This window comes from Pseudorca crassidens, chromosome 5 (genome assembly GCF_039906515.1).
Source record: "Pseudorca crassidens isolate mPseCra1 chromosome 5, mPseCra1.hap1, whole genome shotgun sequence".
NCBI lineage: Eukaryota > Metazoa > Chordata > Mammalia > Artiodactyla > Delphinidae > Pseudorca > Pseudorca crassidens.
In genome coordinates this window covers 108392229-108464317 of record NC_090300.1, presented here as the reverse complement: position 1 = coordinate 108464317, position 72089 = coordinate 108392229, and the positions used below count along the sequence as shown (strand labels likewise).

At 35.0% G+C, this 72089-nt stretch overlaps 1 long non-coding RNA gene across 1 annotated transcript; it reads left to right on the top strand.

Moving 5' to 3' along the window:
- Window positions 1–24702: 24702 nt before the first annotated feature.
- Window positions 24703–49901, top strand: LOC137224534 (uncharacterized). Its single transcript, XR_010943373.1, has 3 exons — window positions 24703–24803; window positions 25891–25976; window positions 49818–49901. It is a non-coding gene; the product is annotated as an uncharacterized lncRNA (long non-coding RNA).
- Window positions 49902–72089: the final 22188 nt, after the last annotated feature.

The following is a 72089-nucleotide window of genomic DNA, read 5'->3' as shown; positions in this document are numbered from 1 at the left end:
AATAAATAAATACATAAATAATAAATGCAAAACAAAATAGGCAACTGACAAAAATTCTGTAAAGAGAGAAAGAAAGAAAAAACGAAAGTGCCTAATTGATGACTTATATTTTGAGAAATAAGCAATAACTCTTATAAATCCACAGATCATATCATTAATCAATTATGAGTCTTAGGTTCCTTTATTTATGAAAAGAAAAAGTGCAAGCCACTAGGGACAGGCCTGGTATAATAGAAAAAGAAACCACATGAAGAATAAGAAACGTTGGCTCTGCCTTATACATTTGACCATAAATAAACCACATATCATATTTGAAAGTCATTTTCCTTATTCAGAAATTAAAGATTAGACTTTGTAATTACCAACACTTTCTTCTAGCTCTACCATTCAATAATTTTCAATGTAAACAAAAAACATATATTCCTCTACAGAGAGAGAGAGTCTCAGAACAAGCAGTAGAATGTTCAGCATTGCTTGTAGTGACAGATTTACAAACCTAAAAGATAGTTAAACAGGCCTCCTAGTCCACACATTAGAATAGTGAGAACGAAGCACAGTCAGCTCTTGTGTGGACACACACAGACACACAATCTCTTTGGATTCTTGCCTCTGCAATCTTTCAGCTTTCTAAGCAGAAGCATTGAGCTACCATGTGTAAGTAATCTATTTTTACACAAGTCAGCATCTAAGATTGGATCAAACAAAAAACAATAGATAGGTGCCTACCTCTCTCTTCTTCTGAAAGTATTTTCTTGTTTGTTTTATAATAGAAAAAATTTAAAGGCTTAAAAATGTTGGAAAATTAGAAAGAGATCAAAGAACCAGAAATTTTGAGAAGTGTTTTTAAAAAACTGAAAACCGATGTGATTAAGTTGAAGTAGGAAAAACAATCTAGAATACATAATAAAGAGGATGTTGTGAAAGATGGGAGCAGCTTTGTGAGTGTTTACTGGGCAGAGGCAATGCTACAGGGATTGTTCAGAAATTAAATTTATAATAGTCACCCTGAGAGGTCTTTTTCCTTTACCTTCCTCTCTTAAATCCATTTGTACCCAGCACTGGGCATTGTTTTCAGACTGAGGCTTTGAGTGGGAAGACTTGGTTTAGGGAAGGAAAGGCATTGCCCTTCAGCCCTGTGTGGTGGTGACCTATAGGAGGAATGAACTTCTCCAATATCTAGAACATAATGTGTTGGCAACTTCTCTCAGGCCCACCTTACACCTCAGAAATTATGGGAGGAACATACGGGAAACATAAACATCATCTCAAACATTTGAAGAAATCCAACAATTTTTCAGCTAGTAAAGCACAAAAAAGGAGAAGATTTTTGAAAGAAATACACGTATGCAAAGAGATAAATGAAGATGATGCATTCCTGAAACAAAGAGGTAGAAACAAATGCAAACACAAAATTTTCAATTAGTGGTCATGGTATAAATTTCTCTGCTTAAAAACAAAATTTTTAACTGAACAAAAAAATCTTGCTGTATACTGATGGTCCTATCTAAATCAAAATGATAAATTAAGATTGAAAATGAACAGTTCAAATGATATGGGGAAGGAGGGAGATTCTAATGAAAAGTAAATAGGTATAGCAATTTTGTTATTAGATATTAGAGGTTTCAGCCTGGAAAGCCTTAATAGGGTAAGAATAAAAATGTACAAAAATACCTATCATTCAGGGCTTCCCTGGTGGTGCAGTGGTTGAGTCCGCCTGCCGATGCAGGGGACACGGGTTCGTGCCCTGGTCTGGGAGGATCCCACATGCCATGGAGCAGCTGGGCCCGTGAGCCATGGCTGCTGGGCCTGTGCGTCCGGAGCCTGTGCTCCGCAACGGGAGAGGCCACAACAGTGAGAGGCCCGCGTACCGCCAAAGAAAAAAAAACCCATCATTCATTAATCTATATGGGTTTACCATAGTAAATTCAAATGTGTACAAAAAAACCTAATAGAATTTCAGGGAGTAATGGGATATTTCATAATCACAGGTTGAGAGTTAGGCACCTTTAAAAAAAATGAAATCTCAAAAATGAAATCTCTGAAAATAAAACAGACAAGACATAACAGATTTAAATATCACAGTTGATATGTGTGAACTTTTTAGCCAATAGCTAGGAAATACACTTTATTTATTTATTTTTTAAGCTTTTATTTATCTTTTGGCCATGCTGTGGGACATGCGGACATGCGTGATCTTAGTTCTCAGACCAGGGATCAAACCTGTGCCCCCTGCATTGAAAGTGCGGAGTCTTAACCACTGGACCGCCAGGGAAGTCCTTACATTTTATTTTTAAAAATGCATAAAACATTTTAAATCTTGTACAGCAACTTTGATCAAAAGGAAAAATCAATAAATTAGAAAATGCCCATAATTTTACAGGATACATTCCCTCATGACAATGTAATACATTTAGGGAAATTAACAACAGAGGCAGAGCCATGAGACTTCTCAATGTTAAAACGTCATGCAGGAAGATAATGAAGTAATATGTTAAAAATTGTGAGGGGGACAAAAACTTTAACACCTCAATATTTATATTCTTCATTTATATGTGAAGGTAAAGTAAGTAAAATTCTCAATCTTTCAAGGTCTCAGAATTTTCACATTAAATATCATCTTGGACAACATTATTACAGGAAGTGTATCAGTTAAAAGAAAAAAATCAGAAAAATGTTAAAACAAAGGAAAGTAAGAATGAGTAAATTACTTTAAAAAGTATATCTATATACCCACGTGCTCCTGCAGAAATATGTATCTTTAAATTTTTTTTCTTTTTCATAACAATTAAATTTCAAACAGGATATCACCAGAAGGTGGAGTAAGCAGGGCAAGGAGAGGAGGCAAGAGAGGTAGTTGAGAAGTTAGGAAATTTGCAGGGAAGTAAGCACAGTTTGGGGTTTTAATAAATTGAATCATAAATTTAATAACAGTTACTGTGTATACCTACTAATTGAAGAGCTGGATATGAAACAGTGAACAAAATAATCTCTGACCCATAGAGCTAAGAGACAGATAAAAAATAAATAAGTAAATGAATGAATATATGATATGAGGTCAATTGACAATAAATGTTATGAAGAAAAATTAAGGATAAAGAGGTCCTCCGGTAGAATGACACTGGCACGAGAACTAAAGAAAGTAAATGAGTGAGGTGGTCATGTGGATAGTGAGAAAAGGATTTCAGCTAGAGGACGCAGCAAGCGCCAAAGCTCTGACTTGCTAGCCTGTTTGGAAGGCTTGAAGAGTAGCAGGGCGGCCAACGTGCCCTCTTACTGGGAACAGGGCAAGTATGTTTAATCTTATGCTTTTTCTAAAATCTATATAGAAAGGTACACACCATGGAAGAGAGAAAACAATATTGACTAAGAAGAATATAGTAGGAGGAAATATTCTCCCTGATATTAAGGCTTACTCTATAGCTACCGTAATCAGGATAGTGTGGTACTGGTGGACAGGCACATAGGTCAATGAAACAGAGCAGAGAGTCCAGAAACAGATGCACAAAAATATCTTCAGCCGATTTTTATAAAGGTGCAAAAGCAGTTCCATGGAGGCAGAATAACCTTTTCAACAAATGATGCTGTATTAATTGTACATCTGGTGGCAAAATAAACAAACAAAACCCAAAAAGCACAACAACAAAAAGCCTTTGACCTAAACCTCATACTTTATAAAAAAAAATTAGTTAAAAATAGATCGTAGGGTTTCCCTGGTGGCGCAGTGGTTGAGAGTCTGCCTGCCGATGCAGGGTACACGGGTTCGTGCCCCGGTCTGGGAGGATCCCACATGCCGCGGAGCGGCTGGTCCCATGAGCCATGGCTGCTGAGCCTGCACGTCCGGAGCCTGTGCTCCGCAATGGGAGAGTCCACAACAGTGAGAGGCCCGCGTACCGCAAAAAAAAAAAAAAAAAAAAAAAGATCGTATGCTTAAATGTAAAATTAAAAGTCTAGAAGTTTTAGAAAAACTTAGGAGAAAATCTTCAGAATCTAGGGTTAGGCAAAGAGTCCCTAGATACGACAACAAAAGCACGATTTGTCAATAGGAAAAATTGATAAATTGGACCTCTTTGAAATTGAAAGCTTTTGCTCTGTGAAAGTTCATATGAAAAGGATGAAAAGACAAGCCACCAACATGGAGAAAATATTTGCAAACCATATATTCGATAAAGAGCTAGAATCTAGAATATATAACCCCAAATTCAATAGCAAAAACCCAAACAATTCAATTAGAAATTGAGCAAAAGACATGAACAGATATTTCACTGAAAATGACATAAGATGGCAAGTAAACACACAAAAAGATGTTCAACATCATTAGCCATCATGGGAAATGTAATTTAAAACCCTAATGAGGTATTACTAGATACCTATCAGAATTGTGGAAATTTTTTTAAAAATTGACAATAACAAATACTAACTAGTGAGAGTGGAGAAACTGGATCACATATATTGCTGGTGGGAATGTAAAATAGTAAAGCCATTTTGAAAAACAGTTTGGCAATGTTATTAAAATAAACATACAATAACTATACAACCTAGCAATTGCAATTTTATGCATTTACCTCAAATATGTAAAAACCGGCGAGGGGAATGACGATAGTTACTGAGGTGGGGAAGGCTATAGAAGTACAGGTTTTTGTGGATTTGGTTAAAGTTTGAAACCAAACTTGAAAATACTTGAAATACCTACTTTATTTCCCAATGGAAATGTTAGGTCAGCGTTCAGATAGATGAGTATCAGGGTAATGGTCCAGGTTGGAGATACACATCTGAGAGTCTTGGGCTTATAAATGACATTTCAAACTATGAGACTCAATGCCATTATTAAAGTATTGACCATAGTTTAGAAAAGTATTCCAGAGATTGAACCCCAGTGTTCTTCAATGTTATGTAGTAGGAGAGACAATACAGAAACAATAAAGTAGACAGAAGCAGAGTATCCAGTGAGGGAGAGGGGAGAGAAATCGTATGCATGATGTCTTCCATTCTTGAGATTATGCTTTATATTTCTACTTAAACTATTCATCTAGTGGCTTACAGTACTATATTTTATGTGAAATCAACCTTCCATTTCTAAAATAAACACAACTTGGTCATGAAGTGTTCTATTCTTTTATACACTGCTGAGTTTTTAGGATTGTTAAATCGATGTTTATCAGTGAAACTGGCCATATAGTGAACTGACCTTTATCCTAAGTTTTAGGATCCAATGAAAAATCCTATATGATTTTTTTCAATATTTATCCACTGAATTATACTGATAGCAAGAAGACTGAAATGTCAGAATGATCTGAAATATTGGTGAAGGAACAAAAAATTAAACTATGGAAGATAACAGTGAGCTCAGAAGTAGATTCATGTATGTATGTCAAGTCGGTATATAATATGTCAAGTTGGTATACATGTACATATGTATATATGTGTGTATATATGTATATGTGTGTATATATATATATATGTATGTCAAGTTGGTATATAAATTACTCAGTACATGAAGTGGAGAAACCAGCTTACTCAATGAAAAAAAATGAACCTGGCTATTTATACCTTGTCTAAATAAAGGTGATTAAAAATGCAAATGTGAAGTACTCTATATTGAATAATACAAAAAGAAGGCATGTAGAAGAGTATTTTTGTCACTTATTCAAGGGAGTGAGGGAAAGGTACATAAACAAAAACCCAAATATAGAATATATAACTTTAAAAAGTGATGGATTTGACAAAATTAAAGTTGCTATTTAAGGTTCATTGAAGGATACCAACAAAAAAACTAACAAATGACAGATTGAAAATACATTTTAAATATTTAAGACTTACAAAGGAATATTCTATAGGCTACATAAGAATTTCTGCTTAGCGACCAGTGAACCAATTGTAAACCCAATTTAAAAAAATTATGAAGGCTTCAGATGGTTACTTCTACAGAAGACATCCAAATAGTCAAGTAAAGAATAAAGAGATGCTCACATTCACTGGTAATCAGAGAAAGATCAAAACAATGAGCTATATCTTCCACCTACCAGATAAGAAAAAAATTTTAAAGTCAGATAAAAGAAGTATCAACAAGGATGTGGGAAAATGAGAATCTTTGAGAAGTGTTCCTGTAGCATAAACTATTATGGCTTTCTGGAGAGCAATTTGGCAGTGCTTAACAAAATTAATTATGTGTGTCTACTGTGACACAGCAATTCTCTGCCTGTGGATAGATCCCTGAGAATCTCGCATGTGAGTCCACAAGGGGATATGCACAAGGCTGTCTGTCACAGTGTACTTGTGGCCGTATAGCATTGGAGGCAGCTAAGGTAGTTAATGGGTAAGTACAATCTGGGGGCTGGTTAACTTTGCATAATGCAGCAGTTAGAAGCAGTCAACTAGGTGTATATGCAGCAACAGTGATCTTACAACTTCATGCATAATAAAAAATTAGGAAACAGATGTGTTCTGTAATATAATATTCTATTGCAAAATAAAGTACCTACATGTAAAAGCAAGAACATATATTTTTCACAGATATTTACAAATCCAAAGACACCTACTACAGTATTTTTTGGAGGGGGCAGGAGGACTGTAGCTAAAAGTAAACTGACAATGATGATGGAGGAAATGAAAAAATAATAGTGAAATAAAATGAAAGAAGAAAAGGGCCTTAGATCTATCATGTACCATGGACCAAGGAACTTGAATAACTCAACTCTTTGAATCTGGGATCGCTCCAAAATAAATTAATAATAAATATTAACTCAATGATATATAATTCATCTATAAGAATGGCAAAGTTAAGGAAAGTGGTGGATAATATCTAGGACTCAAGGAAATGTGAAGAAATTGCTCATTTCATGCAGTGATGATTGGAATGAATATTAATGCAGCCTTTGGAAGAGAGGACTTTCATTATACTGAAATATTTAAAATATGTGTTTTAGAGAATTTTGTTTGTTTGTTTTGTACCACAACAAAAGCTAAGTAATGAATCATTCAACTCTTATAAGTATCTATCTTTAACAGGGGCATTGGACCAGTGCATTTTTTACTGCTTGTTTTCAAAGGAAAAAATATAATCAAATATTCACAAATTTGTATGTTGCTAAATAAATTTAGATACATATACACTATATAATAGTATATAACTATAAAAAATAAAGTTGAATCACAAGTAGTGACATAAATATATTACTGAACATATTATTAATTACAAAAGACACCAATCATCAAAGTATCCATACAGTACGACACCCATTATGTTAAAACAAGTGATATAAAACAAAACTATTGGGCTTCCCTGGTGGCACAGTGGTTGAGAGTCCGCCTACCGATGCAGGGGAAACAGGTTCGTGCCCCGGTTCAGGAAGGTCCCACGTGCCGCGGAGCGGCTGGGCCCGTGAGCCATGGCCGCTGAGCCTGCGCGTCCGGAGCCTGTGCTCCACAACAGGAGAGGCCACAGCAGTGAGAGGCCCGCGTACCGCCAAAAGAAAAAAAAAAAAAAAAAAAAAACTATTTTTGAATATACATATGTAAATGCATAGCAGCAGTATGATGAATATTCATCAACTTGATATCAGTAGCTATGAATATAAAAGGTCAAAGGATTTAACTATAAATTTCCAGTGTGTACTCTTGTATACTGCATGCATGTATTCGTGTGTATTTTTGTGTAACTAAAAAAGATTATCTATCTTCTACAGATAATACCAGATAAGATGTCCTAAATCTTCTTCTTCATATTCTTGAAAAGAGGTTCTTCAATTAAATAAGTTTTAAAATTAATCCAAAGTAATTTTCTTTCTTAGAAATTCAAAATATACATGGGCACATCAGAATTGGGAGATACTCTGCAGCCAAACATTATTTTGAACTTTATCCAGTCAGTGTGTCCTAAACTAACATTTTTTTCTCCCCTAAGGAACACCTAGTTACTATTTTTCCTGTAGACAACAATATATTCTAAAAAATAATTTGAGAACACTGAAATAGGAATAGAAGAAGAAAATAAGGACTTGAGGGAAGCAAAAAAAGATTTTGATATTTAAATGGTTCCTATGATTCATTATAAAACTTTTGTCTGAGTTTCCTGCCAGCTGCAAGAAAGTCAGCTGTGTTACATTAGATACTTCTTATTTTTGTCAAGAGAGGGAATGAGTTCTGGGTAAACAAAGTTTATCTTAGCACTAAATTCTGAAAGAAACATCAAATTTGGTGAATTATCTAAATGCCACTGGTTGAGGGCGTCTTCACCATCACCACATTAATTCAGGTGTGAACGTAAGTTGTAGATTGCAACTTAGTAAAAGGGTTTTATCTACATTAAAAAAACCCTGAAAATCATTTTTAGCTTTCAGTGGTCAGATTATGAATGAATAAAACTTAAAATGGCTAAAGGTATGGACAAACATTATGCTTCTTATAATCTATACACTGTAATACATGAGTATGATGTCGTTGATTCACTGTCCGTACACCCATTGATTCTAAAAGAGCCTGTTTTTCATCAAGCATTCTGTACCAGGCACTGTGTGAGGAATACTTGAATCCAGTGTCTGATGTTGCATTGCTCTTAGTCTATGGATCTTTCCGAATGTAAGTACTAGTCACCAGAAATAAACACGAAACATCAGGAGGCCCCAAAGAGACAAAAAACAGCCTCACTCTCAAAATTAGTAAATTTTGAAAGCTTATTTTCTAAAACTGCTATTAACTACATCATGTAATAACTCAAAAGATCAAATTCTTTTATTTTTGGAAGGCAGAAAAGAGAGAAGAGAAATTATATTTAAGGCCAAAGTAAAGATTTCCATTGCTAAAAATATTTCTTCCTGAAATCTTAACCCCTTACATGTAGAATTAGGCAAAGTCATTTGGTTTATTGCTCATAGTATTATCAGTATTCATAAGCATTAATATTGTTACATTCTTTCTATGGGCCGGACACTGGACCAATTCCTTTATGTGCATCATCACTTCACTCTGATCAAGGAGCTATTTTTACCTCTGTTTTACAGTGAAGGAAAGTGATCCACAGAGAGATGAAGTAGTTGCTGAGAAATAATGAATAAATGTTGGCAAACTAACCTCAGAGCTCACACATTTACCTCAACATTGGCACTTATATCAATCTTTTCAGATAGTAACATAAGTCCACACAACTACGATGCCACTACTAGAAACAGCATCCACAAGTCAGCATTGTACAAAACAAAGCCAACTCATTTCCATTTGCAGTCAATGAGGTCATATGTGATGAGACTGTCAGTGTTAGGGGAAATTGGAGGATTGTAAGGTGACTTTGCTATTGGACAATCTTGACATTATTTGAACATCAGTTGGCCCTTTGTTGTCCTGTAGCTCAACTTTCTTCTGGCTTTAAGGGAATGAAGCCTTACTACTGCTCTCTCCACCTGGAGTCTGCTTTACTTTATCTCCTCATTGTTCCAAGGATAGTAATATATCCTGTAAGGCCATGCCCAGTTTAAGCTCTAATTTTACACCTCGGAGGTCACAGTGTCTCAAATGTGGTGTTTACTGTTTTTCTGTAACTGGTAATTTTCCCATAGGCTCCTGGGGGTTGACTCTTATCCTGTCACCTGGCATTGCCTGAGGAAGTGATAAACTATTTTCCCCTTAACCACTAAGGCAACAGGAAAATATTTGTTGGTTCTTTCTTTTGAAAGTAATTAAAGACATGCAAATTAGAATTAAAAGCAACACCACCATCAACAAAACCACCTTAGGCTATAGGAATTGCAAAGGTTTATTTATACTGTTTTTGTTTTTTTTCTGTTGAACAGTTGTTAACCACAAAAACTACATATATCTTAAGTGTTTTATTTTCAAATATCCATCTGGTTCAGTTGTTTTATATAGTTTTTTTTCCCCTTGTGGCGGCATTTACTCTATAACAATGCATGGATAATTGCATCCATGAAGACTCCTGCAGTGCTATAATAACTACACAAACTAAAAGATGGTTTTTCAATGGAATAAAGCAATCCTAAGGATCACATAAGAGCTCCATAATCAATATTGTACAATTTTTGAATGGGACACAGAAGTGAGAGAAAAACCCTTGTCAAAAACCAGACACATGAAAGGCTCTTTTGTTCTCTCTGTGGTAGAAAGACTTTATACAATTAGGTAGAGGTAAAAATATTGTTCAAATTCTCTAAGTTGTGTTATGATCACTTGATATTTTATGTGCAGAACAATGCTTGGACATAGCAGAAAGCCTAATCAATGCTGTTACAGCAAATTGTGTCTTTACACAGCCAGTATATAGCTCTATGACTAGAAGTAAACAAAACAATGTAACCATTTAAAATGTATTATTTATTATTTTCCCAAATATGTCTTAGGTTTTCTACCATAAGCATAATATTTTTCTTCAAGAAGTAAAAATAATTTTAAAAACAAAATGAATAAAATAAAACATCTTCCTAGTCTTTTCTGCTGTCTGAACTTTTACTCCTTCCTCAAGATTTAGTTCTAGTGTTGTTATCTCTGAGAAGTATTTATTCCCTGACTCTTCACCTCTTTTTTGACTAAATTGGATGGTTTTTCCTCTGTACTCTCATAGATTCTTGCCAAGTTAATATGATATATAAACTTATGCTTTATCCAGGCTTTTGGTTTGGTAAACCTACTCCTTTGTCCTGCAAATCTCATTAATTCTTGGAATGTGTTTTATTCGTGATTATTTTCTCTACCTTTCCTTGTAGGGCAACTTTGCATGTAGTAAGGGTCAAAACTGGCTATTGTCAGAATAAAGCAATTCATCAGCTGAGTAACGATACAATGTTGTTAATAACACTGTGTTGATGTTCAGGTCCATGTTCCCTAACCTTGAAATAATTTGGATTATTTTTCATTATGTGAAAAACCATGTGGCGAGTAAAATGACAGAAGCATTACCAAATGCTTTGAAAAACCTAAATTTTGGATGTTATTTGAGTATTTCTCATAATCAGCTTTTCTCTAATCCCAAAAATGCAACTCTTAATAATAGATTTCTCTGATATAAGCATTGCAGTGATCATGTCACTGCTCACTTTATAAGGCACATTTGAAAGTATTCCGTCTCTATTGCACACTAAATGACTATTCATAGCAAGGTCATATAAAACCAATATCTGTTAGTTCAAAATAGAATGCAGTTGGATGCGACTACATTTTCCCAAGAGGCCAAATATGATTTTTCCATTAAAACTTTTGTTTAAGGTGTTGCATGGGTAATATATCATAGCACCTGGAAAGAGAATCTTGGATCACCTAGCTTCTCAGTCAACTCTGTATGCATTGCAAAACAGTTGTAAGTTAATGTGTGTGGTGACGATCAATATTGTTTGACTCCCCATGAGCAGAAACAAAAAAGTAAGATGTTCTGCATCTTAGTGAAATCTTACGATGAGGTTGACCCATGTCACAACATACTTCCTTTTTCTTTGGACTTGAATGTGGGATACAGAGTTCACAGCGTGAAAATCTAAGTTAATGAGGAACACTTCCATTAAGAAAGCTCATTTGAATGTGAGCCTATATGAAAATTAAGTTTGCAAATCATGATGTCCTCGAAGTTAATCATATATTCAAGGATAGAGCGACTTAAAATCATAAAAGTGCCAATCCTATGAACATTTAGATACAAATTAACACCAAATTTAGTAGAAAATGCCAGAAGGATTTTGGAAACTTCTTGATATAGTCAGACTGTAAAAGGAAAAGATTCACCCACAGTTAAGGTAATTTTCAAAAAATTAGAGCAAAATGGTGAGATTTACTCCCCTTCCCAATATATTAATATATATTATAAGACTACAATAACTAAAACATGATGGTATTGGTATAAAGATAAATAGACCAATGTAACAGGATGTTTTAGAAAGAGTTCTTACTATAAATGTGAAGTTGGCATGGGCTAAACGATAGCAAGATAAATCTGTAGACAATGGATTCATTTATAGTCAGCTTTGTTGGGAAATGAACTTTATGTCTAACACATGTTATATATACAGTAGGTCCTCCGCATGCACAGGTTCCACATTTGTATTCAACCCATCATGGATTTTGTCAGGGACTTGAGCTTCCACAGATTTTGGTTTCTGTCGGGGGTCCAGGAACAAATCCCCTGAGGATACCGAGGGACGACTATACTAGAATAAGTGAGCTAAATGCTTAAATGTCAGATGAAATTGTAAGGTAAACAGACACAATTACAGAAGAATATCTTTTTGAACTTGGTATAGTGAACATTTCTTAAACTGGACCTCAAAATCATAAGGAAAAAAATGGAGAGATTTGACTAGATAACATGTAAGATTTTTTTAATAATAAAGGGTATTAACAAATTGGACATAGATATGAAGATATGTGTACACCTATAATCTATAAAAAATTAATATCTGGTATGTAGAAAACATTTCTTTGAATAAGCAAGAAATAGACAAGAAAGCTCAATTCATTCACTTAATAAATAAATATGCTTTACTTTGTTCCAGAATTTTTGAAAGTGCTTAAAATATTAATTCATTTAATCAGAATAAGTCCCACAGTTTTTTAACTGGTAGAGCTGGGATTTGAACGCAGACAGTCAGTTCTAGAATCAGTATTTTACTTGTCAATAGAAAAACCAAGAATAAAATGAGCGAAGGATATAAAAAAAACTTAGGGGCTTCCCTGGTGGCGCAGTGGTTGAGAGTCCGCCTGCCGATGCTAGGGGACACGGTTTCGTGCCCCGGTCTGGGAAGATCCCACGTGCCGCGGAGCAGCTGGGCCCGTGAGCCACGGCCGCTGAGCCTGCGTGTCCAGAGCCTGTGCTCCGCGGCGGGAGGGGCCGCAGCAGTGAGAGGCCCGCGTACCGCAAAAAACAAACAAACAAACAAGCTATAATACAGTGTGTCCAGTTACATTAGGCCTAGTTGTACTAGACCAGTGGGAAAGTAAGGATACAGGGGACTGCATATAAACAAATTTTACCTAAGAATTTCCCAATAAATCTACTTTATACTTGTATGACATGTACATCATCTCTGCTATGAGGCTAATAACCAACAAATAAATGTAGGGAGAGATGCACAAGTTTACTAGTAATCAGAAGAAAGCAATTGAAGCAACAATGGGAATGTTGGAAAATAGTAAGCCCTGGCCAAGATATGAGAACAGATTACCACTCAGGATTTCATGGCGAATATAAATTGTTACTCTTAGTCTTGCAATAGGTTTTGAACTTTATTTGGTATATAGCCCACAATATGATGTTCCTCTTCTTGATATATAACCCAAAGGAACCCTCACACTGATCAAAAGAAACCATGAATGAGAATGATTTTCACAGCATTTTCATGGGAGAAAACAAATTGGAAGCTAAATTGGTGCCCATTTCTAGGGGAATGGCTAAATACTATATGGTATAAGCATAATATTGAATAGGTAAAATGAATAAATGAAGTCTACATGTAAAACATTGGTAGGTTTCAAAAACCTCAAACATGTGAATGAAAAAAGAACAAAATCAAATTTGCAGTACAATGTCGTTTAATTAAGTAAAAAAGACATATATGAGAACAGGCACCTTAAAATAGAGGATGTTCAATCTTCAAATTAAAAGATACACAATTTCATTAATAATCAGGGAAAAGTAAATTAAAATCACACATGTACAATAATATGTTCACAGAATGACTAAAATGAGAAAAGACAGAAAATTTCAATTATTATTAACAACATGGAACAACTGCAATCCTCCGAAACCGTTCTGAGAGTACGACACTTTAGAGAAATGTTTGCGTATCTAATACGCTGAACACACGTGTACGCCATGATTCAGTAATTCCTGTTCTAGGTACATACCAAATATAAACACATACATGTGTTCAAGAAGAGGCATTTGTGAGAATGTTCCTAGCAGCACTAATCATAAAAGCCAAAACCTAGAAGCTACCCATATGTTCATTGATAGTAGAATGACACGCTAGACACTGACAGTGCCCTGGCCAGACACCTTGGACCTTTCCATTGTAGTGCACACCAGACTGACTTCCAGCTGCTCACATCTGTAACTCATTGCCTGACGCCCTTCTTGACTGGTTGGATTTCACTCTACCACAGGCACCTCAGGAAGTAAGGCCAGAGAATTAGTGCTCTCTGGGAGCAGCCTGAAAACAGTGACCATTGGGAGAGTATGTATAAATAACTCAGCTTGTGGTTCTGCTGGGCTCAGTCTGAGAGCTGAGTTCTAAGTTAGCTTTCAGACTTCCCCAGGGAGATTAAGATCTAGTTACCAGTTTTGATAACTTGCTTGGTAACAACTCCCTCTCCACTCCACTTCCTCGCTTTCCTGGTAGAGTCTCCTGCTCTCACCCCAGTCCTTATAATGATTACCATTGCTCCTAAGTAAGCTACTCTGCGAGAGCAGCTGTAAATATAGGAGGTTATTTATTGGTTGTTTTTAAGTGACTTAGATGCACTGAAGGAAGAAACTCATATGACTAAATCAGTCAACTATCAACTCAGGGCACGAAGTGAAAGCCAGAAGGTCTTGATGCAATGTGTAACAGACCCTTATCTTCTGCAGCCAGAGAGCAGGTTGTGCTGAAAATGAGGTGCAGGACCCACTTTTGAGAATAATAGAGTCTGAAATAGGCTGAAATTTCGATGCTAACTTCTGGCCCCTGAGAGAGAAAGAGTGTGGCCCTGGGACCGGCTTGGGAAAATCTAGCTTGATGTGCTTAAGAACTAGAACCTCCAGGTTTCTCTGAACTCTCTGAAGAGCAGAATTGACCTGCTTCTCTTAGCTGCAGAAGAACCAGCTCTTCTTGCCTGTAGACTCTGCCGAGTCTGCATCTGAGGTGATGCACGATGCATCCTGCCTTCCTCAGAATCCGCCTCCTTCTTTTCTCATTAACTTTTGGGCCAATAAATGGAATCAAATATCAACATGACCCAAAAGGTTGTCTGCAGCTCCACCAGGGTCATATACTCTGACCCAAGACATCATTATCTCTCAGCAGGGTTACTGCAAAAGGTTTAGACTGACTTGTTGCTATTAGGCTTCCCTTTCTACCATCTCTGCTTAACATACCAGCCAAAGCTGTCAGCTCATGGCTCTGCTCTTCTCAAAATACTTCAGTGGTGTTCTGTCTTACTCAGAATAAAACTTAAAATGTTTACAATGGGCTCTAGAAAGTGCCCTTCCTTTGATGACCCCATCCTCCACCCATACTTCTCTGATCTCAGTCTTATTTCTCTCCCCCTCCCTCAGTCAACTCCATCCACAGTGGCTTTCTTGCTGTTCCTCAAATAAACCAGCACAATCCCATCCCAGGCCTCTTAGACGAGCTGTGCCCTCTGCTCAAAATGCTGTTCCTCAGGATATTCACCTGGTCACCCTCTCTTATCTCATGCACGTGTTCTTTGAATTGTCACTTTTTAAATGTGGTCCTTTCTTACCACCTCATTAAAATTATAAACCCTCTCTCTCCTCTAAGATACTCTGTACAACCTCCATGCTTTCTTTTTTTCTCCATAGCCCTTATCATATTCTAATATACAGTTTCCTTTACATAGTTAATCTGAGTATTACCTTTTTCTTTCTATTAGAAGATAAACTTTGTGAGCACAGCTATATTTTTCTATTTTATTCCCTTATGCATCCCCAGAACTTAGAGCAGTACCTGACTCATAGTAAGTGCTCAATCCATAAGTGTTGAAAGGATTATTATATAAAGAATAAAATATGGGAATAAAAAAAGTGGAAAATTAGTAAAGGTAATGATAATAATAATAACCGCTACGTATTACTGAAGTCCTACTTGGTGCCATATAATACAATACTTAGAACAATCCTACAGGTAAAGCATACATCCATTTCACAGATGAGGAAACTAAGTCTCTGGTACATTCAGGGAGAAGTTTAAGGTTACACAAAGGATGAGGATTTATTGTGTCTGACTCACACCTTAGTGGTCTTTCTATATCTCAACATTGCCTCATCAACTAGTCTCCAATGGTAACTTACTCTTTTTTAGTCATCTGATATTTCAGTTGGGAAACATAGATGCATATTGATAAGCAATAAACCAGTAAACCCGATTGCAATAACAGGCACTGGTTCAGAGCAGAGATTCTGGTATTGGACTGCATGGGCACACATCCTGGCTCATACAAGTACTGGTTAAATTTCCTTGGACGTTTTTGTTCATCTCTCTGTGGCTCAGTTTTCACATTTGTAAAAAGGGAATAACAATTATTCTCTCTAGACAGTTTTTATAAGAATGAAGGAAACTAGCATAAATAAATAATATTTAGAATAATGATATTATAAGCACAAGTGTTATGCTCATTTACATTACACAGCATTTTAAAGATTTACAGTGTTTTCACAAAGTTTCCATTATTTAAATTTATATCAATTTCATGAGGTAGATAAGGAGAATATTTTATCCCTGTGTTATTCTTTGACTTGCTAGTTATTTATCATTTAATGTTTGACATGTCCTAGTCTAGGCTTAAGTCTTACACAGATAAAAAATAAAACACAATCCCTGTCCTCAAGAACACCCAGATAAGAAAGAAAATATAGTAGAATAAATGTTTTGATAGAGGTAGCCTGAGGATGCTGAGAAAACTGAAAGCTACAGAGGTTAATAAACCTGTCCAAGAGTGCCCAAACGATAAGTCTTCTCACTCTCCATCCAGAGTTTCCCCCTAAACACTGGTAGGAATGGTGGATAAAGCAGTCTTATGAGGTGGGAGATACAGTGTCTGAGCTTTTTCTTGCTGCCTGGAAAATCCCAGCTTCTTGCATTGCAGCAAAGGACTGATCTTATTTCTCCTTTCACCTGGCCTCCAGGTTGGTGAGCAAGACCCCATTACCCCGAAATTATAAGTAATAATTCTTATTAAAGCACCAAGGTGGTACAAATAGATGCTGTGGTCATGAACTCTTATCTGACTGGTTCACAGAAGAGTAGAATAAAGTCAGTGTTTCACTTAACTGGAAACCAGGAAACCTGGATATGACCTTGGGCAAATGATTCCATTTCTCTGCACCTTGGTAAATATTGCTATCATTATCACCTTTATGGTTTCTAGAATGACTTGGATAGGAGTCACATTCTGTAAAAGAAAACCAAAACAAGGCACTGCATGACCTCAGAGTGTAAGTTCATTTTCTATGTTGATTCTTTGCCATCTTTTCCAGCGTGTCAAATTTTGTTTGCTTTTTAAGCTAAAGGAAGTGACTAGCACACTGCTTTGTCCGGAGCTCACACTGAAAAATGTTTGCTCAAAGAATGAACTGTCATCCACACAAAAAAGCATATTGGTAACTCGGTGTTCAGAAAGACACATCTATACATCTCGCGCTCTTTCTAATCAGACACAGTCTCATCTTTTAGACTCAATTCGTAACACCTGCAGGTCCTTTAGCACTTCTGTTTCTTTGCAAGGCAGCTTTCCCCGCAGAAAGCCTGTGTTCTGCCACAGCTGCACCAATTAGTCTCCCTGCCCGAGAAGAGTGACAATAGTGATATTTCTCCGGATGAATGATAGACCTACTGGAGAGTCCACAAATCAAAATGTCAATTTTCTTTTCTCCTTCAGTTTCTTTTGTGTTGTGTGTTTGTATGTAATTTCTTCTACAAAAATGCCTTTGGATAGAGATAAAATATCTTCTTTTTTTTTCAACTTTAACTAAATAATGAAGCATGTCTGTGACAGATTTTGACACATTTTGGAATTACATTCATTGCCTACAAAGTGTGGCAATCACATGAATTCTTTGAAAAGAATGATTTAAAAGTGCCAGTGGTACCTAGAAAAGAAGCAGTCTAGGGAGAGGGTGCTAATGCACGCTCCTGATAATTATGTAAAACAAAATGTGGATTTGCAACTAAAGCACAAAAGCCTAGTAGATGCCCAATTCAAATTTTTTCTAATTATAATATCATCATTTCTTTAGTTTTCTCATAACCTAAAGATTTTATGGTATTTTAAATTTCTGTACAACTTTAAAAGGAATACATGCTACACTCTTGCAGTGTGTTGAAAACAATATTAAGGCCAGGGTAACTATGTTCATGACTCTATTTTCTATTAAAAATATCTCCAGTGACTTACTAAGTTTTCAGAAACCAGTTTTTGTTCATTTGCTTGTCCTTAATTCAGACATTCAAAGAGAGTTTTAGATAAACGTGCAGGATTTAAGGTGAAATAATGTTGAAAAATACTTTTCCCCATAGAAATCTAAGAAAGTACATGACAAATCATGAAAGCATGATGGAGAAAAACCAAAACATGAATTCACAGTTATAAATCATGAGATCCTGAAAAGTTCCAGATAAAATGACTGAACCATGCTTGAGGGTAGAGTGACTTGATTTTAGCATGTGGTAAAACTTCGAGGGGCTTTTAGGATTCATCCTACTTTATTTTCCCATGTAATGGCTTAAGAGTCAGAATTCCTAGGTTTAATTCTGATGCAAGCCACTTAAGTTGTTCATGAATTCTCTTCTTATTTTTTTTATTTCTCCTTAATTTTTTTTTAGTGGAGTTTAGTTGATGTACAATGTTGTGTTAGTTTCAGGTGTACAGCAAAGTGAATCAGTTATACATATACTTATATCCACTCTTTTTTAGATTCTTTTCACATTTTAGGAATTCCATATAGTATTTTGCATGGAAAGAATAAAAGAATGCACATGCATACTCTTCTAAGGTTTATTAATTCTTACCAGTGCAAAATACTATATGGAATTCCAATGATGTGTATTGTACTATGCTAGATGTGGCTAGGGGAAAAAACAAAACCAAAACCAAAAAAACAGGAAGAGAAAGCTGCAACAACAAGCCTACCATGTAAAGAGAGAGATGATACATATGTTTAATTAATTATATAAATAAGAGAGAAGGGAAAATATTGTAAGAGAAAATAATGTGCTCTAGGAATCCAGAAGAGGGAAATATATCACTATCAGATGGAGGAAATGGGCAAATTCTTATAGAGGAGGAGATATTTGAACTGGATCTTAAGTGACAGGAGATGTTTAGTTATGTGTAAATAAAAAGTGGCAAATGCAAAAGCAAGTTTGCAGCCTTATAAAAATAATATTTTGTAGGCCAGTTTAATTGGAGTAAGAATATAGGAAGACTAGTTTGCAAACATAAATGAGGATGCAACTGTGGAAGCTTGAAAATCACACCTGATCTACCTAGAATAGGTTGTAAAAATGCTGTGTTAAATGTCATACAAATTTATACTACTGTTATCAGGCATTTTACATGTAGAAGGTATATGGAATGTGGTGGTACTATCAGGCTAAATGGTTATTAGTGAAAATGATGTCATAATGTGAATGTGTGTTAGAAAAGATCAATATAATAATGTAGATGAAACATGAAAGCCTGCAGAATCCCTGAGTCCTGGACAGGAAGCCTTTGATTATGTTTTAATTTTTCTTTTGTAGAGGGGAAAATGAATATGAAGGAAATAAAATCTAAATATTTCAGATAATTTTTTTCTCCTATGAAAAAAACAGCAATTATTTTAATGTGGTATTTGTGATAAACAGTATTTTTTTATTCATTTGCACAGCATGAGTAAGCTTACAAGAAGTATGATAAGATAGGCAAGAAAGAATGACTTTGTACAATAAACAATCACTTTTATTTTGCATAACATGAATGAAAGAAAAATTAATAAAATACTTTAGGAAATATATATCAGAGGACCTCAGCAACGTATTATCGGTTTCATGTTTTAAATCGGTTTCATGTTTTAAATCGGTTTCATGTTTTGAGAAATGCATTCCTCTGAGGAAGAAAAAAATGATAGATATTAACAGGTTTACATAATCCTGTTGCAAATAGTTGGAGACTGACTGCATGAAAATGGAACATTTCCTAAAAATTCACTATACATTTCAGCAGTTTTAGCTGGGTCAATTACAGTTGCCAATGAAAGCAAATCTGTGCATGTGGCATTGTCTTGAAGGAAGATATCTCATTCAGGCTTTCTGTACAAAACCATTTAATCAGCCTCTGTGCTATGTAGGAACCAGAGTATCTCGACTGCAGCTGACTTTATGGATCCAACTCTAGATTAATTTGCCCTGCATAAACTGAAGGATTATTTTGCTTGTTTTATATATATATATATATATATATATATATATATATATATATATATGTATATATATATACACACATATAATATATATACATATATAATATATATTATTTTGCTTGTTATATATGTGTATGTATAAATATATGTACGTGTATAAATATACACACACATATATATATAAATATGTAAAGCAAATGAAAAGAATGTACTCACACTATGAATATTATTATGTAGCATTTACTGAGCAAAAATAAACATTTAGATATTTAGATGTAAGTACATACAATATAATACAGTGATAAAAACATAGATTAAATGACCAGATTGCCTTAGTTTGGAGCCTATTGTTTCCACCTGAGAATTATGGGATCTTAGATATTTGTTTTAATCTTTCTATACTTCAATTTTATCATTTGAAACTCTAGAATTAGCATTATTAAAAGAATTCAATGAAATACTACAAGTAACTTGTGTAGGACACAGTGCCTAGCAGGAATTGAGTGCTTAATATTTGGTAGCAGTTGTTGCTATTGTATAAGATACTCATTTCCTTTGCTGTTATCATTATAATTACATTACATGTATCCTCTCTTCCCTGAAGTGATGGTGAAATCTTGAGTCAAGCATAATTAAGGAATTCTGTCTCTTGATTCCTTCTGAATCCTCTTCCTTCTTTGCCCCATTCTGCACTGTTACTGGAGCTCTGGGGCCTCCGACTTTGATCCATGTACTTTTCCCAGGGAGCTCTCATTATATACATATATCTAAGTCCTTCAGTTCACTTTAGTATGAAAACAGCTTGTGTGTAATAAGACTTATAAGTGAATAAAATTTAAGTAGCTAAAACCATGAGTACCTCGGTAATTTTTCATATTTTATGTTTGAGACCCCAAAGGGCAATAGGTGATTCTCTGTACCATAGGGGAAATTGGAGAATGTAAAGTATAAGAATTCTTATTTTACCAGCCACGTTATTAGAAAGAACAAGCAAACCTTATCTTCAGTACATTAAAGGAAAGGTCATTGAGCAGCTTTTCATTTCCTTCGTTGCGTTTTCCTTTTGGTACAGTGTCAGTTCCAGGCAAGAGCCTATCACTTGTTCTTTCATTTTCTTTTCTCTTTCAAGATACTTAGGAATCTAAAAATATCATTTTTTTTCACTTGGTTATTTCTCAAAAAAAGCCACCTTTCTATCCTTTTACGCTTCTACTTTTCTTTATATCCTGCGGACATATTTTTGCTATGTGATTTTTCAGTTGTAGTTGTTCGTTTGGAAAAGGGTTAATATCAATTCTTGACCCTGTGAAATAGGGGTGAGATAAAAAGCTGTGTGCCTTCATATGAGACACCGTAAAGTCAACCGAGGGAAGCCAAGGAAATCCAGTTGTGGGTACTTGCGAACTTATCAGCTTGCAAACAACTCAACACATTATAAATTATTTACATGTCCAGATTTCCACAGTTATTTATTTATGTGAAAAAGTGCTATAAGCTGAGTAGAATCTCTTTTAATCTTCAGTAAAGTTTCAGAACAAGCACATGAAACAGTATAAAAATCATATTGCTTTTTTTAAAAATAAAAAAAATGCTTCTGAAATAATATTTTTTAAAACATATATCTTTATGAGGAAGATGGCATTGTCAGTATCTACTAATTTCTCAGTGTTAATTAACTACATTATGAAACTGCAAAAGTGAGATGAAAAGGGCACAAAATGAAAATTATTAGCAACATTTTTCTCATGCATTTCTGAGTTTAGGGTAAAAGGATATTGCCATAGCCTTAGAATTACAACTTAAGGCAATTTTTTTTTTTTTACTATACTTATTCATTTTTTAACTTGAAGTATAATTGATTTAAAATACTGTTTGTTTCAGATGTACAGCAAAGTGATTCAGTAATTTTTTCAGATTATATTTCATTGTAGGTTATTACAAACTTTTGAGTATAATTTCCTGTGCTTTACAGTAAATCCTTGTTGCTTATTTATTTTATGTATAGTAGTTTGCACCTGTTAATCCCACACTCCTAATTTGTCCTTCCTTCCCTCCCTCTCCCTTTTGGTAACCATAAATTTGTTTTCTATGTCTGTGAGTTTGTTTCTATTCTGTAAGTAAGTTCATTTGTACCATTTTTAGATTCCACATATAAGTGATACCATATAGTATTTGTCTTCCTTTGTCAGACTTACGTCCTTAAATATTATATTCTCTAGGTCCATCCATATTTATTTTCTGGATATATACCCAAGAGTGGGATTGCTGGATCATATGGTAGTTCTATATTTAATTTTTTAAGGAACCTCCATATTGTTCTCCATCGTGGTTTCACCAATTTACATTCCCACCAACAGTGCAGGAGGGCTCCTTTTTCTCCACATCCTCTCCAGCATTTATTACTTGTAGACTTTTTGATGATGGCCATTCTGATCCCTGTGAGGTGGTACCTCACTGTAGTTTTGATTTGCATTTCTTTAATAATTGGCAATGTTGAACATCTTTTCATGTGCCTGCTGGCCATGTGTATGTCTTCTTTGGAAAAATGTCTACTTAGGCCTTCTGCCCGTTTTTTGATCCCTTTTTTTTTTTTTTTTAATATTGAGTTGCATGAGCTGTTTGTATAGTTTGGGTATTAACCCCTTGTTGGTTGCATCATTTGCAAACATTTTCTTCCATTCCTTAAGGTTGTCTTTTCATTTTGTTGATGGTTTCCTTTGCTGTGCTAGAGCTTTTAAGTTTGATTAGGTTCCATTTGTTTAGTTTTGCTTTTATTTCTTTTGCCTTGGGAGACTGATCTAAGAAAATATTTCTATGATTTATGTCAGAGAATGTTTTGCCTATGTTCTCTTTTAGGAGTTTTATGGTATAATGTCTTATATTTAAGTCTTTGAACCAAATTTGAGTTTATTTTTGTACATGGTGTGAGGGAGTGTTCTAATTTCATTGTTTTACACGTAGTTATCCAGTTTTCCCAGCACCACTTGTTGAAAAGACTATCTATTCTCCATTGTATATTCTTGCCTCTTTGTCATAGATTAACTGACCAATTTATTCTTTTTAAAAATCTTATTTATTTATTTGAGGTAGAAACACTTACCATGAGATCTACCTTCTTAATAAATTTTTAAGTGTACAATGTATTATTGTTAACTATAGGCACAACGTTGTACAACTTAATAATCTTGCTTAACTGAACATTTATACCTATCAAACGATGACTCCTCATTTCCTCCTCCCAGCCCCTGGCAATTGTCATTTTACTCTTTCTATGAGTTTGATTTTTTAGATCCTTCATAAGTAGAATCATGCAGTACTTGTCCTTCTGTGACTGGCATATTTCACTTAATATAATGTCCTTCATTTTCATTCATATTGTTGCATGCCATAGGAATCCCTTCTTTTTTTATGGCTGGATAAAGTTCCCTTGCATGTGTATGTCACATTTAAAAAATCTATTCATTCACTGATGGACATTTAGGTTGCTTTTACAGGTTGACTATTGTGAATGATGATGCAGTAAACATGGGAGAGAAGATATCCCTTCCACATCCTGATTTCAATTCTTCTGGGTATATATCCAAAACTGGTGTTGCTGAATTATATGGTAATTCTATTTTTAATTATTAAAACAGTACATACAGTACTGGCATAAAAACAGATCGAAGTATATGAAGTACAAGGAAAGGTGCACAAAATCACTAAACATCAGGGCAATGCAAATCAAAACCACAATACAGTATGACCTCAGATCTGTTAGGATGCCTACTGTTAAAAATAATAGTAATAATACAAGTGTTGGTGAGGTTGTAGAGAAAAGGGAACCCTCATAAACTGTTTGTGGGAGTGTAAAATGGTATAGCTGCTATGGGAAACAGCATGGTGGTTCCTCAAGAAATTAACAATAGATATGCCTATTTATTCTTGATTTCACCAAATATTAATTTTTAAGTTCTCAATGTTACTTTGATATATTATTGTTATTTATGCCTATAAACTTAATTCTGATATTAACATTTTTATAAACATAAACGCAGATACAAATATACAACCATTTCTAAAATGCAGTAAACAAAGCAAAAATTATTATAAATATGCAAATAATTTGTAATCAGTATTTTGGAAGAGTGTTTAAGTGGAAATTATCACTGCACTTCACTTTCCTTAGGGAAGATTTTTTATGGAATAGAAAGAATTAAGAAGGTGTCTGGCAGAAGGACTAAATTAACATTTTAGAAAATATAACAAGATTGTTGCAAATACCAGAACATAGTATAAAAACTGTGATGAAAGCAGAAGAAATGGATTTAAAAAAAATTAAATGGTGACAGGCAGTGTAAAAGTAGTGAAAAAAAAAAGTATTCAGTCTCTGGTCTATTATTTTAGTTCTATAGGGGAAAAAAATGAATGCGTGGGGAAAGGAAGATCAGCTTCCTACTTGGTTTGTCAACACCAGCTGGCAGGCGAATCGAGGCAGTACTTCCTTCCACCAAGTGGTGGGTGGAAGATTAGCTCTTTGTTTGTTCCAGCTAACACCACTGGCTGGTGGCGGGGTGGGGGTGGGGGTCGGGGGGGGGTCAGTGTGCTGCCAAGTGTTTTGATAGAAAAGGGGTGGGATGGAAGATCAGCCCCTAGCTCAGCCTCACTGAAACCATACAGGAGAGGGGTTGTGTTGGTATTTGGCTGTAATAGGGTGAGTATTTCCAAAATTGTTTTTCTGTTCTGTTAAGTCCCTTTAGGGAATAGCCTTCCCTCAGGGGTTTTGTTTGTTTGTTTCCTTGTTTGTCTTTGCCTATTGTAGGTTCTGGACTAGAATCTTTTGCAACACTCTGCCTAGGATACATGGGCGGCAATAAGGAAACCCAAGGGGCCCACCATTGTGTTATTCCTCAAGTCCCAAGGTCCCTAGGCAGTCCACATTCTTGTTTCTACCTTTCAGAATCTTATACTTGTTTGTTGTGTTATATCCAGGAGATTTTTAGTTGTAGGTGGGATAATCTTGGAGAAATGGGGTGACTCCATTTGGGCTGAAAGTAGAAGTGCACATTGTTCTGTTTTATTCTATTCATCACTCTTGCAGGTGTCTTCCATTCTCTCACACTTTCCTTTAGAAATGCAGATTTCTAAACTATTTTTTCCTTCTGTAGAGTGGTATTTTTTGAATATGCCTGAGAATTATACATAATGGACAAAGCACTACCTACAGCTAAGGATCCTTGTACTCTCTTTTCTCTATGGGAAGCTATTTTAAAGATTATACTGTAATGATTCAGAGAGAATAAGGAACTTGACCAAAGTCATACGCTTTGATAGTGAATGAGCCTTGATTTTTAACTGGGTCTGTGAGATTCCAAACCAGTTTTTTTTTCTTTTACAGCATGATCTACCTTGAATGGAATTATTGCTTTGCTTTTCATTGCCAATATGTCGATATATCAAGACTTCTTTATGTAAAGATCAATTTCAGTAATCTTTTTATGCTTAGAGCTTAGCATATACTAAGAATTTAATAGAGCTTGTTTCTTAAATAGGTGCTAATTGGAGCGTCCTTTAAATTTTTTTAAAAAGAAAGCAGAGCTCTTAAAGAGATTAAAGGCTACTCTGGAAAATAAAAATAAAAAGGAAATAATTCTTTGTAAAAGGATCTTTTTCCGTATGCAAAGGAAGGAAAACTTAGAGGCACTTACACAGAAAAGAAAAAGATTTGAAATAAATGTAAAATACGGGTACTTAACCTGCCACTAGAACATAAAAGGAATTGTTAAATCATCTTCTTTCAGCTTTATCTCCAGAGTCATCAGTTAAATATGCCAGATGAACAGTCTGTGATGGAGAACACTTGCTGGATCAAAACCAAGAATGAAAGGTAAGCTTATGATTTACAACAAATGTTTATCATGTGTTTTTCAACTTAAAGGAAAAGAAAAAATCCTAAATATGTCCAGATTGCCAGAAGTTTTGTTTTTTACATAAACAAATATATCGAGACAGAGAAATATTTGATCTCCATGAAAGCTTTTTTAAAACTTTTATTCAATGAGTGGAATATAACTATACTTGAAGTTGTCGAAACTTCTGTTAGCAGCAAAGAAATAAATAGTGTAGGCTTAATTTTCTTTGACTTTCCCTCAAAGCGTATATGGAAACAAATACCAAAATATTCTTCATCTAAAATTTCATCTAAAAATTCTTTCACAAAGAGATGGAGGAACATTAGCTCTTAAAAGAATAGTGAATATTTGATATATGTAGATAGTTATTTTCTTCTAGAAAATTCAGTCATAAGTAGCAGAGAAAGAATACTACATAGGGCTTCCCTGGTGGCACAGTGGTTGAGAGTCTGCCTGCCGATGCAGGGGATACGGGTTCGTGCCCCGGTCCGGGAAGATCCCACAGTTTCGTGCCCCGGTCCGGGAAGATCCCACATGCCGCGGAGCGGCTGGGCCCGTGAGCCATGGCCTCTGAGCCTGCGCGTCCAGAGCCTGTGCTCCGCAATGGGAGAGGCCACGACAGTAAGAGGCCCACGTACCGCAAAAAAAAAAGAATACTACATAAATAACCAAAACTTAATAGCTAATGTTTCCTGATCTTTAGAATATTTAATTTGGAGAAGATAAAATTGTCCTGAAATGATTCTATAAAATTTGCATATATTTATAAAATCAATATTTTCATATTTATTTTCATGTTTGTAGTGTGTCTATGCCATTTATTTACAAATGTATGTATTTGAATATTAAAAGTAACTACAACCACAGCAGGGTAGCTTGGCAAGATATAATATCTGTTTAGGCTAGTGTGGAAATTGGTAATATCCCTTTTTCCATATAATTAGTTAAAACTGTTGATTTATACAGACACTCACTCAAGAGGGAAGATGACTGAAACCACAGTTACAATAATAGTTCTCTCATAAAGATGTATATCAAGGGAAGACAGGTTGCTGAAAAGCAACTTGTGATCACAGCCTGGTTAAAGTAAGAGATACATTTTTTCACCCTAAAGGGAGAAAAAAAATGAACAGAGCTGGAAGCCAGATTTGTTAAACAGGGTTTGAAAGTAAAAATGAAATAAGGTGTTCTCTGCGGCATGGTAACAGGTGCTTGAACTTAGTAAGCCTCAGCTTCTCTGACAAAACAATCTCTTTGTCACATAAAAGAAGAGTTACATTTGACACAGTTTACCTAGTTTTCACTGTAGTTTTTTGTCTTTTTTTCTGTCCTTTTAAGGGAAGAGGTGGAAGAATGGAGTGGTAGAGGTGATGTGGAAACAGCACTCATAGTATGTGCTCACAATGTATTAATTTATTTTGCCAGAAGAAAGAAAACCCTAGTTGTTTCACATTTGAGTACTCCCACTTTAAAAAGAGTTATTTGATACTACAGCATGACAATTTTTAGAGTTGGAAGTGAACATAGAAACTTATTGTCTTGCTATAATTTTAATTTCTCAAATTTGACTTCTATTAAATAAATGAGCTACAGAATCAAAATTTTCTGGCAGTGTAGTTACATTTGTCATTATTCACAATATGCCATAATAATAATAAGAATCAAATATTCTGCTTAAATTTTTAAATTTTATGTATTATAAAACAGTATTCCCTTAAACAACAAAAATTTCAATCAAGTTTATAATTAGACAAAAAAATTGTCAAAAACTAAAATATACCTTGCTAAAAAGGATTATAGAGACTTTAGATTTGTGTTAATTTCTTTAAAAACTTTTTTTTCTTTTTTTAAAAATTTATTTATTTATTTATTTGGCTGTGTTGGGTCTTCGTTTCTGTGCAAGGGCTTTCTCTAGTTGCTGAGAGGGGCGGCCAGTCTTCATTGCGGTGTGCGGGCCTCTCGTTGTGGAGCACAGGCTCCAGACGCGCAGGCTCAGTAGCTGTGGCTCACGGGCCCAATTGCTCCATGGCATGTGGGATCTTCCCAGACCAGGGCTTGAACCCGTGTCCCCTGCATTGGCAGGCAGATTCTCAACCACTGCGCCACCAGGGAAGCCCTAATTTAATATTTATTTTATAATGGAGTATAGTTGATTTACAATGTTGTGCTAGTTTCCTGTGTACAGCAAAGTGATTCAATTATACATATATCCATTCTTTTTCAGATTCTTTTTCCATATAGATTATTACAGAATATTGAGTAGAACTCCCTGTACTATACAGTAGGTCTTTGTTGATTATCTATTTTATATATAGTAGTGTGTATATTTGTGTTAATTTCTACTTCTTGAAAGTATAGCATCAATGTAATATATTTAAATATGAAATATGTTTTCAGATTTTGGAACCATTTTGAATTTAAGTTTCCACTGGGCATTCAGAGGGAAAGTATGCATGAAAAAATTATGTTCATCATTCTGTCTGCCAAGGTGGTAGTTGTGAAACTGCACTCCTTTTCAAATATAGCTGTGCCTATGACACCTTGCAGTGAAGGTAGCTAGACTTATAGAAGCTAATTCAGTTAGATGAAATGTGGCAAAGCAAAGACTGTGTGATTTGATGAAGGTTACTTATGACATTGATGAAGAACACCTCACAAAATAATTTTTATTAAAACTATGTAGGACTGGGCAATATTTAAATTGTTTATTTGTGCTCATTAATTAATTATGCTCAAAAAGTCTATTCATGACATATTATTATTCCTTCCAACATGTATGCTTACTGATAAAATGGAAGAGAGCAAATAGATAAAAATATGGAGGTATTAATGGAGTGAAAATTTACTGAATTAAAGTCTAAAGAGGTGCAATGAATAATCTATTATGAAATTGTTGCTCAGCACCAGAAGAATGTGCTAGAATCTAGCTTGTTTGGTTGATGAAGAGTTGATATTTTAACCTACACCGAGAGATTTTTTTTCTTAAATTTCCAATATAGTTAGAATGTTTAGCACTAATATGAATTTTGAAGTTACAGTAAGTAACAGAAGGGTCTTGCTTCCTAAAAAGTCATGTCCGCTAACAGTACCATAGAATGTTCTGGGAGCAGCTTCAAATCTGAGTAATTTGCCATTTATAGCTATAGAATATAAAGTCTACTTGAAGCATTTCAGTCATCCTTAAGATGTAAACTAGCAATTGTTCACCTTAAAGAAATGAAATGTAAGAATGTTTCACTCTTAACGTTGTCTATACAAAAGATGTATTTCAATTGATTGGTAGGCTAAAATAAATGTTGGAAAAATATTGAAAGGTAAACAGTTATATTGTCTCTAAAGTTCTCTGAAGTACTAAAATTCCAAAGTTCTATGATAATTCACCTGGACTATATAATACAGGTTTCTGACATTGTAGTTATACTTGTCATTATTCATGTCCTGTCATAATTTTAAAGCTCAGATAATCCAATATATAACAGTGTTGGCAAAAAGATGTAGAATATATCTTTTCATTCTTTTACTCCCTGAGATCATTCTAGAATATACAATTGTTTGGCAACGCAAGTGATAAAAACCAGACATGTTGAGAGATCTATAGATATAGATCGATCTTATCTTGTTTTCCTCCCTAAACTTGGCAGCTACTTTTGACATCTCTCAAGTTAATCCATCAAGTTTAGAGAACAAATCATGACATATTCAAGCACTAAATTTTAATTGACTAGGAAGAGCACTGGTTCCCATGTCTTTTTGGACTAAACCACAACATGTAGAGAGAGGTTTCTGTGGTGGTGTTTTGTTTTATTTCATACAGCAGTCCAGAAGAACTGTTTATCTGTTCCAAATTAGAAATCAGATAACTCACTTTTTTTCTTTCTTTTTAATCATAGGGAGATTGAGAATTTCCAAAGATAAGTAAAAGAACAAGGAATTAAACTTGAGCCAACAAAATGAATGAATCTAGTAATAGAATTAAGTGAGCCAATAATATATACATATATGGCTAGACAGTGACAAAGGTATTTACCATGTGGGAATAGCTCATGGTCGTAGGGGCCCCTAAGGAAGTTATTCTCCACAAACTGAAAAAGTGAGGAAACAAGGAGAGAGACAATATAGGAACTACCAACAACATTAAGTTGCTCTCCTTGATATAAAAGTGAGGGCTTGCTAATATGTGTGAAAGACTAGAAGAGATTAGCCCTAGTGGCAGTAAGATATGGTGATTTGACCAAGTCAGACTTGAGGGGGAATTATTGGCTCTTTCCAACAATCAGTGCATGTAGAAAATATGGGCTGCTAGATATGCACACCAAGATCTCAAAGGTCTACCTAGAAAAGGGAATAAAATCCAACCTAAAGCTGTATGTGATTTAACCGTATATCTACAATGTAGGCACAATCTTGGCATATATGATAATTTTTACCTTTTACTTTTTAAAATTAAATTTATTAATGTAAATTCGTGGCAAGAATGTGCTTCAGAAATTCCCAAGTGTGCTTGGAAAATGCACATTCTTCAATTATCCTTTATGTGGATGAATGAAAATTTGCATAAAGGTATGCCACAAAGACTACTTTGAGAATCAGAGGCTGATTAAAAAAAAACAGGCATTCTCACTCGTCTCATGTACCTTAGTCCCTTATGGTTGCTGTAACAAAAATACCATAGGCTGGGTGACTGGAACAACATTTATGTCTCACAGTTTTGGAGACTGAAAAGACCAAGATCAAGGTCTGTCGGGGTCCTGCTTCCTTGTTTATGGATGGCTGTCTTCTTGTTGTGTCCTCACATGGGTGAAGGGGCCAGGGAGCTCTCCAAGGTCTCTTTTTATAAGAGCATTAGTCTTCTTCATGAGGGCTCCATCCTTACAACCTAATCACCTTCCAAAGGACCCACCTCCAAATACATGGTATTTGGGGATGCACATTGGGGATTAGGTTTCAACATAAGAATTCTGGGGAGACATAAACATTCAGTCTATAGCATCATCGTTTAATACCATGAGCGTTGAAAATTGAGAAGTCTTAATTTAACCAACTTTTCAACACTAAGTATCTGCAAAACCACTCTTGAAACTGCTAAATCATATATATGATACATATTTTATATATATATATATATACACACACACAATTATATATATTATTTATTTTCCAGAATTTTGTTAGATTCCAGCTCTCCAGTTCTCTGGAGGTTAGGACAAGGGTTTACATGCCACTAATACAAGTTTACCATATCCTGAAGTTCAAACCCTAACCTTGGATCAAAAGTCAAGTTAGCTCTCTGTACCATCATTCCTAGTGAAGGTTGAGCAAGTCTTCCTTTGTTTTCCAGTGCATTCTATATTCACAGTAAGATTTTCCCCCAATGATTAACAAATCTGGGAATGAACTCAGACAAGCTTTGGTTGAACTCATCCTGAGTATTCAGCAATTTCTTCACAATAGTTAAGTCAGACTTTGGAAATGTAAGTTATATGGTTACCTCTGTTAAAATTCCATTTACTGATTGATTTAAAACCTGGAAGACTTTAGGGGAAGATTTGCTCTATGTGTTTGGACAAATCTCCTCCAGGAAAGATATAATTTAAATCAAATCATTTCAAATCATGATTGAAACCACTAGTCAGGAAGACTTGTAATCAATGCTTATGTGAAAAAAATGAATATGTGTAGCTTGATACAACGTCAGTGTATTTTTCTCATAGCTCAGATGTAGATGTTTTCTATTAGGAGGTACACACATTGTGAAGCAGTGTATTGTTTTGCATTACATCTGTCATTACATTAGAAAACCATTTGGCAGGTTTAGTCATGCCTATAATACGCCCATTCATCTCTTAGTGCTTATGTGGTACCAACATACTGCCTTGCTTAGTGATTATATTTTTACTCCTTATTTCCCTTCAAAGACTCTGGGGTAATGGAGGGCAGGTGTTTTGCATTATTACTATTTATTTTATGCAGTTATTAGGTAGTAAATATTTGTGATTGAGACTAATCTTTTTTATTTTCTCAGTATTACCAGGTACCTACCATTGAAACAATTATCACATCAGTAATTTTTAGACTTTTATTTGCTATTTTTGATGGGTGTCTGTTTCCAAAATATTCGTATCTGAGAGCAGAACTTAGTGTCTTTGCTCAGTGCTGTGTCTCTTGTGGCTACATAGTGCTCAGCCCATAGTAGTTGCTAGAGAAATATTTATTGAATAAATTAATAATTTGAATGAATAACTATATTCCAATATCTAAGTTTTCATAACTTTCTGTCTATAAAGAAATGGCATAAAATGTCTCAGTGTATTTATAGAGCAGTTTTAGCGTTTAGGGGTTCTGGTATTAAATTACATGCTAAGCTGCTATGAAAAAGAGATCTGAAAACAGTGACTTAATAAGACAAAAGTTTCTCTTTCACCCATCAATATGGACATGAGTGTTCTGAGGTTACTAGGCTTGCTCTTGTCTACAGTGTTATGTAGGGACTGGATCTTATTAATAGCTCCAAATGATAACCTTTTAAAAATATGAGACATTAGACATTCATTCAAATGGTTCTTTAAATATGCTATTGGCCAGTGTGAATAAGTGTTTTACAGGTATTGGCTTCTCTCAAAATTTTTACTTAACTTTTGTTTCAAACTTCTTTATCAAGTGTTAAAAGCTGCATTACATATGTCTGCACATATACATCTTCTACATGAGACAATCTCTCCTTGATCTACAAAAGTAGATGAACTATGAATAGTATGATTACACTTAAGCTGTATATACACATATGTGTATGACTTGGTACACAAAAGACACATTTGAGCAATATGTTTACAGTAACATCTCTGGGGATTTATAGGAGACAGTGTCTGTACAGTATAGATTTCTGTAAAGTATGAATTTAAATAACTTTTTATGACTTTTGTAATCAGAAAAAATATGTTTTAAAGAGGATAAAATTTTGAAGAAATAGTTCTTTATGATGATGCATATTTTAACCATTTGTGACCAGAGCAAAGGAATTATGGCAAAACACTAAAAACACCAAAGTTTTTTTACATTAAAAATTTTATCTAGGGCTTTCCTGGTGGCGCAGTGGTTGAGAATCCACCTGCCGATGCAGGGGACATGGGTTCGTGCCCCAGTCTGGGAAGATCCCACATGCCGCGGAGCGACTAGGCCCGTGAGCCATGGCCGCTGAGCCTGCGCGTCCGGTGCCTGTGCTCCGCAACGGGAGAGGCCACAACAGTGAGAGTCCCACGTACTGCAAAAAAAAAAAAATTTATCTTCACAAAGTAATTTAAAAAATATGAAAATAGTAGCTAAGCCCTTAATTTTCGGGAGACCAGGATGTAATTAATATTTTCAAAGATAATAAGGTAAAATATATTAACTTTAAATGTTGGAATCTCAAAGAATATTTACCATAAATATGAAATCTATTTTGGAACTACTATTTGAAAGGAATGAACCATTAAATAAAACTATAACCAAACATGTGCCAATTTTCTACAAGTTTTATATACAAATTATTCCTAAATTTAATCTGAAAAGGACTATGCAAAGTTTAATTTCATCTATAAGAGAATCAGTTTAATTGAGTTTGGCCATTTATTCAGTATAACTTTTAGAATAATATTCTATACAATTCCAAAATAGTGCATACTTATTTGACTCAACTAATCATAGCAGTCAGCACAATAGCTTGCCTTTCCTAAAACATTTCTTGAAAACTTTTCAAGTAAGTGACATGGAGAGAGAGCAAGAGAATGAGAGAAAGAGAAAGGGGACTGGCAATAAGGATATTGAACAAAAATTAGTAATGAAACTGATAGAGCTTAAATAAATCAGTAGTATTTAAAAAATATTTGCTACCTCACCTGAAAGACACATTATGCTTTATGAATTTAGTTCAATCAATGAGGACTTCAGTTGAAGTTTTATATTTTACATTTCAAATTTCAACTCATAAGACTTAAATCTTACTTTCAGAGTCTAACCTAGGTGAAATCTTGAGACCCTTGCTGGAATGACATTTAAAAAATGTACGTGTTCGCTTCTGAATAATACCACAAGGATTCAATGAATATCTCATTTACAAAATGTAAAACTAATTTTTTTCACAATATTTATTTTAATCCTTATGGCTAACTTGTGAGGGAAGCTATGTCCATTTTAAAGATGAGGAAACCAGTCCAAAGCCCTGCTGCCAGAGTGTACCTGGGATTTGAACCCAGACAGCAGTCTGGCTCTGTAGTCCAGTCACTAAACTACTACATTATAAAGTTGCTACAGACTTGAGTTGTTTGTAATATACTGGAATCTCCTCTCTGAGCCTGCCTCCTCCTCCCTGTTTTAGTAATGGTGTGTCTGTAATGTGGCTATTTGCTTAGTGTAGATCCTAAAGAGTCTCCCATGTGCACCTTCTTAATCCCACTACCTTTTCCCCTACACATTATTCAATCTTCTGAAATTCATATTTATCACTTATATTTCCTCATAGGTTAATGACCCGAATATGCATAGCTAATTGCATAAATTTAGTTCACCCCTTTTTATTATTTACTTTGTGGAGTCTCCATTATTCTACAAATCCTCATCTATTTCTTTCTTTTCCTTACAGTTAATTTGTTGAAGAACCCAGGCTATTTGATGATTGCATACTTCTGCCCCTCTGTATTTCCTGCAAATGGATCCAGAATTAAAGCCACTTAGATTTGATCACTTTAGCAACTCTAGATGATGTTGTGTTCTTTCATCGAGAGGCGTTTTGTATCTGGTTGTCTCACTTTTTATGATGTTAGCATCTGTTGCTGCTTAGTGCCTAGATCCATGTATTTAGATTGAGCTGAAAAAATGATGATATTTTAAGTTTATCATTTCCTTTCAATTATTAGTTGGAATTCTTCTAAAAAGAGATTTTTTTCCTCCTTCCAATAGTTTGTCATCCTGAGGTACAGTTCATCTAGTAGAGACAACACAAATATTTTCCCTTAACTTATGAGTTCGCAAGATAATAAAATTGTTCACCTCAAAAGTAAGATTTTTTTTCCTACAGTATCATGGAGAAACGATTGATTTAAACATAGTTTTGATCAGTTTTCTACTCATATCTTTCTGGTGTACTTTTATTTTCTGCAGGTATACTATTTTGCTACTTACTCTCTTTTTCCTTATAATAACTTTTTATGGGGTTTGGGCCATAACGCTTTCCTATTGCTCACTCTTATGTGAAATCAGGTTTTCTGGATATTTAAAAGGAGGTTAGTTCAGGGTAGCTTTTATTGCCTAAAAGAGGTGCTCCCTGTTGTTTTTATGCAGTTTTCAAAAATACGATGATTTGATTTCTGAGTTTTTCCTGCTTTGGTCTGCTCCCTTACTTTCCTCTTGAAAGTCTCTTTTCTTTGTTGTTTTTTTTTAAATAATAATACTATTTTATTTTTTAATTAATTAATTTACTTGTTTATTTTTGGCTGTGTTGGGTCTTTGTTGCTGTGTGCGGGCTTTCTCTAGTTGCCGCAAGTGGGGGCCACTCTTCGTTACGGTGTGCGGGCTTCTCATTGCAGTGGCTTCTCTTGTTGCGGAGCACGGGCTCTACATGTGCGGGCTTCAGTAGTTGTGGCTCGCAGGCTCGGTAGTTGTGGCTCGCAGGCTCTAGAGCACAGGCTCAGTAGTTGTGGCGCACAAGCTTAGTTGCTCCGTGGCATGTGGGATCTTCCCGGACCAGGGCTCGAACACATGTCCTGCATTGGCAGGCAGATTCTTAACCACTGTGCCACCAGAGAAGTCAGAAAGTCTCTTTCTTTCCTTCTATATTCTCTGTTCTACTTTTTAAAAATTTTATTTTCATGAATTTTTTCTCAATGTGGAATCATGTTCTGGAAGGAAATTTTTGCGGGTCTATTTCAAAAGTTGAGAGTTAATAGACTGCTCCAGCCTTTTTAGAGCTAACTAGAACCCTAGTACACACCTGATAATGAATTGCTCAATGTGCCTTTCATTTTCAACTACTGCTCCAAAATTGACACACTGTGCCTTTATGTTGGCTCTTAGGTACTAATATTAATCCTTATTTCTTTGAAAATATTTATTTCTCATACATTATTGCTCTGTCTCTAGCATTCACTTTTTAATATATAAGACAGATTATTTTCTTTCTGTAAATGATACCCAGATGTCTCAATATCTTTTCTTCACAATATGTCACAAATATCAGCAAATATTCCATTCTGTATTTTATATCCATGACTTAAAAAACATCTTTTTTTATCATTCTTTTGCTGTTAATATAATCTCTAAGCAGAAATTCTAGGTACATCCAGAGAAGGGGTGTGAACAGTCTTTATTACATGAACATCCTAAATTTCAATAGTGGGCTTGATAATTATTTGCTGTATAAACATTTGAAATGGATTTGCTGTCTATATATTTATACCATACTGACAATTCACTTCAGTAATTTCCATCATTTGAATGACCTATTCAAGTTATAGAACACAGATAATTAAATGACAAAACCATATAGCATTCGGTTTAAAATCGAATATTCCGTAAAATATAACTTCGGGTAACAAATTAACTCATTTCTTCTACAGTGTATGCCTAATGCACCAAGCAATAAGTTCAAAATTAATACCTTTTACCTTGGCAACTCTTCTTTCTTAAATTTCAGTTGTAGGTGGTCTGCTTCCATGTATAATGTAGAAAAGAAAAGAGCATTGCTACCAATCTAACAACAAGAAAAAAATGAAGAAACTATAAGACCATAACTTTTCATAACCCATCAGAGACAGGATGCAGAGTAAATAAGCAGTCTGAAATCTAAGGAAAGACAAACTTCTCCAAGAGGAGATGGGGAGTGAGGTTTGGCTCACCTTTGATAGAATTTAAGAAAGAGATTCTGGCTGTCATATAGGAATGTAAGAATACCGGTAAAATTTTTAGGTAAGTGTTCAAGGCTGAATGGAAAAGACTGCTACAGTATAGAAACCTTAGGAAAAATAGACACAGGGAATTTTAAATAACTCTAAGAATAATTGAGTGTCTAATGCAAAAATGGTAGCAATGTGTGTTTACAGAGTATGTGAAAGTAAAACGCATGACTGCAACAGTATAAAATTTGACAGAAAGGAATTAGAAATACATTGTGTGTTCCTTCATTTTATAATTGATATGATTTAATATTATTTGAAGTTAGACTGTAATGAAAGATAAATACTGTAAACACAAGGGAAAATAAAAATAAAATAATAGTTATAGAAATTGGCTGTTATTAGAGATAGCATGAAATCATGAAATAAATTTAATCACATATAAGTGAACAAAAGGAACAAAGAAAAAAGTGAACCAAGTAGAAAACAAAGTTTAGGATTGTAGATATAAATCTAGTCATATCAAAAATCGCATTAAATTTAAACAGTGTAAACACAATTAAGAGATGAAGATTGCCAGAATGGATTTAAAAAAAGGCAATTAACCCCTTATTAGTCATATCACAGCTAGCACAACTCCACATCAAGAAAACCAAATAACCCAGTTAAAAAATGGGCAGAAGAACTGAATAGACATTTCTCCAAACAGGAAATGCAGATGCCCAACAGGCACATGAAAAGATGCTCAACACTTCTAATCATCAGGGAAATGCAAATCAAAACAATGATATATCACCCCATACCTGTCAGAATGGCTGTCATCAAAAAGAACTCAAATAACAAACGTTGGCGAGGATGTTGAGAAAAGGGGACCATTATACACTGTTGGTGGGAATGTAAATTGGTACTGTGGAAAACAGTATGGAGATTTTTCAAAACACTAAAGATAGAACCACCATATGATCCAGCAGTTCCACTTCTGGGTATATATCTGAGAAAAAACAAAAACACTAATTCGAAAATATACATGCACCCCATTGTTCATAGCAACATTATTTACAACTGCCAAGATATGGAAGCAACATAATTGCCCATGAACAGATAAAGAAGATGTGGTATACATATCTATATACATAGATAGATATATAGATATATATAGATATATATACATGTACACACACGCACACACACACTTACAATGGAATACTACTCAGCCATAAAAAAGAATGAAATTTTGCCCTTTGCAGCAACATGGATGGACTTGGAGGGTATTATGCTAAGAGAAATAAATTTGACAAAGAAAGAAAAATACTTTATGATACTACTTATATGTTGAATCTAAAGAATACAACAAACAAGTCAATATAACAAAAAAGAAGCAGACTCACAGATATAGAGAACAAACTACTGCTTACCAGTGAGGAAAGGGAAGGGGAGAGGGGCAAGAAAGGAGTAAGGGATTAAGAGGTACAAACTATTAAGAGGTACAAGCTACAAAGATTATTGTACAATATAGCCAATATTTTATAATAACTACAAAGGGAGTATAAACTTTAAAAATTGTGAATCATATATTGCATACATGTAACATATAATATTGTAAAGCAACTATACTTCAATAGAAGAAGGCAGGCCCAACTATATGCTGCCCACAAAAAAAGCAGCTTACATCAGTTTATCAGTGATTCCCTTAAGATTTATTAAACACTTAAAACTTCGGAAAAAGTAAAAAAAACTAGAAAGTATGATAGTAGTATACCAGTTTTAGTATGATTATTATGATATTCAGTCTGATATTAAAGTCCAATATCACCAGTTATCACTGATTTCTCAGTTACTGATTCCCCACATTATCTGGCCTATATCCGTCAATATTCAAACTCTTTATTTTCATTTTACAAAGCATAACTTCCATGAAATGTCTTTTCATTTCTTTACTCACTCACAAACCTGTTGAATTCTTAATGTGATTTGGACATTATGCTATAAGTAGAATAGCTTAGTTCCTCTTCTCACTTAATAGAAAGTTTTCATTGAATTTCATATTCTAGCTTAAAACCTATCTCTTTACTTCAAGTTCTTAGTAACTATTTTTTTTTTATTTCCTGTTTGAAAATGCTTATTTTTAGATGTCTTAACTTTGTTGAGTGTTGATGTTTGCCTCTTTGGTTTGATTGCAAACACCTGGTGGATGAAATTGGGTTTTATAGGTTTCTTTTTTAAATGTTTTTTCAAAGTTTTAACTGTTTAATATACAACTTAAGTTTTAAGAGAGTCACTGATAAGTTAGCGTAATTTTTTAGTCTAAGAAATCAATGACTACATTTTAGGAAATATTTCTGTGGAACATCTATTCATCCATCATGCTTATCTTTCTCTTGGTATTGAAAACTGTAAATGTTTTTCTACTATTAGCACACATACCTGTACAGTATCCCTCATGAGTTTCCTTTCCTACAGCCTTTTCCCCAAATCTGTCATTATGCTCATATTGTGCATTTTAATGCATAATGGAAAACCTGCATGCATTGTGAACAGTGGCATAATGTATTCTTCAGGATGATAAGTTATGTTTCATGTAATGTCAGTTCCTCTTTCTGAATCTACTCTGTTCTCAGTAGATGTGTTTCAAATTAATAGAGCATTAGTCCCTAATCAAGGAAGTATTTAGGAATACATTTTTAATTAAAATGAACTATGGGGAGGAATAAATAGTATTAGACTTTTTTGTGTTAATTTGACATAATGCATTACTCATGAACCTTTGTGCATTATTAAAGATTAGATCATTGGTATTTCTGTAAACCCAATATAAAAATTAAGGCAAATGGAAAGAAGCAGATTTAGTAGAACATTTTTTAAAAAGCTTAAACTGACAGAGGCTGTGATATAAACCAAATCATAGAGTATATACTTTTAAGGACCAAAAGCAATTATATAATCAAGCCATCTACTTGCTTAGAAACAAAGAACACTACAAGACAGATGCATCACCTGTTTTTAATTACAGAGACTACGTGATCTCCCTTTGTAGCTTTATCATCTTTGCCATTAGGAAGTTCTTTCACAAGACAGCTTCAATGAAAAATAACGTCCAACTTTTTGTTTGTTGGTTGTTAAAATATTTCATTTTATTTGTAGAACTCCAATAAATGCATTTTCATTTTAGGCATGAAATAGTAAAATCCCAAGTTCTAGCCCCAAGGATTTCATAGTTAGTATTTACACATTAGCTAAAGTTCAGAATATATGAAAAAGAAACAGCAGACTCAAACCTGTAAGATACTATCTGTGAAAAGACACAATCTTGTAATCTTGCAAGATATGTGAATTAATAGTAGAAATATTTTTCTGTAATTGCAGTCTGTGGTCTTTTCATCTTATCAAGATTATAAAAATAAACTGTACAATTATTGGGAAAATATTATTGGGATTGAGACTGTTCCCTTGACACTGACCTTATTAGAAGACAAAACTATGTAAAATTTGTAAGCCACATACTCTAGGGCATGAGTGATAACTTCCTTAGAAATTATTTCCAGGGTGTATACAGGGTTACTTACAACATGACATGGTGCTCAGCAATTGGAAATTCACTTTCAAAAAGTGACTCCTTCCCCCAAAGAAGTAAAACCTCTCTCCTCTATGTAGCAACCCATAGATGGTCTTTGAATGAGGTTCAGATCCAGAAGTCAAAAAGGGAAGAAATACTACTATCCCAGAAGGAAAACATACCAGCATGCTCCATTTATATAGTCAGAGAATCAAAACCAGGATTAATAAGCAAAGAGTAAGAACTACCAGTAGTAAGTTCTATAGGACTTGAAGCAAAAATGGGAGATCTTGGCACAGACAAGTCAGAAGAGGCTACAACTGGAAATAAATTACTTTCTGATTCACACTGAGTAAGGATTATCACCAAGGCTTTGTGATGAGGATACAAAGATGGATGACAAAAATCTATTACATATCTTCTATAATTTCATTTTGTTCAAGTAAATGTATGCTAGTTATAGTTTTCATTACAGAATTTGGGTCCTGGAAGGTTTTATAAAGTTTTTTGATATATTCATAAACAGCTAAAGAATTATCTCTGTATTGTCTTATATAGCTGATGGACAGGGCAAATATCACAATAAATATTTTGGTTGTATGAAAATAAAGTTAGAGAAACAACACCTCATGCCTATTTTGACTTAAAGACACATTTGTTTTTCTGTCTGGTGTGAGAGCTTTCCTCAAATGACCTCAAATAGGATTGTGGTTCAGATTCAGAGAAGCTGAAAAAACTTTCAGTAATGTCAATTAATAGTTGTGTGTACTTAAGCAAATAGTTTTCTCTCTTCAAACTTCACATGGCTCAGCCATAAAATGGCAACAATAGTTACTCAAAGGAATTTTGTGATGCTAAAAGGACACAATGGACATTATTACAACTAGATCAATGCCTATCACATATCAACTATTCAAACAGATGAGGATGAAAAATTGTGCATAATAGATGGCCCTCTGTTTCTACTGCTATCTTTCACAATTTTCTTCCTAGCACTCATTGTTGTCATTTATATCTACTTGAGTAATTTTTGTTTGTGTGAATGAATAATCACTCCTTAGGCTTGTACTGAAGGCGTGATCAACAGAAACAACTTCCTTGAATACTAGCCAAGGAAAACCCTTTGAGGCTTTATTACAACAAGAAGCAAATGCCTCTAGAGCTTTCTGCTCAGAAGCTGCCATATTAATTTGGAAAACCAAAACAAACTATTGTGTACTATTGGATGGTTAAACAGACAAGAGTTATAAGTGTAAAAATGCTTCCACTTACCAAGTTTGGAGAGAAGTTGCTGTGGTTTATAAGGAACTTGGAATTTTATCTATGACTCCATTTCACCATTGAAAACCAGAATGCCACCTAGGGATTTAGTGTTTATCTCTGTGCTCTGCAAGAAAAAGCCCACAATGAGTATAGATCAATCATTCCTTAAAATCTAAAGGCTCAAAGAGGAAAGATACATGTGCAAAAAATACATATTATTTTGGAAACCATCTCAAAATAATAAATAGGTTAAGACAGTATATAGTATATGAACTTATCTTGAAAGTAGCCATTTTTCTGCTTTATTTGTACCCAAATATTGCTCTGGATCCTGGTAACAAGCAAAACCACACTATAAACTCCTCACCCTCCACCAAAGACCTCTGCTGTTAAACCTTTGCTGGAATATGATATTGGACCACTTTACTTGGCATGGATTAGTGGTTTCAGTTTAAGCAGCCTTGTTTATATAAGAAACAAAAGATACAAGAATTAAACTGAGCATGTGTCAGTATATATCTACATTTTTTTTCTTTTCTTGTACATTTATTTTTTATACATTTATATATTTATTGTACTAAATGTAGAAAATATTTAATTGTATATTAAATAACATATTTAAAAATTAATATATTTAACGATATCAAATATTTGATATATTTAATATATATTTCTATACTTTCAGGTTTTTTTTCTTTTCAGCCCTGTCAGGTATAAGAGAATTCAGAACGTTTGAAAGCATTTTATTTATGCTAATGTATTGAAAAATGTAGAAAAGGAATAAAATGGGACTCAGGTTTTTTATAGTGAAATATTTAAGTATCAGCCTAACCACTGCAAGGAAATTAGAGAAAATACATTTAGAATTTTTAAATATTTTATTAAGCTACTCTCAGTATTTTGTTTACATATATATTTAACTGATAATATACCCAAAAGTCTACTAAAATTCAGTGACAAAAATATTTCAAAATATGTATGCATGTGATCTGATTTGGGTCAATGTTGAGGATGAGCTTAGGTGATGACTTGATTGGGTTAAGGTAGCTATCACCTTAGTTTACCATCAAACCTGCGACAAGCCGTGCAGAGGACAAACGCAAGGTCAAGAATACAGTGAGCCGGATCACTCCTGCCTCCTTGTTCATCCTGGGGATGCACCAGTAATTCTAGGGGCTCAGGGCTGTGATTGTTGTGAGGAATCTTAAACCAGGAGTTCACCTTACTGCAACAGAGGGAAATTCTTGTGTGCCAAAGTTACATACAGCCACCTCTCATTCCTCATGTGGAGACCTGCCATACTGTGGGCTCTGGTGCAGCTGGCCTGGCCATAGCTTATCAGGAGGTAAGAGCAAGCAGGATGCTATCTCCTTACCAAATACCATATTTTCTTAGATTACGCTCTCCTAACAAATGTGTCCCCACCTTCTCCTTGGAGATATTGAAAAATTCTATATAGAGTTTAAAAAAAAAACTTTATTTTTTACCCTTATAATACAATGTATATGAATCATTATTAGGATAAGCTGCCACCAAAACATTTTCTTTAATAGAAAGATACTGTAGATAGTAAAACATTCTAAAATATATTCCTCAGCAGATTAGCCTCTCAAAGTTATTTAAATGGTGGGAATATTAAGAAAATACAAATACTGCTACATGTCCTAGCTATAAAACTCAGTCAAGACTTCTGGCTTCTTCAGAGTCGTTAGCAAGCTAAAAACATTGCTCTCATCCTTATAACAACAAAGGTCTGAGGATGCAGGGCAACCAAATAACTCCAAATCCATGAAAATAGTCTCTCCACAGAGTAAAGAAGGGAGGACTTGCCTACTGGGGCAGCTTCTTCCAGGTACCATACAAGCTGGTAAGAAGAATTCAGCTACAATTTTAACAAGTTGCTAAAGTCTGAGTTTGGACTAGCATGGAATCTAGAACCCTTAAGAGCTAAACCATATAATTCACAAGGTGAATTACTACCACTCAGGGCTCTTCCCCATGGACATCACCAAGTGCTCATAAGAAACATTTGGACAACACAAGAGACCTGAGAAAGCATCCCTCATGGTACTGGCATCCCTCCTGGGGACAGGAACAGAAGCTGTTGCAGAAAGCCCTACCTCAATCCATCTACCCTTCTCCCCTCGGAAACAAGAGCCCCACCACGCTGGTGGAAAGGCAGCCAACCCTGTCATCTTGTGGCACTGGTAAAAGACCATTGCAGCTGGGAGGAGGGAACAGAAAAGCATCCTCTCTAGGGGGGCAAGGGTTATAGATACACCCCGGGCCTAGACAATTAAAGGCTGGGAAAGGAAAAATCACTGAGAATTCTTCATTCCTGAAACCCAGACACTATGTAGCTGCTTAAGACTGAGGTCAAAGCAGATCAACAGGGAATTTCCTCTCCCCTGCACCCCACTGTGAGGCCAATAAGCAGTGAATAGCAAGTAACCACAGTCTAATTTGAGGAGAGGGACTAGAGAGAGGAGGCACAGCGCCAAGCAAGGATATGCCGCTGAGTTTGGAGCAGACACTGACAAAAATCCTCTGGCAACACAGTGCTCATCCAAAATACAACTTAAAGAGAAACCTGAAACCTGTGGTACACTGAAGGCAAACATAATAATAATACAATCTGAACTCAGTTTAATTCCTGACTAGATTAACACAAACTCCACACGAAAGGCCTGGCAGAAGAATATGCATGCACAGGCATAAAGTTATTTACTTCAGTGTCTACTGTTTTACAAATGTGGGTGAATCTCCAATGCTAAGTGAAAGAATCTAGATGGAAAAGGCCAGATAATGAATGAGTCCATTCATATCATTTCTGGAAAAGGCAAAATTAGAGGGAAAGAGAGTAGGTCAATAGTTGCTAATGCTTCGAGTTGGGGGAGGGGTTAACTCCAAAGGGATATGGGATAATTTGTTCTATACCTTATTATATTGTTTGTTTCACAGCTGTATATATTTGTCAAAATTTGCAGAATTGTATGCTAAAATGGTGAATTTTACTGTTTGACAATTATATGCTAAATGAATAAAAATGAATTAATCATGATACATTGCAGATTTAAGAACACATTTTTTGTTTTAAAAAATGGAAATATTATAGTAAACGTACATGTACTTTTCAGATAGATCTTGGTTTCAAAATGTTAATAAGTGGGGTATAATAGGTACATCTTAGAAATGATATACTGAAACTGCTTCCATCTGGAGAATCATAAAGCACATTAGTGTGTTAAAGACTCTGATTGCTCTGAATAAAGAAAAATCTAGAGAATCTTTTTGTGAATATACACTTCTTAAGGCAATACCCTTCTGTGAAACACACACTAAGAAAAGATGACTTACAAGTTCTAGAACTTTGAAGAATTTATTGCTATATATTAGCTCAGAAGCATTTTTCAAGAAGCCATTTTAGAGAAGTACAATTTATATAAATTGTCACTAAAGAAAAACAATATAGGCCCCCCTCCTCCAGTGGGTAGTTTAGTTAATTGACCAGTAGAAAGTTATTTTCCCATTAATACTATGATAACTATGTGAAAATTGCTCCTCTCCCCACAAAAAAAAAAAAAAAAAAACCCATGTAGCCGTATCTTAGGAACTTGCGCTAATGAAAGATCAAGTTGGAAATCACCCATGAACAATATCAGGCAGAGTTGGTTATGCAAATTGTGGGATCCATTGCAAAATGAAAATGAGGGGGCCACTGTCTAAAAAGCAGGTGAAAAAAAGTGTCATTTGAAATACTAAAGTATAAAACTTATTTCTTTTTTTCCCCTCTCTCTTGTCATGGTATTTTTTATTTGCTATTTAATGTCCTCTCCTACTGCACTGGATACTCTCCTGGTGAGAGCAAACCCTCATACATCTCCCTGGGCTCGAACTCATGACCCAACCTGTGTGTGTTCATGTAGTAAGGGAATCGGTTCCCCTCCCCATGGCCGGCCACCCCAATCCATAGAGGCTGGGCAACCCTCAAGGGGTTGCAACCTTCAAGCCAGGACTCTTTGTTACCTGGTTTGGAAATGGGCGAGAGTCACTTGCCTACTGTACCATGGTGCTGCTAACCTTGGGTGGAGATGGCCACGCCATGCCCACTAGGGAGAGCTCACACCCAACGTACACGGTAGCCTCCTGCCTTGTTAAGCACAGATTCCTGTGCTCATTCATGAAGATTCTGGTTAACTAAGGCTTTCTTGAGTCCCAGAAATCTACATGTTGAAGGAGCTCTACAAATGATTTTGATATGCAACCACATTTGGGAGTAAGATATTACTCCTGAATTTGAGGTCTAGAGGCGAGTACAGGGGCTAGTTTGGAGAAGGTCTGGTTTTTCACATTACATTAAATTGGCATCTGAGATGAGGGTATTTTCTGCTTCTTTATTTGGAAGCAGAATTCAGCCGAGATCAGCCATTAAAAAATATAAAAAACTTAACATCTTGCTTTTTATGAGACTAAGAATTGAAAGGAGGAAGTAAGGGGAAAAATTCAGGATTTGTTGTCACAAGTGTACCTTAAAGTCACATAAAAACTCCTTAAAAACAAAGTAACCTCACAAGAGAGAAATTGCCAACCTTTTCTATATAATGTGCAAGAAGCAGATGGGTCTGTTTACTTGAACTGTTCAAAATAAATTTACATATTATTATATCTATATGAAACCAGATTATTTCCAAAGTAACCAAAGTAAAACGTTGAAAATTTTCACACAATCTTGTTCTAATTATTTCAGTAGCATTATCTGTAGATAATTAAACAGTTTCATAATTCAAAAAAGAAAAACAAAGCCTTTAAAATGTTCAAATATTTTTGGCAAAGAAAACAATTTCTTAAGTTTTTTAATTTGTTTGAAGATAATTAAAATTGTGACAACCTATTGAAGTAGTGCCAAGTAACTTGTTTACACATATAAGTAACAAAGTTTTTTCCCGGTATCTACTCCAACTCTTCTTTCACATGGCTCTCAGGGGCATGCATCTAAGCAAAAGTATGATCTTGTTACCACCTTACTGTAAATACTTCAATGGCTTCCTAATCTTTTCAACAAAATTGTCAATTGTTTAGCATGGCATAAAGGGACTTTAAAATTTGGCTGTTTTATTTCCCACTTAACTCCTTCATCAGTTTGAAAAAATTAATAAACAGAAACTTCAACTAAATAGAGTTAGGAGACCAGAAGGAGGAACTCTCAAGTCCTGCTACCATAGCTGAGCTCAGCAAGAAAAAGAAAGACTCCTCTTCTTTCCTGGCAAGGACTGAGCCAATGAAAAGCCATGAACTCCTTATTTACTATAGCCCTCCAAATTTCCTTTTCCTCTCTGGAAAAGCCTTCTTCCCTTGCTGTGAGGGGACTTGCACGTGGCTCACCACAGGTGCAGACCCCAAACTGCAATTCTCTGCTGATCCTAAATAAACTCAACTTTGTTGAAGAAATATCTAGCAGTCTTTTAGTCAACTTTTTTAGGTCAGCAAGTTCTTTATACTTTCCAGACTTTCTGGACTGCTTGCTTTCACATAAGTTGTTTTTTTGTTTTTTTTTGACTTCACTACTAGATAAATGCTTATTTATTCTTTGAGGATGTGCTCAAATGTTCCTTCTTTGAGAGAGCCTTCTCTGGCCTGTTGTAGACATCATTAGATGCTTCGTCAAAAGAGGAGAAAAAAATGAGAGAGTGAAAAGGGACAATAGTAGTGGAATAAGAAAAAGAACCTAGTACAGGTGTGTGGAACATTCCTTATAATCCTAGCTTTGTGATTATCTTTCCTGTGACCTTCAATATGTCACTCTTCCTCTCTGTCTTGTTTATGTCATTGATTAAATGAGAAAGATGAACCAGATGACCTATAAATTACAGCCATCTGCTTCTATGCAGTTAAGAGTGAAGAGAAAAAAAAATGAAAAAAAAAACACAAAAAAAACATGGAATGGGATAGCAAAACAGTCTCAGATTTTGGCCTTTCTTAAGAGACTGGAGATGGAGAAGAGAAAAGGTAAAGATATGTACAAGTAGTGAGGTTGTGTTGCGAAAATTTTCTCATAAATTGGAAGCTATCCAACAAGAGTAATTCTAACTTCTCTCATCACAAAATGTTTACGATTTGAAAAAACAAGAGGAAGAAATGGAAGCAGGTATCAACTGGTCTTGAGAGTGAAGCGTAGTAGAGATAGAACAAATCGGAGAAGATTTGAACAAACAGCTGCAACGTATTCTATTATCAAGTATTTATTGAGCATCTACCAAGCAGGACTTTCTGTTCCAGGCAACAGGATTACAAGGACAGACAAGTTAACCTTGAACCCTCCCCTTTTAGAGCATCATTAAATTGTCAAATGGTAGTATTGGTATTGACGTGAATTTCTGGAAGGCCCAATTGGTCGAGGTTATAATTGCTTCAACAATGCTCAGCAGCTGGCTATTGGGGAAGAAGAGGCCCGTGGTGCTTCCTAAGGATTTGATGAAGAAATGATCAGTTCAGAGAGGAGGCGTCTTAGGGTGGTTGTGAATTTTATTTAAAATACGATCCTAATTACTTGGAAAGACAAATGAAGCCTGAAAATCAGAAGTCAGAGATTGGGGTCAAGATGAGAGTGAAGAGTGAATATTTTCTAGTTATGATATTCAGTTGCAAATGATTCAAATTTACGATTTTAAGCAAGCTAAGCATAACAAAAAAACCCATAATGCACAAGGCAAGAAGCCAGCACTCAAAAAGCAATGATATTATGGCTAAATGAAAATTATTAACTCCAGTTGTACACTTGATTACCCTTGAGCAATTTCAATTGATTTGGGTAAGACTCACATATGAGGAAATCTGAGATTTTATCCTGCATTTTTGGCTCAGTTTATAGTCCTCACACAAACACTGAAGTGCACGTCCAAGGAATTAGATAACATTGCATGAGATATTTTTTGAGTTGTTGTTTTTTTATATTTATAAATAATTCTAAATGATAGCTTGTTGAGAAAAATAAAGAAGAGTGAATTGGAAATAAGGTAGAAATGTGCTAACTTAAATCCTTGTAGATGAAAAAGAAATATCTTTAAACATTTAATCTCTTGAATATCAGTTGTTAAGCCATTTGATTTTTACATGATGTTTAAGAAAAATCAAGTGCAGCAGAGCTACCAGGATTTATCACTGCATTTAAATAAATGCATGAGTTGACAACTTTGTATGAATTAGTTATTAGATTTTATCCTGAGAGACGGATATTGTCAGGTCACCTAAAACAATAATTATTCACTAGGAGAAAAAGAAAGAAAGAAAAAAAGGATATAACACTTGATCAGTTTTCGCAAAAGGAAATTACTTTTAGTGAAGTGTGATTCAATCATAACACAAAAAAATCATACCAATGCCGTATCCTTTTCACTTACTTAAAAAAATCAATTTACTGTATATTTGTGATTCTTTAAATTCTTACTAAAAGTATTATAATTCTCGTTCTTCCCACTTTATTTAAAAGTGGGAAGCTGAAGCATAAACTACTTGGTTAAAACTAGGCCAAGGGTTATTGTCCATAGGAAGTAATTTGATTATTCCTCCTGAAATGATGACAGATTTTAATGTATGCAACACAGCACTATGGACAGGATATCCTGTACATGTATATGAGTATTTGCTTTTGTGGAAGGTGGAAAATGGAGGCAATATCTAATTAGTCATGACAAGAGTGACTGGTACACATGATTTGGCATCCATGCCTGTGTTTCAAGCAGGGGCTTCACCGAACACCTGAACTGGGTGCATAGAATCCCCTTATGTCAGTGAATCCTGTTGCAACCAAAGCTGTACTGCTGAAAAGGATGAAATTATTTGGGGTTGCACACAGTAAGATTTCTTGAAGATATTTTGCTAATAATTCAATTTTATTCTTAAGTTTATTAAAGACAAAATATATGAAAAATTGTACCTGTGTTTACATACAGCATCTATTTATTAATATCTGTTCTTTACTCAATTGTTAAAAATTTATTTTGATGGTCTGACATTTAAGGAACTTCCACATACCTGACTGTGCTTCGTATCACAGCCTGGAGCTGATGAAGCACTGTGTTGTGCAACTGCAGATTAATTCTTAGACAGAGTTTTCTGCTTCACTACCTCTTTTGTAGGTGCCAAAAATAATTGCTGATTGTGCCAAGTTGTGTCTTTATCACCTGTTAAAGATCTCGGTGCACTGTCACATGGCATCTAAGGTAAGTATGAATTTCTTCTTGCCTTTACTTTTTTTATTGCATTCTATTCATAAAGCTTTTCTTTCTTTCATTGGCCTGTATCATCTATTGTATGAGATGAGCTTTAAGTCCATGTGATGTTTCTGTTTTTTAATTTGCTTTTTCAAACGTGGTTACTTTTTAAAGCCATCTAAAAATTTGAAACCAGAAAATGAATCTACTTTATTTTCACTGCCACTTAGCTGTCTTTTGCTTTTCAAGCACATCAAACCACAACCAAAGCAAAGAATGAAGATGAGAGAATGAGTGAATTCTGAACCAGACCTAGTGTTTACTGCCCAAAGCTCCAAGAGACAATGTTGGAAACTTCTGCAATTCACGTCCTGGAAGTATTCTGACTCAATGCAACTGGTAAATATTAAGTATATGCTTTTGTGGATTAAATCTTAGCTCTTTTCCCAAAACAACTTAATAATCATTTGGATTGGCTTATTTGTTTGTGAAAATATCTAAATAAAACAGCACTATATGCAAGGATAAATGTCTCAGAATCAGTTGTACTTTTCTTAGTGTCAGATTTAAAACAGGTTCTTTTGCATTTATAATTGCAAAAGTAATGAAAAAGTATAAATATATTTTATAATAAAATTTTATAGAAATACATGTGTTTTGCATTTCTTTTCTGTACCCACACCACTACAAAATATATGACATGGGGCTTCCCTGGTGGCACAGTGGTTGAGAGTCTGCCTGCCAATGCAGGGGACACGGGTTCGTGCCCCCTGGAAGATCCCACATGCTGCGGAGCGGCTGGGCCCGTGAGCCATGGCCGCTGAGCCTGTGCGTCCAGAGCCTGTGCTCCACAACGGGAGAGGCCCGTGTACCGCAAAAAAAAAAAAAATATATATATATATATATAAGACATGGCATCTCTGGCTTTCCTGTATTGTGGTATTTGAACATGAGAATTCTGAAGTGAAAAATCAGTTTTTTACAATAAATGATAATAACACTTATAAATCATTTAGATTATACAATCCAAACAGGGATAAAAACAAATAACACACTTACTTAAGCTTCTGCTATTTTTTCAGGTCATTAACTTTTAATCATCTAAGATGTTCAGTCACTATAAAGGAATTAAAAATGTACTATATCTGGGTAATTGGTAGTATAAAAAGTGCTCTTCTGCATTAAAAGTCAGTACGTGAGATGAGATATATTCTTTTTTTTTTTTTTTTTTTTTTTTTTTTTTTGCGGTACGCGGGCCTCTCACTGTTGTGGCCTCTCCTGTTGCGGAGCACAGGCTCCGGATGCGCAGGCTCAGCGGCCATGGTTCACGTGCCTAGTTGCTCCGCGGCATGTGGGATCCTCCCGGACCGGGGCACGAACCCATGTCCCCTGCATCGGCAGTCGGACTCTCAACCACTGCACCACCAGGGAAGCCTGATATATTCTTTTTTATACACTAGTAAAGGGGTATTTTTTCTGTTATACATGATGAAAGAAAATATTTATAGCATTGTTTTGCTTCTATTTACAAACATTAAATTGATGTACTTTATTTTTATGAAGAATAGATTTTAAGCATTGCAATCTATAACTGAAACAGCTCAGCAGTCACTCAAAAGGTAGCTTTGTGTTAGGAATGACAGAGCAGAATTGGTATCAATTCTTACCTGATTTTGATGAATACATTTTGAGGTTTTGCTCTACTCACCCCATAGGACACTGACAGAAACAAGACATGCACAAGGTCCTATGAAAGGACTGTTAGAGAAGGTGCATGGACTGAGGAGGAATTTCACTTGGAATGTGCCAAAGGCAAGGACATACACCCAAGGCATTGGCTACCCTTGCTGACATTAGAATCGTGGACTATGAATTACGAAATGTATAAGCAAATACTGTTTTTTTAAAAGCTATATATGTGTGTATATGTATGCACACACATGCATGCACACACATATCTTTGCATGCCCACATACACAGATACGTAGTTTTGTAAGTCGTATCATTGCTATATGTAGTAATGATCAAAATGCTTTTTTTTCCCCTTTGTTTGAATTGGATCTATTTGAAACATTTCTATTTCATTTCAAAGATTTGTGGTGGTTTCCCACTGGGAAAAGAGAAGAATGGGAGAAAAATCCAAACCTAGATTTCACTTTCTGGGAGATGTTCTCCAAGGCTTCTAGCTCCACGCTCTGCATTGTCCTCTTTTATTCATCACCATCATATTTGGGAACTAAAGAGCTTTCACAATCTTCTTCCTGCCTTTGGGTCCACAGGTTGTTTTAAGGCTTGGACACAAAAACATTTTTTGGCCCAGGTTTGTTGTTTCTTTGGAAATAAACCCCCTTTAAAACTAGAAGATCTTGAAGTTATGTCCTGCCATCCACTTTCATGTACCAATAATCACATCCAAATTTTTTCTAGACATAATTCTCAAGCATGATTTCTTTCTTTTGTTCTCATCCTTACTTCTCTCTTTCACCGTCTTCTCCTCTTCCTTTTTTCCTTCCTTTATAATAGCAGACAATTAAAGGTAATTAGAAAAAAAGTAATCTTGAGTGGGAAGGTAACACACTTAATCTGATCACCTGATCTTTGCTACCAGACCAAGTACTTGGATCAACTGAGAAATCTTACTAGGTCTGTGGCACTCAAAAAATTTTTTTCAGTTTTATCCATTTTTGACCTTCAACATTGTCTTTTCCAAACTCTAAAACCCTTGTTCTCACCATGAAAGCCAGCCAGTCATTGTCTGAGCGCATCTTTATTTTGTAATACCTTGTTAGAGGCAACTAAGACCTTAGTGGCAACTAACCCGCATTCTGATTCTTTCCAGCAACTTCCTCTAAAATCACAGGAAGAACTGTCACATGGTCTTACTTCTAAGGTATCCCAGGCCCCCATTTTAGGTGTTTTACAACAGAGCAGGGGTCTGTACTCAAAAGCCTACTACATCTGTGTCCTCACCATCTGCTGCCAACACATTAAGTCAATTCTATGCATTTAGATTTCTCCTACTAATTTACGTTTTATGGTTGTTAATACTAGTTGGTAAAATGTCAGCTCTGATATTTCAGTCAGTTGGTAAAATGGAAGTTAATTGTCATGCATATAGTGTTTTGTTGATGGCATGAAAGAGCTAGGGGTTGTGTTTCACATAGTCGCTTAGTGACTCAGGCTACTCCATCTCCTGGTGTCTCAGTCTTTTGCTGGATCCTCTGCATCTGGCTGACAGATGGGGAAGTAGGTAAAGATAATACATGGGGGGATTTTATGACCCAAACCTAGAAATGATACATATTTTAAAAGTTGTCCCATTTCTGTTGGCCAAAATGCAGCCATATCTCACTGCAAGGGAGTCTGTGTGTCCAGGAAGAAAAGAACAAATTATAGATACAGTTTGCAAGTTTCTGCTGCAAGTAAGTATTAACCCTTTATTTTTCTTTGTTAGGGTTTGGATTATCTGAAAAATTTCTGTGTCATTGATTTATGATAAATTATTTTTCTTAAAAAGGTAAAGCATTTCCTTGTCTATGCATTTATTTTTCCTCATAGTAATTTCTTAATCACTTAAAACAGAAGAAAATTATATGCCATGGGTTGGCTGCCTGCTTTTGTAAATAAAGTTTTATTGGATCATAGCCAGTTCCATTTGTTTACATATGGTTGCTTTTAAACTCTAATGGCAATGTTGAGTAGTTCCAAAAGAGACCTTATGTCTGGCAAGTCTAAAATATTTGCTTTGAGAAAAGCTTGTGCACTCCTTATTTAGCGAATACAAAATCAACTTTGTATATATCTGCTTAGGACAGTGAATGAAAAAATGTTGTCTCCATAAATGATCTATTCATTGATCTCAAGCCAACCTCAATAATATTTTATCCAAGGAAGCAAATGATAATTTACTTTCTTTTTAACTTGACAACATCATTTTCAGTACCTGAGCATCCGAGAATTAAATGCTTCATGTAGGAAACAGCACTTAATTATAAAATCAATGTGATTTTGGCAAACTCCCAGACAGGAACCTCATTTCTATATCTTTCTCCAGTTGATCAAGATGCAGTAAAGCAAAGCTATATTATCAAAATATACATTACCAAACCTCAAAAGAGAAATGATGATCAATTTTTGGACAATGAAAACCGTAGAATGTTTGATATATCAGGGAATGGTCAGTGAATTAGTTTATTGGTGGGCAGATTTAATGATAATATCAGGTTTATATTGAAACTTTTTCCCCTTAATTCTCAGAATTATGATGTGTACAATTTTCACTCTTTATAATTCTGGAAATTGACAGAACAGTGCCACCACACAGGTAAGTTTTGAATGAGAACTTGGTCCAAGCCATTTGATATCAGGTCTGTTATGGTTTCCACTGTGATGCAGCCATTTTCGTATTAGCTACGCCTTGGGTTTTAGTTAATTTCCCAAATAGCCTCTTCAAAACAACTCTTCAGAATGTTGTTTTACTCTTTGATAAAATAAAAATTGCCTTCACATTGACCTAGGTGCTTTACATACATTGTCTCATTTACTCTCTAACAATATTTAACTTGTGCATTAGTATTAATATGTGAAGAAAAAGTTGGACTCAAAGAAGGTAAGTAACTTGCCTAAGCTTACACAGGAAAAATGGTCCTTACACCTTTCAATTTCATCAGCTAAAGTCTTTTGCACTGATAAGTGTTTTAAAGGAAACAAAGGGGAAAGTGTGATGGATAGGTAAGTAGAGTAGAGGAGACCTACTAATTTGAGCAGTTGTAGAAAGCCTCTCTGAAAAGTGATATTTATGTTGAGTTAGTCATAAGAAACTCAACAAGTTCTTCACAAGAGAAGTAACACCAAGTGTAATGACATTAAAAAGAGAAATAGGTGGTGTTCTCCATTCTACTGAGCAATACTCTAGTCACTATTTTTCTTTTCTGCTGTTACACATATCTATTAAATATTTAGTTTCAGAAATTTTACTTATGGTACAAAAGTATTCATCTGCTTTATTTTTAGATGTCATATCTCTGGTAAAGTTCATCATTTTATCTATTTTCGTAATGGTTTTGAACATTTTAATTAAAGCTGTACTAAAGTTTGTTTCTGATAACTCCAAAATCTTGACCACTGGTGGTTTATTTCTATTGTCTGTTTTTTTCTCTTGGTTTTTGATAATTTATTTCTGTCTCTGCCATGACTGGTAATTTTTAACTGAGTGTCAATCTTTGTAAAGAATGCTAAAGACTCTGAATGATGTTACCTTTCTTCAGAGAAGACTTAATATTCATCTGGTAGGCAGGTAGCATATGGGAAGATCACCTTGATCCAATTTGAGACTACAATTTTTCTAAGCTGTTTTCAGGCTTTGGTAGGACTGGTCTACTTCTACTCTGCCCTTACTCTTACAGTGTATTGACAGATTTCCCAGAGTAGTCTCAATGGAAAGGCTGGGGCTTTTCAGATCTCCTCCTTTTTGGAGAGCAGCCTAGCACTGTCAGATTATTAAGCACTCTTGCGTGTTTCAGCCTTTACCAAACATTTTCCTCCTAGTTTCTTGATTTTTCACCCCTTCATGCAAAGATTAGGAATTGGTTCAGATTTGAGGGGAAAGTTACACCAAATGTCACTTCACTTCTCCATGATTCCCTTTTCTCCTAATTTGGCTCCTCAAATTCCTGCTGCCATGGTAACCTTGATTTCTACTATTTTTCCCATCCCATCTGAGTGAGTTGGCCACAAAATCTATGATGTTGTTTTTTGTTCAGCCTCTTTATCCTGTCCTGGGACTTGCAAACGTCTGAAGTGGAAAAAAATCAGTGGTGAATGGAGGGCTTTTTTAATTGCATTTTCCTCTCTTCAGGATTGCGGCCCCTCAAATCCTGGCTTCCTTGTCTGCTCCAAGATTCCTTCAAACTGCTGTTTGTTTGTTTGTTTTAATTTTAGACAGCTTTAGTAGTTTCTTGGCAGAAGAGTCTGTCTGATCCAAGTCAATTATAGATGGAAGCAGAGGACTGGAAGATGACTCTGGTTTAAATTTCCATGTACAGTAATAAATATGTTTAGTTAGGCATTTAAAAAAACTGTCAACATAGTTTGTCTTTTCTGGAATAAAGATAATAATGATAGTTTATGAGACTGATATGATGATTTATATATATGTGTATATATACATACACATATATATAATCTCATAGCAGGGCTCTTGGCAAATAATAATGAAGCAATAGATGTTGGTTCTTTCCCTTCCTTCTCTTGTCTTATTTAAAGGTCATATTTTTGACTGTTCATTGATCCATATTTATCAGATTAGTGACATTTTCATGATATATGTAATAAGTTTCGAATGATGACAGAGAAGAAATAAATATGCAGAAAGTATAGCATGCATGAATATATTCCAAGAAAATACATTTCATCTGCATACCAGGTACCTTCTCAAATGTTAAGTTTTTTGTGAATTTTTATTATAGTTTTTTTTAGTATGATGTACTTAGAATGATTTAACCAAACATCAAGTAAACCCAGAACAAATACATAAGAGAATACATATTTTTTAAGATATTCACATTATGATGAAGAGAAAAAGATATGCACTGAATTTGTATGTGCTAAAATCTATATAAAACGGACGAGATGATGTAAGGTAGATTTCATGAAAATACAAATACATTTTAAATGCATTTGTAATGTTCCTTGCCTAGTAATCAAAAAAATACGCTAATGCTTTTGTTGTTCACATGAATGTTAGTATTATTTATATTTAATGAATTCACCATTTTATTTAATTTCCTGTAAAGTCCTTTCTAATATAAAAATCTATAGTAATTGATAATATCTCTTCGTTTGTTGTTTGTCATTGTGAGTTTCCAAAACACAGTGCTATAGATTTATTTTCATGGTAGCAGATTACTTATCACTTTACTTTTCCAGGGCTAGCAGCCTAGCAGGTCAATGAGAAACTCATTGCCTTGAAAGAGATCAGGTGTTAGGTTTGTCATAAGTAAATCTTCAGTCAAAAAATGTGTAAAATTAATAGATTGTGTTTAAAAGTCCATCCAAGAATTGAACAAGTTGATAGTTACATTCTTTATTTTCTTTTGAGAGAATATGAACTAAACATAAATCCAAAAAAATCATTTAATAAAAAGGCACTGAAGGAGCCAGAAGCCACAGAGAAGAAAAACAGCTCAGATACAGGTCAAAAGTTCGCCTTTCCTAATAGACAATGGATATTAAGTAAAGTGATCATTGGAATTGATCAAATTAGTCCAGTCACCCAAAATGTGACCACACACCTGCCGCTCAGCCTCAGGTTAACACTGCTGGAGATTTAGTGTAACAACCGAGGAGAAGGGGGTGTTCTGATACACACACAGACCTAACAAATAATAGCAGCAGTTTTCAGAATTTTGTATTTCTGAAATACAAATAAAATTTTAAAGAATTTTTGAGTTAAAAACATTTTTATTTTGCCAAAGAAGGAAGTCATTTTTTTTAAGAAAAGCAAAAAAAAAAAACAAAAAAATATTTACAACCATAATTTATTTCAGAACAATAAGGATTTTTGGACAACAAAGTGTAAGAAAGATGTAATCTAAAAAACAGACTCTCTTATGAAAAAATAGTAAAAGTGTTGTCAGTGACATATACATACACATGTACATCCATATTACGTTGTCATTTTTATTTGGGGGACTATTGAAACAAAGGCAGAGAACAGCCTCAGTCAGAGTACTAGCTTGACAAATCTGCTATTATAAGACCTTCTTTATAGTCTCCTCTGGAGGTACAGGATGTTCTCATTTTACTGTTTTGTTTAACTGTCTTTACCACCATTAAAGTTTTGGTAATATACCTAATATCTTCCAACTTTTTCACTGAACCCCTTCAAGTTATTTTTCTGTATGAGACTGTGCTTTATTTATTTTATTTGTTTGACATTGAGCATTAATATGTAGTGTATTAAAATTTTTGAAGATAAATGTGTATTTAAGAATGAAGAAGAGATGATAAAGTAAGCCCTCCTTTTGTCTCCTAAGCCTATAAACTTGTTTTCCAATCACTGATTATCTGAATATGTGGTTGGTCTTTTAACCAGTTTCTACTATTGTATAATATAAAAAGTGCTGCTGCAATGCTTACACAAGAAGTCGCTGTGTTATAGATATATATTCTGTACTCTAGGAAATTAGTCCACAGAATAACACCCACAAGAAAACATTCATTAGAAAAAGCACTGAATTCTAAATCTGCTTCAATTAGACATTCACTTACCATTTATAAGATGAAGATTAATTTTTGTTGGTGTTGGGTTAAAATATTTGAATTAGTTGCCAAAATTTACAAATAGAAATTTCACATGAAATTGCAGATCCCCCACTTCCTTCAAAAATCCAGTTTACTTCACTTCCCTGTGCCTTTGTCATCTGTAGAATGGGAATGGTGATGGCACCCTTCTCACAAGTACTGCCCATTTGGGAATAGATGGGGTGTTTTGCATATGGTGTTGTGAGATTTAATGAACCATTATATATCAAACAATGAGCACAGTCCTGGTACACAATCAACACTCCACTGACACTGAAGACTCACTGTTCCCAGCACTGTGTGTGGACTCAACATACCACGGCATCCCTCTTCCCTCTGTTTTCTGAGGATGGTCACCTGGCCTCCCAGTCTCACAGCTCTGGCCTTTGCTGACTCAGTTGGCAGGGCTGAAAAAGAGCACAGGGTAGGCAGGGACCAGCCAGTGAGGAACTCCCACTGCACATATGTAGAAAGAATGGACAGAGCTCTGATCTTGTCCTCCTCTGCCCAGGAATGAGGAAGAATTTGCATAGAATATTAACAAAAACTGACCAAAAACCATACTAGATTTTAAAAAATCACATAATAAAGACTACATTTTCTGACTGTAATGTTAATCAGAAATCATTTACAAAATGTGTTATGTGTGTATATTTAAAATATAAAATATTTATATATGTATATTATACATGTGTGTGTATATATATATATATATATATATATATATATATATATATATATATATATATATAATCATTTGTCTGAAACCCCAAACAACCATATTAATAAACACTTGGGTTAAAGTAGAAATGATAGAAGACTACAGAAAGTATATTTCTAATTTTTTTAAACACTGTATTTTAAAATGTAGGTATAGAAACAAAGATTGATAAATAACTGAATCAATTTCCAAAAATAAAAGGAAATAAAAGGCCAAAGAGTGATTATCTACCTTATCAAATATTTAGAAAACATGTCACATATCCATTACATTTTAAAACAATGTAATACTGTCCCAGTTATAGACAAATATACACATGGAACAAAATAGAGTGGTCAGAATGAGAGTACCTTATAAGCAGAGAAATTCAAAGTGCAAATGCCAGTCATTTGGGAATTGATGGAGTGTTTTGCATATGATGTGGGAAAATCACACACTAATTAGAGGAAAAGGAAGGTCATTCTTAAAAAAACAAAGGTAAACTATGACGGATTGAGTAAAAATAAAGTTATACAATTAAAAGAAGGGTATGCAAGGAGAATATTTTTTGTGTATTTGTGTTAGAGGAAATTTTCTTTAACAAGACTGAAGAACACAAACCATAAAAAATTAGATTTTGTTACATCAAAAGTAGTTTTTACAATACAGATCACCAAATGCTAACTTTTAATAAATATCAAAATAGAAGATTTTTGCATGAATTGAACCAACGAGGTACTAATATCTAGAATACTAAAGGAATTTGTAAAATAAACAACAACAAAACTAAAAGAAAGGAAACACAATAGAAATATAGTTAAAGTTATGACTAACCAACATATGGAAAGAAAAACAATGGTTAACAGATACTTGGAGATATTCTTATGAGAAGTGGAACCATGCAATTAAGACAATGATGAGTACATGTGCTACAGCTCAGATTAGCAAAAACCTTCAAGTTGATCAGTACTAATTATTAGTGAGACTATAGCAAAAATATGTAATTTTGGTGCAGTATATACTGGAGTGGTCCATTCTGGAGAAATGTGTCATACCTGATGAGATTAATATTCACATAGCCCAAAACTCAAAAATTTCACTTTTCATAAATTAACAAAGTCCATAAGGAAGCTCTTTGTAGCACTGACTGTGGTATCAGGGGTGTGAAGACGACTTGGGTAGTCATCATTAAGAAAATGAGTATGTAAATTTTTGTGGCTCCATACTACACTGTTTACTGCGGCAGTGTATGTATCACACCAGGGACAACCATTAAAACAGATACCAAGAGAAACAAATAAGAGAATTGAATCCATACCATGACATGTGAATTAAAAATTTTCTACACTTACTACACAGCACTATCTCTTTTACAAGGATTCACACATAGGCCATTGTTTTTGTTATTTGATCTCAGATCCATTCCCCGCCTTCACCGGCAAGCTACATTTCCAAAGGTCCTTTGCCAACTGCTGTCTGGTGAGGTTTGGCTAATGGAAGCACTGGTTAAAGTTGGAGAGGAAGAGGAAAGGAATCAGGAAGCTCTTCCTCTCCCCATCCCTCCCTTATACTCCTTCCTTTCTCCCTCTTCTCTCTCTCTTTCCTCTCTCTGTTTTGGGTGGGCATTTTTGAGCAGTAGCCATATCTTTTCCAAGGTTCTCACTCTTCACTGAATAGAACCTATTTCTGTGGCCCTAACTCCTCCAGAGCAATTCTGGACATGGTTCTGGAACCTGCAGGATTTCCCTGATGTCTGGATTCTGGTGAATAGCACTCCTTTCCTAGTGTCATTCCAGTCCCAATGGAGTGTACTGGTCTCCTGCTGTCTACTTTGCTAGTGTTCTCCTTTTGCTAATCTCTGATTTGCTTCACCATCCCGTTTGCCTTCTCAGTTTCTCTACCACCTGTTTAATTTTGTATGCTGAGTTTCTCACTTGAAATACTAGAATGGTTTACATTTACTGATTGGAATCTGAAATAGTATTTGATACTGGGAGTGTTCCCAGGAAACAGACTCTAGTGCAGGATACTAAGATTGGGAGACTCATCTGCTTAATCTTTAACATGATGATAACCTCCCTGCACATGGAAACTGAAATAATAGCAATCTGTGACAGGCAGAGGCATTAAATACACAGTTGCTTGAAGTATAACACTGGCTGAAAGGAAGTATTTGGAGGATTAAGTAATGGCTATAGTAACCATCATGGTAACAGTGATGGCTACAAGGACTGCAGTTTTCTAAGTGTGATCAAGAGTTTACTGAAAGAAAAAGAGAAGCTCAGGGCTGTGTTACCTTTTCTGCTCTCTGTCATAATGTTATTCAGACTTTAATTATCAGCACATTCCACAGAACATCACACAGGTCAATTATACTGATGGTATTCAGGTTGCTCTTGGAAGCAGCAAGAAGCAAGAACCTTAGATGACTTAATGAGACACACAGTGTCAGAGATTAGGTGGTGAACACCATGAACACTTAGATCCACTTGGATGATGTCTCTACAGATCTTGTAGGCTGGGGCACGTTGAGATAATCCCTCTAAATTGAAAGATCACTTTAGATTTTGGAGGCAAAATATGCCATACTTGGTGTGTTGCTGCAAGGAATTTACTGAATAACCTGAAGGCTTCCTGCTATTGCCTAATTCCATTTGTTTCAGCATCTGTTGTTTGGCTTATTACTCATAGAGCAATTCCCTTACATGAAATTCCCTCTGTTTGAAACACTAGATGGCTTCTGTTTTCTTGAATAGCCATTGACTTATACAATGTGTACCCAAAGACATAAGCTATACAAATTATAGTGAGTTTCTATGTGTGAGATAATAACTAGAGAGAGTTATCAGAGTAGAAGAGGAAAACTATAAAACAACAAAAAAGATGGAGCTTGAAGAGAATGTAATATAAATGAAAGGGTATAACTAATTCTGATAATCTTAAATGACCAATTAAAAATCTATATACATGAAACTAAGATCATGTGACCTATTAAAGTTTAAATATATTCTTAGTGGCAAATTAGGACTAAAACCCTAATCTCTTGAATTGCAAGCTATTTCAATGACTCAATACTGTTCCATACTTGCTTTCAGGTTTTAATTTTTATCCTACTTGTGCTGAGAGCCTCTTTCAGAGAAAAAAATAAGGATATATATGAAAATGCATACTGTGAAGCAAAGAGTCTTGAGGGTAGAAATTGTACACTTGAAGGAGGATAGTTATTATGAGAATTTCCATTAAAAACACAGTGCTACATTTTTCACCCAAAGCTCTGTGGTTTATTTTTCTGTCTTTGGGAATTTCACAAACAACTTGTAAAGTTCTAGCCAAACCTTTGAGGTTTGCCTTTCCATAAGTATATGGAACAAGCCAAAGGCTGCAAATGTAGCCAAATGAAACAATGGAAACCACAAGACCTGCTGGCCTGGCTCCTCTCTCCTCTACTTGATTTTGAGCCCTCGGAGAGGAAACCACCTGAGTTGCATTTGTATATGGTTAGAGCTCTTGAGAACTAAGCCTCCTAACTAATGGTTCTTATTTAATTTGAAATAAAGGGATAAAACTATTGAATTCTAAGGAAGCAGAAACAGTTTTGTTCCTACCATTGTTCTTCCTTTTTTCTTTTTAATTTATGTCTTCATTGCTAACATTTCAAAGGAGCCTCTGCATAGATGCATGTAGCCACAGTGTGTTTCTATTCCCAGGGGTTTTGGAGGCCACAGTGATCCATGTACTTCTTTAGAAAACTCTTTAAATAAATGGAATCTATTGGGCCCCACCAGCTAGTGTAATAGACTGTATACTGCTTGAAAACAGAGTTAACGTGTTTTAAGATCCCTTTGCTATTCACTGGTAAACATCTAGGATATTATTCAGTAAAAGTTTATTTTTAACTTTTTGGATCAATTTATACCCTAGACAGGGCTGTGTCATACACTACATTTATCTTCCCTGTCTGTAGCCTTTTAGTGCCATGCCCTCCTCCAGTCCCAACCCTTATTACATTGTTGTGCAAATTTAATTTAACCAAGACCTATTAAGCAATATAATCTCTAGAGCCTGACTGCTGGAGTTACTTAACCTTTCAGTGCTTCAATTTCATTATCTACACTAGTCTTCATAGTATTGTTGTGAGATTAAATGAGTGAATACATATAAAATGCTTACAACATGCCTAGTACATTGGAAATAATCAATAAATATTTGCCACTAGTCATCATCATATTAGTACTAGTAGTAGTAGTAGTAGGATGTCCCAGTAGCATGTTACATATTAGAAAATGGGAAACTCTGAGAATCCTTAAAGAGCATAATTAAAACTTTTAATTGGTAGCATTTGATAATAGGTCTGCCTTCTTCAGTGTCATTTGTGTTTTTATTGAGATCAAATACCAAAGATGAATAAACTCTCAGGCTGATGTTTCTTGCACTTAGAAGAGAGCTTTTAGAGAGCTGGGCAGTTTTACTCACTACTTATTCAATCACATGTTATTCTTTCAGCAACAATTGAGTTACCTGCTGTTCCTGTGCATGTTAGGTAGGGTAATTCTAGATGCTGTAACAAATAAACTTCAAAATTTCAGTGTGTAAGAAAATACAAGTTTAATTCTGGCTCATGCAACCGTCCAGTGACGATGCCCCTGGTTGGCATGCAGCTTTCTTCAGGAGGTGGTTCAGGGACACAGGTCCCTTCTGTCTTCTTGCTCAAGTATCCCCCTGGGCCTCAAAGGGCTATGCTTCTTATCACAAGATGGAGTAGAAAAGGAAAGATATGGTAACATTGCCTATTCATTACTTTGTCCTGGAAATGCAAATTCCACTTTTTTTTTTTTTTTTTACTTGACAAGATTCCATCCAAATGCAAGAGAAATTGGGAAATCAAATAGTGCTTGTGGAGCTGCTTATGAAAAACAACTCTATCCTACAAAAGAGGGGGAATAACTCTTGTTGTATGGTTAGCCACTTCTTCCATACAAGGCTACAGGGATGAATCTAAGATCTGCTTTCATTTATCAAGGGAATAGTGGGGGCACAGGCTGGAAACCAGGAGATGAAGTTCTTCATTAAGCCCAAGAAGGTCAAGTCATGCTTTAGAGAGGATATGGACACCACAGTTGCATCATAAATGTGCACAGTTCAGCAACACAAAAGGAGAGGTATCATATTCTAAAAAGGGACTATGATTTGCAGAGGTGTTGAGGCCAAGGAATTCCAAAAGGCTGAGCATAGGTGTGGAGACCTGGCTGAAAGATGAGCAATACATTCAACTGAGGAATGTTTTGTAGGGGACATAAGCTAATTTTTAGAAAAATTACCCAGAAAACAGAGTATAATACATTTGAAGATATTAGAGGCTCTGAAGCTAGTTGACAGATGAAGAAACATAAGTGGAGGGAGGCAGAGATGGCAGATTATGCAAGAAATTCAAAGAAGCTTTGGTATTTCACCTTTTTTATGGTTGCCCATTCTTTCTGCATGTGATTTCTGTCCTTCTTTGCATGTTTCACAATACAAACAAAATGGATTAAAATTCTTATAAGCTTTTGGAGAATTGTAAGTTACTTTTTATTTTCTAAAACTTATGTTGCAAAACAACAATAGTAATGAGAATCAACATATGCATATAGGGTACTATACTATGAATGGTGAACTAAGTATCCACCATGCTGGACTCAATAAACAGACTTACACACACACACACACGCACACACACACACTATTACATGGGGAACAAAGTCAATTAGGAATTGAGTATAAAGGAATATTTAGCCCTATTTGTATTTCTTCTGATGGCTTACTTCCTTACATATCCCACAGTTAATGTCCTAGTAATTGTAAATCCACTAGGAGATTTAGCTTACATATAAGTAACCACCAACGCTTAAAATTTTCTGGGAACTTGGCTGCCATTTGTGTTCATCAAATATTTGAGAGTTATTTTCAAAGACTCTAGGCTGTCCAGTGCCAAGCTATCGTTGGCCCAGCAGCTTACCCTCAATTCCTAAGTAGCTTCTTTCTAGAGAAATTTAATCTGCATGTTTCTAATCCATTTAAAATTAGATCATCAAAATAAAGTTTTGTATGAGCTATCCAAAATCCTTGTGAGAGAGTTTCTTTATTTTTCCTCCACTAAAGGAAGATGTTGCATTTGTTAAAATTCAAGTATGCTGCAAAGCTAGAAACCTCTTAGAAACTGATTTTAAAACTTGGGAGTCTCTATTCTTTTATCCCTAAGGCATATAGTAGGTGCTTTGGAACTTTCTTTGTGAATTCATTTTTAGAACATTTCTTGGAGTTCACTCATACAGGACTGAGTTCCTTCCTTTCCACCAAGCCACAGTTCTTCCTTTAGAACTTCTCCTGAATTCAAAGGATGCTACACAGGTGCAGTGTCATGATGGCTTCATAAGAAAGAGTTTGAGACAGATATTTCCAATTTTCTCTTTAAGATAATCTTATATACTTCTTCAAGCAGGACTGTGTTCAAAATCACTTCCTGCCACATGAATTCTGAATTTCATGTAATTTTCCTTGGTGTACTGTTTGCTATTACAATCAACCCTATTTCAATTTGACCCTTTTTGAATCTCCATTTTATATATTTTTCTTTTAGAAGCCTAGAGAAATTAATTGCCCAATCACACTATATATGTTATATTAATCATAATTTATTTGGTGTTACATTTTTTTAGTTTATTGGTATTATTCACAAGTAGAAATAGAAATTAAATGTTTTTATCATCACCTCAAATGACTTGCATTATTGCCTATCACTAATTCCATTTACTCACTGAAAAAAAATTGATTGCCTTAATGTTTGAATATAATTTTAGGTTCTACAATGAACACTAAAATGAATCTGACAAAATATACAATGCTAAAAATCAGTGTCCAAGCGTAGTGTGTTGATGTGGGTTTCATATCTCTAACGCTTATCCAAGGGAAATCTATAAGTATTTCATATGATAATTACTAACACTGTCCAAGGGAAATCTATAAATATTTCATATCATAATTACTAACACTGTGTTTTTAGATTATTTAAGAGGATTTATGTCTCATAAAAAGTTGATATATTTTAATAGAACTTTCAAACTAGAAGGATAAAATAAATGTGGGGACCATATAACATTCTTATTGATCATACTTCCATATTTTCATCTGCCCCTTAGCCACTCCTCCACTCTGACCAGCATTTCTCCCTTTCATCCCCAATTCTCTGTCTTTTCCACTCTGGGCTGGATCCAGCACTCCTCCTGTTAGCCCTTATTTACAGGAAAACATTTACAGTCTACCTTCCGTATCTGCAGAATCGAAACCCTTGGATAAGACGAGGTGACTGTATTCGTTGTGCTACACCATTTTATATAAAGGACTTGAGCATCTGCGGTTTTTGGTATCTGCAAGGGGTCCTGAAGCCAATCCCCAGCCAATACTGAGGGAGGACTGTACATTGTGACGTTTTCACTCATCTCATACCAAATCCTACAGATACTTTTCAGTTTCTGTAACATTCAGCAACGTTTCATTCCATAAGACATTCTCTTGCTGATAATGTACTCATCATAAGACACCCTTTTCTTCTGTAACAGAATTCTATCCTTGTTGTCTCCCCTGTATTCCCAACCATCACTTCTCAGTCTCTTATGTTGGTTCCTCCTATACATGAGTTTCATTATTTTAGTTCTTTGTGACAACTTAATGGAGCAGGTATTATTTTCACTAGTTTAGAAACAATGACTCTGAAGATGCTTTAAGATCACATAAATAATACATTGCAGGGCTAGGATTTGAATCCAAATCTATATGCCTCCAAAGTCAGAATTTTCCAATCCACACTTTGCCTTGCTAGGCCACAGCTGGGCTGGCTCCAGGGCTTGCCTCTTTCCCCGCTGAAGGCATCAAGAGATCTGCTAGCTTTCTTTTGTTCTTTAGGGCTACTTCCACCCATGCCTAAGCTGTATTCTACCCATTCAGTCTCTTATGTTTCATCTCCCTACATGCCTACTTTTGAGTAGCACATAATCTTTCAAGTTCACCACGTGTTTTGGGGGGTTTTTTTGTATTTGAAAATTTTGCTACAAATCACTATAGGAAAGCAAATGGCACAACCATGTGATTGTCTCAATGGTTGAAGAATCATATCAACTTCTTGATAAATCTAGATAACCTACTCACGTATAAGCTAGTGCTATTTTAATGCCAAGACATTGTAACCCATATGTTCCTTTGTACAAAGAAGCAAGTTAAAGTGTTTAACAAATAATTGCATGCAATCTCTTGTTTCTGCTTCCACAAAGCTTTACAACCAAATGTCCCACCAACAGAAGTTATGAAGTTTTTGCTGTTTATAATTAACAAAAGTCAAGTATAATTAATCTTGGCCAACTCTCTCAGCTCTCTTGTATACTTTAGCTCTATCACTTTGGAAATCATTGAAGTTTAGGTGTGATTGTAACTAGTACATTCCCATACGTGTCTAACACCTCTCCTTAGCAGCCTCAGACTTCCTTATGCACAATTATTCTGGAAAGTGTAGATTTATTCCCTTATGAGCATTTTCAAAAAGGTGCAAACTGAAGTGTAAATGGCATTCATCTCACCAAATCAACTGGAATGTAGCTGCTGTTAAGGTAGTTTAAAAAAAAAAAAGAAAGAAAGAAATATAATACCTCTCTCAGACATAAAGATTTTGAATACAAAATATCTAGGCATGAACATCATTTGCAGACTTAGTTCCGGCAGTTTGATTTGCAACTTTAATTTGAGGACAGTCATGTCTTTGGTATGATTTAAAGAAGAAACTTGGAAACCTGAATAAACAAAACCTGAATAAACCTGAATAAAAAAACTTGGAAACCTGAATATCCTCATGTACATGGTATATTCCTGCTAACAGTGTGCTTCTGGAAAAGAGGTAAATGTGACTTCGTTAGGTGACAAATCTGCTCAGTTCTCTCATGCATGTAAGCACAATCTAAGACTAGCTGTGAGGGTAATTTCATTTTCAAATAATTTATTCATTAAATAATCTCTTCCACATCTTATTAAAACCCAATAAGCATAATAAAAAGAAAAAAATGACTGCTTTTAGAAACTACAATCAATCTCATTGATTTAAAAAGTAAATTGCAACCCTACCCCCCTCCTACCCTGTTGGATTGTGATTCTCTAAATGAAAGGACTGGGATTTGAGCATCTTTGCTCTTGTGTTTCTCACAGTAATGGCGTACAATAGAAATGCAATAAATGTTTGTTGTGATAAACTAAAGATATAAATAATGCTGCTATTCAGAGAAATTACAGAATCCCTACGATGGCAGCTTAATAGTCTACTATCACATGGTTTAGAAGTTGGAAACAGCCGTTATTTTGTTTGTGAGACTTGGAGTTTTTAAATGGCTAAGGGTGGGGTTAATTTTGACAGGTAAATTTTATAGTTTGGATACATATTAAACATTTGGTTTTAATTGAGGTTTTGCTCAGGCCACCCAAAAGCTTCCTTTTAAGAATATGTTTATGCCTGTATGTTTCTTCCCTGTCACCATTTGCTGATGCAGTATTTAATTTCTTTCATTTATGGCCTAAAGTATAATAGTCTGCCAAAAGAAAGAGAATTCTCTAAGTATGAAAAAATATATTTTCCAGTTTTCCATTAGGAAATCCAAACCTCCATAGTTCCATTTGGATGCTGCATTTCACTATTTTGTCCCAATTCACTAGTTACAGATGTTTTAAAAAGTGCTGGAAGGCATAAGACCAATATCTAACATGGATATGGAAATTAACTCAGTAGGTATCCCAAATTTTATTTCCCCTTAACTTAAACTTACATGAAACTAAAATAACTAGTAAATTCATTCAATTTAGTTTTTTAAAAATACATGAAAATGATTGTTTCATTGCCTGATTTTTAAGAGACACACATACATGCACACACGCACAGAAGAGATTGATTTCTTAACAATTTCTTTTACAAATCTAGAAGACAGCAGAAGTCCTAAAACCTCGCCTTTCATCTGTTGCTGTCTTCGTGATTACAAAAGCATCTGCAGACTCCAAGAAGCGTGCACCCCAAAAATCTGAGGACCAGGTCGTAAAATGTCATTCTCTTAGTACAAGAATAAATTCATGGTAAAGAAATTAATAATTTATAGAAGTAACCCACCCAAAGAGATGGTTTGTAACTTTGTTGTAAATCAAGAGGTTTGTGATTTAACTAATTTTAATTTATTTAGAGAAATATACCCTGTCAGGAGCATGGCATTCTGTGTAGAATTTTGGGAAAATAAAGTTTAAATAAATCAGTATTTTTCTAGTACTATTGAAATGAGAACAAGACATTATTTGAGAGGCATCAGCGCTTGAGCCATTAGAAAGTTGTAGTCTATAGAAAAGCAAAGATGATTTTCCAAGCTCTACCACAGCCTGAACGAAATATCCCTCAAGACCACACAGATCCCTCTGCCTGGATTGCATGCTTAGCATCTATTTTTATAGTAAGAAAAAGATGCCACAGTTTGCAAATATAATTATTCCAGGGAGTAGAAAGGAATGTTAAAAAATTCTATTCTATGTGAAAAATTGGTATTCTATTTCATAAACTAAACTTTTACTAAAGCAAAAAATTATACAAATATTCATTGAGCTAAGCATAAAAAAATGAGCAAGACACAGTCTCTACACTGAGGAAATTCACAATCTGAAAGGATGGAAAGAAAGGCACATATGCAGCTCTCCTACTTGATATTTGTTCATGTCCTGATGGTTTAAGTGCAGATGGCAGAGAACATCGATTCTGCCTGGGTTTGTCCACTGAAGGCTTCCTACATGAGGTGATATTTCTGCTTCAGTGGATAGTTTTTCTTCATGAGTTTAGTTAGCATGTATTGATTCAGTTAACTTTCATAAGAAGTGGATCACCAAATTAATTGTTTGCCTCTCTCTCTTTACCTCTCTTTATGCTTTTGAATAATAGCACATTGAAAATGATTAAAGTATGAATATATTAAAAAAATCATTTTAGGTGGGCCCAAGAAGTATAACCTAAATGGAATTGGGTGTCTTTTATTTTAATTTTTATTGGGGTATAATTGATTTACAATGTTGTGTTAGTTTCAGGTGTACAGCAAAGTGAATCTGTTATACAAATACATATATCCACTGTTTTTTTAGATTCTTTTCTCATATAGGCCATTACATAGTATTGAGTAGAGTTCCCTGTGCTGTACAGTAGGTCCTTATTAGTTTACCTATTTTATATATAGTAGTGTGTAGGTGTCTATCCCAATCTTCCAATTTATCCCTCCCTGCCGTTGCTCCCCATTTTATTTTCTACATCTGTAACTCTATTTTGCTTTTGTAGTTAAGTTCATTTGTAGACTTTTTTTTAGTTTCCACATATAAGCGATATCATATGATATTTGTCTTTCTCTGTCTGACTCACTTCACTCAGTATGAGAATCTCTAGGTCCATCCATGTTGCTGCAAAAGGCATAATTTTGTTCTTTTTTTATGACTGAGTAACATCCCATTGTATATATGTGCCACATCTTTATCCATTCCTCTGTTGATGGACATTTAGGTTGTTTCCATGCACTGGCTATTGTGAATAGTGCTGCAATGCTCATTGTAGGAATTGGGTGTCTTTGAACTACACTAGATCCTACCTTAGTATTTTATTACTGTGAAGAAAATAGACACAACTGCATGTAGGTGCACACACATATACACACATACAAATTCATATAAAAACATTGAAAAATAATGTAGACTTTCTTGTAGTTTTGTTTGGAGGAGGGGAAATTAAGATTGTGGATACACTGCACATATTTTTAAAACTCCCCTCTAAATTTTCTCTCTTCCCTAATCTTCTTCAGCTACTCCTTCTTGTCCTTTGTCCTTATTCCCTTAATGTTTCCATTCGAAACATTACTTCCACAATCCCTCTCCACAGTCCTATAATATATCCAATACCACAATTTAAAAATTAGTGAAAAAGTATTTGACAATATTCAAACCTTTCCTCTAATTGAAACTTAGACTTCTTTTTGTCAGTCAGCATTCTGTGAGGAATCTTAATTCATATGTGTAATTCCCAAATGATAATGGAAAACAGTCAGTCTAATTTTTCTCTTTTTAACTGTAAGCAGGTAATAATAATAACTTTGTGAAATGCTCATTACACATCATGAACTGCAGGTAAAATGTCACTTGTGACTCTCATAATACCAAAGTAGATAAAAATTTTCTCTATTTTAACAGACAAGGAAGCTGACACACTTTATTAAGAACATAGATGAGAATTTAAACCAAGTTTGTCTGACTCTAGCATCCTCACTTTTCCCACTACATTATAATGATTTTACACAAAGCAGTAATGGCAGTATATTTTGAATATGTGAACACAGGTGCTTGAAAATAAATTGACCAACAACAATATCAATAACAAACTTCCTGAGACCCCAAAGTATGTTTGACTCCCTTTTCCTTTCTCTCCCCCAACAAAAATGGGTGCATTCATCTACATCCTGAAAATAAGCAGTTTAAGAATAACCCCCAATTGCTAAATGCCATAAAGTCCAAGGCAGCACCCATTGCTTTCACCTGGAAATCTTGGGATTGTGAAGGAGTAGAAATATTCCCTAAAGTTACCTTTTCGGGAAAAGTGAGCTCTGAAGATCTGATTTCTTAAAATGCCATTCCATAAACAGTCTATCACAGACACTCAAATTGGAAGACTTTAGAAATGAGTCTACCAGTGGCCGAGGATGGCAAAGATTGATATAGGATATTTGAAGCATAAAAAATGACTAACATTAAGTATTTAAAAAATTACCTGACGGGGGCTTCCCTGGTGGCGCAGTGGTTGAGAGTCCGCCTGCCGATGCAGTGGACACGGGTTCGTGCCCTGGTCCGGGAAGATCCCACATGCCGCAGAGTGGCTGGGCCCGTGAGCCATGGCCACTGAGACTGCACATCCGGAGCCTGTGCTCCACAACGGGAGAGGCCACAACAGTGAGAGGCCCGAGTACAGCAAAAAAAAAAAAAAAAAAAAAAAAAAAAAATTACCTGAGGCACCAAAATACGAAATTTAATATGACAGAACCCTTCCACAATTACAAAATTTCTATGCCTGTCTAGCTACATTTTTGGAGTTCTTCAGTTGACAAAGACATTTGTCAGATTAA